The following is a 72,089-nucleotide window of genomic DNA, read 5'->3' as shown; positions in this document are numbered from 1 at the left end:
TTCGCTGTGTGACGAAAGGTAAAATTCTTATTTATTATTCTAATAATGCATTATGAATTTCTTTCAAATAGTTAACACAGCATTTCATATCGCATTTATTTCGGAGCATTTTATAAACAATATTTCCATTTCGTGTTTTCTGAATTTTTTTATTACTTATATTGTCAGTTATTAGTTAATACGAAGGAATATAGCTACTTTACACGTGTTAATATAAAAACAAGTGTCTATCTGCACACGATGCACTTTATATTTGCCACTCTGTTTCTTAAGTCTTGATCAGATATTTCCTTTTCTTTAGGATTATATCATGGAGAGACCAGCAATTTTCCTGCAATCTCTGATGGTGCTGATAGTGGCTATCCAAGTTATCTCTGCCTGCAGATGTGGTAAACCGCGTTCAATGGAGGAGTCCATCTGTGCTAACGAAACATGTTGGTAACATTAGTATATTAGTAAGATTCTTTACCTTCACTGGGGATGATGGTATTAGTAGCCATGATAATGGAAAAGGATCAAAAAAGGCACAACTTGTAATATTTCCCCTACAACTGCTGCTGCTAATAAAACTACCAACATCACTACTCCAACGTTTGTAGCTCTTATGATTACAACATGTTCTGACATCATCGCAAATACTATTCTTATATATGGTCCTATAAGTACAAAAAAGTCATCGTATTAATTCATTTGGCGGCATTCTGGATTTCAAAAATTGAAACGTACTAATACATCAGGTTTTCTCATATAGTCGAGCAGTCTAACGTGCGTGTCTTCATTTCCTCTTGAAGTAATGTGTTCTACGCGTGCGAATGTTATTATTAGATTAGTCTCTAACGGAATTTGCCGAATTTATCATACCACTTTATTTGGTGGACTCCGGAAGATAAAAATGATCGGATTTGTGAGTGAGTAACTTCATTGAGCGAATTAAGGGGTGGTACCAGTTAATTCTACACTGAATATCAGAACGAAGTTTAAACCAAACGTCGTGATTATTTATCAAAGCATCTATCTAAACTCTTAGAATGGAATAATAGTGAAATATATGATAAACGGCGGCGCTGGGGCTGTAAAGACACGAAGCGCTGTACAAAATTACTTAGCATCCACAACTTGATTTCTCTTCTCTAATAATTATGTCTAATTTTTCATTTCAATCAAGAAAAACAAGATTTTTTTTAATTTTAGCAACTTAATTTGTTTTGGTATGGTTACCAATTTATACGTTCTGCCTTCTGCTGCGTCCATGAACTGATAATAAGTTTATTAATGTACTCATTCTCTCTCTCTCTTTCTATCTATCTATCTATCTATCTATCTATCTATCTATCTATCTATATATATATATATATATATATATATATATATATATATATATATATATATATATATATATATATATATATATATATATATATATATATATTAAATATAATATAATATAGGAATCGTGTTTATTTTCTTAATTTCAGTTCGAGTAAAAGATAATGACTTATTTCTATTTGTGTTAGCTGTAGCCCGACCCCATTTGCAAACGTGTATGGCAATAAAATAAGGTGAAACAAAAAGTTACAAAATGTTAGAAAACGTATTACAACCTTTAGTGATTAAAACTAATTACTTCGATGGATTCACCAAGATAACATGAATTTATACCACTTTTCTCTGAAAACGGCATGAAACAACCTGTACGTCTAACGTTGGTAAAGTTGTCATTAAAATGGTGCTTTGTTTACTTTCTTAATTGAAAAGGTCGATAAAAATGTTTAACTAAATATAATGTTTTGAACATTAAACCTGTGAAAACGAACCACGCATTCAGCTGGATATGTAACATGCATTCAGTGATATATGCATGAATACATAGACACATGCGAAAAAGTGCACGTTTGTATTATCTTTACAACATTGTTCCTGACTACATTAAACACATGTTTCTGTACTACAGTCGTCATGGCAACTCCAGGGACAAAGAACTTTACAGATAAATATGGAAATCCCGTTGATGACGAAAATTTAGCTTACTACGTGATATACAATACGTTTATGGATACCATGTACCATGTAAGTAAATAAATCTACTTATGATATTTATTTAAGGAATCCAAACAGTTACGCAGTGTTTCTCGATATAATAATAGTTTTCGTAATCATGACAATATATGGTTTATTCAGGGGCACATCGTCATTTTACCAAGCTGCTAATCATTCAAATGATTTTGAACACCCTAACATTTAAAATGCACAAGTCCCTTGGAACTGATATGTAACTGCACATCAGTAATATCAGTTTTGTTTTCTGTGTCATACTTGTACCACTAATCCTATTATCATACTTGTACCACAATTCCCATAATCACTATTGTACCACGAGTCCCATTATCATACTTGTACCACAAGTCACATTAGCTTGACAATAAGATGCTGAACACAAAAATATATTCTTGTACACATTTTGAAAAAAGATTTTTTTGGGTTTCGGTGATTTTGTCTTCGACAAATCGCTTATTTTGTCATATTCTTTCCTCGATATTTATTTATTGCATATTAAGTAATACAATAATTCGTATACTGTTATTAATGTTATTGTTTAAGTTTAGTTTTGCGTCTTAATAGTTGATTGTTTTTATAATGTGTTCCTCAATCTTTCGGTATCTTCAGCTCTTATTTACTAATATGATACATATGCCTGAACATTTTCATTGAAATCACAGCGAGCCCAAAATTTAAAACAATCATATGTGCTGAAGATTGGAATCTACTTAAACTTTACATTCGTACCTTGTTTATATTTAACTGGACGTCTTAATGAGTACAAAGAGATGAGACTTTTCAATTAAGTATTCTCCTAAGTGATTTTGACAGAAGACAATTATATCAACCAAAAAAGTCTTATCTTTTTCCGTTCGCCGTACTAACCAAACATGACTTTTCTCTTTCCTTTTGACATCCTATCAAATTTAATCACCTTCAGATTAGACACACGCACACACACACACACACACACACACACACACACACACACTATACACCTAGGACTAAATCATCCATTGAACTAAGGGACATGAAGGACACGTATTTTATATCAATTAGCTGCTAACATTAAATCATCCATTTGACAATGCACATTTTCATTGAAATCACCGGCACAGCGTGCGCAAAACTTAAAACAATCATATTTGCTGAAGCTGGCAGTCTACTTAAACCTTTTACACTTGTACCTTGTTTCTATGTAACTAGACGTCTTAACGAGTCGTACAAAGAGATGATACTTTTCAATTAAGCACTCTCTTAAGTGACTTGGACAGAAGACAATTATAGCACCCAAATATGTTTTTGTTGTTTCCGTTCGACATACTAACCAAACATGACTTTTCTCTTTCCTTTCGACATCATACCAAACAAAAATACCAGCAGATTACACACACACACACACACACACACACACACACACAAACACACACACACACACACACACACTATCTATGGCTAACACTAAATCATCCATTGGACTAAGGGACATGAAGGACACGTATTTTATAACAATTAGCTGCCTAACATTAAAACATCCATTTGAAATTGGACACAAAGGACACGTATTGCTAACCTTTAGCTGCCTAACATTAAGGCATTTGATAACCAATACATTCGTAACGTTTAAACATTCACTGGACTATGGAACACGAAGGGCACGTATTGCTAATCAACGGCCATGACGCAACATCTACATCTACATCACACTGATAGCCTCGAGCACTCACTGTTACATGCAAACCAGCATGGTTACTGGAGCCTACTATTATGGTTTTATACTAAGCTTTGTAACATTAGTTAAAACAAGCACCACGTGTTCAAAGATTAACAAGCAATTCATCAGCTCGGTTTCATGGGTCAAACCTATTTTTAATCTTAGTCAGAAGATACCAATGCTGCTATATCCTCTCATGAAACAAATATTAATTAAAATATATGTAGCAGAACTGAGATTCACAATTTGTATTTTGTTACAATCAAGTCAATTTATCTGAATCTTTAAAAGGACAGTGCACCTTTTCATTTTCAGGAGGGACCAAACAAAATGAGCGAGAACCATGAGTATTTCAAATTGGTTACACGAGTGAAACTATCTGATTGTGGCGTTCCTTTCAAAATAGGCAAAGCTTATTATATTACTGGTGAGTTGTATAAGTTCAATAGTGAGGCATTATCAATATATTACACATGACATCTAAAGCCTTGAAACGAGTACAATATCGACAGAAATATTAGGTGCCCAGTGATTCTAGCGTCCTAAATTAAGATACCACGATGCACATATAGACTTTATAACACACGCGCACACATACAAGCACGCACGCACATGGGGTATGTTTGCCCTATGCTGTTAATATAAGTGGGTACATTTTATATTCCTCAACTGCAGTCGTTTTTGTACATTTCTATCAGAATAATTGTTACATGTAGATACCTTCTGAAATCTTACTTGAAAATTATCGACTTTAAAACGATTATCAATTATGAATAATTAAGTAAGCTAGAAGCTACATAAGTAGAAAACAATCCAAATATTGGGAATCCAAGCACTGAAAATATTTCTTCTAATAATAAAATCCTTTCACAAATTACTTTTATTTATTTCCCAATGGAGACGGTATCCCTTTATACAGGGTTGAATAATTAGAACAAAATGTACTTAGATTCAAATTTTAGTATTACAATGCAGGAGAAGCATGGATAAGATTTTCTGAATATCAAAGTTGCTTTAAAACCAGAAGGAAGGAACTGCACATATATTATGTGACTTATTGTGACAATTAATATCGAAAATCATGCACATAAGACATAAAGAACAATGATAGAAAAGTTAAAAAGCAAGCTTGAATGTGAGATAGCCAGATAGGCGTATACAAAGATACACCAAACAATACAACAATAAATATAACATTGTACCTTATTTTAGGAACGGCACGCGCAGATCATTCACTTTTGGTCAACAGCTGTGATTTCGTCGCTCCTGTACCCTGGCACCTCCCCAATGAGAAATTTGAGCTACTGAATGATATTCTAACTCGCCACAGTGTAGTTGACTGCAGTACCTTTCGTAGTAGTTAATCAATACGGTTTGCTGTCCATGTGCTAGTGAAATGTTAAAGGAAAAAAAGGGTTGACTCGTTATTAGTCCTATTTATCAATTTGACTTATCTACTGTTAAACTGTCTTTCTTTCTTTCTCTTTTTACTTTCTTTCTTTTTCTAGAATTATGTATTCTCTTTACTAAACACTAATGCCTTAAAAATATTAAACGACTCATGTTCTATATCTCACGCTGTTTTGTACTTATGACCAATAATTCGTTGCATGTTTTGTGTTTTATTATGTAACACCATGACCGTAAATGAAGACCACTCATCACAATGCTGAACCAAAATGTCGAAGTTAATCGATAATCGTTGGGAAAAGTTTCACTTCTATGTTTGTGTTTATGTCGTCTCCTTCTACATTAAGATAGTTATCTCACTTTTTCATTTTCTCCAGGACGTCGAGGAATATTCTTCTCATTTGCTTATTTGAACAATCCAAATTCTTTTGAGGAGAATTATATTATTGGTATCGAATAATTCCAAATCTTGGAGTATAAGCACATAAAACGTTGTTAAGAGGCACACAAAAGACTTCATCAAGTAGTTCAATCCTGATATGCGGGAGAAAACAAATGTAAGTAAACACAAAAGCGGTTGACATTTTTTAAATAACAGTTATCGTTTAGAAGAGGAGTCTGCTAAAGCTTACTTTATTGTATTCAACTATTGATCCTCTAACATTGTGATTCACTATCATTCATACATGTTCCGTGTACCATATTTCACATATGCAGCCTTTAGTACAATTGCATTATAGTGTGATTATTATAAAGATAACTGCTTATAAATAAACCATTTAAATAATATTTGGTTAAGTAAAATGACAGAAAAGGAAATTGTCCTATAGTATAAACCGCTAAATGAATTTTTTAAAATGACTGAATGGTTTACATATACATACACGCATCTCTATTACTAAATGGTATGACGACTCGAAGAAAGAAATGAATGACATATAATGTCGGACTATCAAAGTCCTATTAATATCGAGAGAAAAACCTTGAGAAAACGGTAACCACACAGAGACGAAAATACCGCGACATGTAACTAGGCAGGTTGATAGTTAGCTTGATTTAAAGATAGGTGATATCTGTAGATGATATGCAATCCAGCGTGAGAGGAGTTGAAATAGTTTAACTAAAAGTAGTATCTCGTGAATGAGATACAATCCCAAACCTCAAAGGCTTAATATTATATTTCAGCGATTCGTTGACATTTTATTTCCTTCACTGAGTGTACTTTAAAAGTTTCTCGCACATGACAGGGAGTAAATATTTATAATAAAAAACGGAAATTTTCTTAGAGTACTCTTGAAATTCTTTATTGAGGCGTTTTTGCTGTATGGTAAATTCTCACTCTTGACAATTGTGTAGGGTCGCATCAGGCGCGGCAGTCGGAAAGAACTGGAGGTTGAGTACTGGGTGGTACTGCACTGAAAAGGTGAACGCAATTTCGAAATCCAGTATTGAGGGCGCTAATATCACACAATGCACCTGCTATGTCTCCGACTTTCTGCTCGACCATTTCTCCACTGTATAGGCAATCAAAACAGAAAGATTGTATACAAATTAAATCAGTCAAAAGGTTAGCAACACAACCAAATTTTTTACAACACACGTTGCCTATTGGAAGTCGCTACCTCAGAAATTAAGATTTCGTATTTGTTAATATTACAACATTTAAGAAATACATAGATATTTCGTCCACCCTTTTTCTCTCCCCCTCTCTCTCTCCACATTATGATATATTTTCGCAACCAAATTTAGTACAGCAACGACGATTTTAACGATCTTACCAACGACGAGTATATAAACCAACTGTAGATGCAGTAAAGTTTCGCTTTAACCAACAGCTCGCGTCATCGATAAACATCACGTTGATCTCATTGATGTATCCTGCTCTCAAGCAACACTATCGAAGTTGATTTCTCATAAATAATTGTTCATCGCCAAACAGATCCTCGAGGACATCAATTATGCGTATGCAACTATCAGGAGCACAAATGGTGACATTGTTGACGTTGTTTATTTGATCGTAGTGCTTAGAAGCGCGGAAAAAATTCAAAACTCAAGTGGACGCGTCGATGTATACTCGCACACGGTAAACATCGTCTCCACAAGCCCATGCAGTCGGGCGGGTGATCCTAAATAAATCGTAACGCCCCTGTGTATCGTAACAGTAGCGCTAAAGGCATATACATTACAAACTGCGTCAAATCCCATAACTGAACGCTTTGTCTCGACCGTGATCGTTTCTATCTTAAACAAACAGGCAGGAATACTCTTTATGACAATCCCGTCTGTAACCTGTTGGACTTGCTCTTGGGTATATTATGCTATCCAAGGACATTTGCGCCCTAGATATGTATGATTTACAGGCACGCGCGAGTTATCGAATGTTAAGCAACGTTAAACAGATTCGAAACGTTGATCAGTGTCACGTTAAACATACTTGACAGTAGAAAGTATTCACCATGAGTCTTGATGGCAAATAGAGACTAATTAATCTTACCTCGAGAAACAATGCAACGACGGATCCGATTTTGATTTTCCATATAGATGTGTTACCACGTTGACAAGTCTTTCAGAGACAGATCAGCGTCAATAGTATGCTCCAGTGAATGAACCTAGAGCAGGTGCCAGCTTAGAAAAATTGCTCCAAAAGTATTAACGTCATAACAAATCTCGCAAAAGCCATAGGTGGACTCGACCAATCTAGGTCTTTCAAAAACGGTTAAGTTATGCTCTCACCAGGCATTTGAGCTCCAGAATGATCTTCTAAATTGCCACACTAATGTTGTCTGCAGAAAATTACGTAGTGGTTGATCAATACGGTTTGATGTTCATGTGCTAGTGAAATGTTAAACGAATAAAAGAATTGACTCATTATTAGTCCAATATACCAATTTGACCTATCTACTATAAAACTGTATTTCTTCTTTCTTTTCCTACAATTATGCATTCGATTTACTAAATACTAATGCTAGGAAAATATCATCCAACTCATGTTCTATATCATACGCTGTTTTGTACTTGTGACCAATCATTCGTTCATTAATTTGTGTTTAATTATGTACCACCATGGTCGTAATGAGGACCACTCATCACAATGCTGAACAAAAATTCGACGTTAATTGATAGTCTTTGGGTAAAGTTTCACTTCCTTGTTTATGTTTATCTCTTGTTTTATGTTAAGAGATTTATCTCACCACTTTCATTTTCTCCAGGACGTTGAGGAATATTATGCCCATTTGTTCATTTGATCAATTCAAAATATTTTGAGGATAATTGCCTTACTGGCAATAATAATAATAATGAGGACTGAGAATATTTCAGGTAAGAAACATTATTAGGTCTTTAAGTCTTCTCTTGCTGTTGAAATAAGTGAGTTTTGAGAGCCCCCTTGAATGTGATCACTGTCTTTGTGTATAAGTTCAGTGACAATTCATTCCACGTTGCTGGGCCCTGGTATGCAAAAGAACGCTGTCCATATGACATTGTTTTCATACTTGGAATAATGAGTATGCGATTGTCAGAAGAGGAGCGTAAATATCTTGCTGGTGTGTACACATGAGTGAGGTCAGATAGGTATGTTGGAATAGAGTCCGACGGTGAAATGTAGCACAGAGAACACATTTTGTGTTTGATTCTGGATCAAATGGATAGCCAGTATAGGGTGCAGAGCAGCGGGGAGGTGTGCTCTGATCGTGGTACTCTAAATAAGATCTGAGCAGCCGTGTTTTGAACTTTATGAAGTTTTTGGAGTAGATATTGAGATGAATCAGACAGAATTGAGTTACAATAGTCCAGTCTTGAAAGTACTAATGAACACACAAGTGTTTTAGTGGCATCAACTGAAAGATATTTGCGAATTGAGCTGATGCGTCTCAGCTCAAGATATGCAGCCTTGCACATGTTCATGACATGTTGGTGCAATGTGAGTGTACTGTCGAGAGTAACACCTAGGTTTCGTACTGATTGTGTGAATTTAATGTTGGCGTTGCTCATATTTATTGTTTAAGTAAAGGATGTGAATGTGAAAGTATTTGTCTTGTGATCAGAATGGCCTCAGTTTTATCATCATTCATCTGCAGCTTGTTACATGTCATCCATGATTTCACATCAGAAATGCACATCTCTACACCTTGGATGGTAGCATCAACTTCAGTTGGGTGGCTAGTTTTGTATATTTGCGTGTCATCAGCGTACAATTGATGAGACACTGCATGATGATATATGACACTTGAGAGCGATTGAGTGTATAGAATGAAGAGAACAGGTCCAAGAACAGACCCCTGTGGAACACCACACCATAGATCAACTGGGTTGGTGTGTATTCCATTTCCAGATACAATTTGTGTCCTGTTGACCAAGTAGGACTTGAACCGCAGTAAGCCTGTATCATGAATGCCAAATACATGCTGGAGACGGTAAAGTAATATATCATGGTCTATTGTGTCAAATGATGCAGGCAAATCAAGGAGGGTGAGGACTGTAATCGTTCCACTGTCCAATGCAGAGAAACTGTCATTAACTACTTTTAAAACATTAGTTTCAGTACTGTGGCAAGAGCGATATGCAGATTGTACATTGCTAAAAAGACTGTTTGAATTTAGATGAGATACAAGCTGGGATAGAACAACATTTTCAAAGATATTTTAAATGAATGGGAGATTATAAACTGGGCGGTAGTTCTTTAAATCGTTATGGTCTAGTGTTGGTTTCTTCAGCAGATGTTTTACAAAGGCAGTTTTGAAAAATGATGGGAATTCCTCAAATGAGAGAGAGGTATTAATAACATCATTTAGTGAAGGCAATACTTGATCTAAGCACTCAAGCAGCGGTGATGTTGGAACTGAATCAAAATTCACATGACTTTGGTGCATTCTTCATCACGATTGTACGTACGAAATCCATTGAGACAGGTTCAAATGCTGCTAATGCTTGCCGCTCAAATTCTGTATCCCAACTGTATGGTGACGACGAGTCAATTGAAATTGTGGTGTCAAGCTTATCTCTAATGTTTTGTACTTTGTCACGGAAAAACTTTGTTAAGATGTCCGGAAGGTCGACTGGAGAGAAGGTAGATGGAAGTGGTGTTGATTTGTTTCTTGACATTAGCTTGTTAGTAATCTCGAAGAGCTCCTTTCAGCTGGAACTTTCCATCATTTTAGTAGTGTAGTGGGCTGATTTCGCTGCATGGACTATATTTGTGACGTTCTTCATAGCGACCTCATGGATTTACTTATGAATAGTGAGTCTGGTAGAAAGTCAGATCCTCTCAGCTTTACGGCGGTCTCTTTTAGCAGTGCGAAGCTGGTTCCTAACACTGCTATACCATGGAGAACATTTTTAATTGATACTCTGCACTTGGTAGCTGGGGCATGTTTGTAAAGTAATGAACGCAGACAGTTATCGAGTTGTTCTGCAGCAGTAGGTAAGCAAGTTGTTTGGTTAGCTTGGATGTCGTGCATTAATTTGGTTCTATTTATCACACGGAGGTTTCTCTTAGTAGCAGATAAAGGTGGAGGGTTAGGGACTGATACGTCAAGATGGCATAAAATGCAGAGGTGATCTGATGCAAGGTCATGGGATACCAGAGAGGACCGTAGAATGTTATCATCAGGTCTATGAGGAATCCAATCTAAAATGAGACCATGCTTATGGGTGGGCTGGTTAAGTGACTGATTGAGTTTGAAAACATTAATGGAATCTAGGAGTTTTGATCTATTTGAGTTTCCGGGACAGTCAAAGTGAAAGTTGAAAACTCCAAGAACAATTAAATTATCACCTATCGAATTTCCATAGTCCAGGAGATTCGGAAACTGCTCCAAAAAGAGAGAGTCAGCTAGCTTATTTTTTTCTACTAGGAGGAGGGCGGTATAGGCAGAAAAAATGTACTGACCTTTGCTCCAGTGTGAGTGTGGTTTGGACTAGTTCAAACGATGTACGGTCGAAATTGAATGTTGTGGTGTAGTTCAGACGTTTTATCATGGAGGTTTTTGTGATGATAGCAATTCCACCTCAGCGAGAATTACGGGGGAACGACTTGATGGAGTAACCAGTGCGTGTTAGATTCACACACTTGCGCTCATCGCCTGATGTGTTTAGCCATGTTTCTGTCAAGAATAATATCTCAACATTTTCGTCGTTGATAAAATTAACTATTTCTGTGCGTTTTTCCGGTAGTCCTACTGACTGGGCATTTAATAATGCAATGCGCAAATGTAATTCTTGGATAGTTGACTTAAAGGTTGACGATTTAATTGGGATTTAAATTAGGTTATCTAAATTAATGGTGGAAATTTTTTAAGTGGGTGTGTCGAAATAAGGGAGATAACTGGAATTCTTCTTCCTGTTCTACGCCGGCCAGCTTTGAAACAACGTTTCTTTTTTCGCTTCTGTTTACATTTAGGTAATGGCAAATGTAGTCCCAGTTCGTTTAATCTATAGCACAATGTAGTGTGGAGAGCCAAGGAGTGAACATTTAAAGCAATTAATGAGGGTCCATCGTAGCATAAACGGGTTGACAGTCGAGTATCACGTGATGACGGTTTGTTCAAAAACAGTGGAGCAAGACAGCTGAGAAAAAGTCTAATTATTCTCGTTTCCAAAACAAGGAGATGAAGAAACGCATACGAATTTAACAGCCAATACATTATGAACACAATAACATAGATGAAAACAGGCAACAAGCACAAATATCGTGAAAACGGCACTAAAAAACTGAACAGCTGCTTCAAGCCGGTTAAGCGATAGCGACCATCTTGTTTCAAAACCTACTGCTTTTTTCTTCTCAAAAGAGACATTGCTTGGTATCGAGTAATTTCAAATATTGGAGTAAAAGTAAGTCAAAAGTTGTTAGGTGGCATTCAAAAGACTGCAGCAAGTAGTTCATTTCTGATATGCGGGAGAAAATACATGTAGGTAAACACAAAAGGGGTTCACATATTTTTTAATAACAGTTATCGTTTAGAAGAGGATTCTGCTAAGGCGTACTTTATTGTATTCAACTATTGATCCTCTAACATTGTGATTTACTCTCATTCATACATGTTCCGTGTACCATATTTGACACATGCAGCCTTTAGTACAATTTCATTATGTTGTCATTATTATAACGATAACTGCTTATAAATAAACCATTAAACTAATATTTGATTTAGTAAAAGGACAGAAAAGGATATTCTGATACATTATAAATCGATAAAATGAACGTTTTTGATAAATAAATGGTTTACATATACATACACACACAGACATAATGCTAAATGATATGAGGACTACAAAAAAGAATGTCGCAATGTCGAACTTTCGAAGTCCTCTTAATATCGAGAGAAAGACCTTGAGAAAACGGTACCCAGACAGAGACGTATATACTGGTTTCATCTAACTAGGCAGGTTGATAGTTAGGTTAATTAAATGATAGGGGCCACCAGTAGCTGATATGCAATCCAGCGTGGGAAGAATTGAGATTAACTAAAAGCAATATGTCGTGAACGAGATACAGACCCGTACTTCAAAGGGTAATATTATATTGCAGCGATGGGTTGGCATTTAATTTTCTTCACCGAGTGCAACTTAAACTTTTCTCGTACATGACATTTAGTAAGCTTTTATAATAAAAAACGTAAAGGCTTCTTAGAGTACTCTTGTAATACTTTATTGAGGCATTTTTGCTGTATGGTAAATTCTCAGTCTTGACAATTATGTAGGGTCTCATCAGGCACGGCAGTCGGAAATAACTGGAGATTGAGTACTGCGTAGTGATGAAAGGTGAATGCGGTGAGGACATTTCGAAATCCTTAGGGCGCGAATATCACACAATGCACCTGTTATCTCTCCGACGTCTGTTCGACCATTTCTCCAATGCATAGATGATCAAAGATGAACGATTGTATACAAATTAAATCAATCAGAAGGTTTGCATACAACCTCTTTGGTTTACAACACTCGTTACATATGATTTTGTATTTATTGATCTTACAACATTTGTGATATTCAGAGATATTTCAAAGAAGCGAAGTCTCTCTCCCTTATCCTTTCTCTCTCCCCCTCTCTATATCTCTCCACATTATGAATTTTATTTTTCGCGACCAAATTTAGTACAGCAGCGATGATTTAACGATCTTTCCAACGACGAGATAAATGATATACGGGACGCATGCGTCGTATATAAACCAACTATAGAAGCAGATATCGAATTAGTAGGAGTTACTCGGTTCTCTTTCGCCTAATTTATTTTTCTCTCTCCGAACGTGTTTTCTATGACGCTCTTATCATCTGATTGAAAAAGCCGGGAACAATTTGAGAACATTATGGTCAGGGTGTAACACTTTAAATGCCGCGCTTAAGTGTCAAGACGAATTCAATCGCGTGGTTCAAAGGTGCTATCTTTGATCTATCATATTCACACGTGGCAACACTGACATTTCTGGCGATGACTGATTCTGCTCTCTTGCAGAACTAGTCCACAACCCATATAGTCTTGCAGAGTCACCGGTAGACAGGCCTTATTTAGCCTTTTCCGTGTATATAATGCAGTTGTATACTGTACACTGACAATGTTCACATGCATCATACCCGTACATCAAAGGTAAATATAGCGCAAACTTTCCGGTTACTGAACATACTCGAAACAAATTGCTAGTCCATCCCGACTGCAGAATGACAGGGTAAATAAAAACAGCTACGGGATACTTGTGCGCGTAAATATTTCCAATGTGTCTAGGTCGAAGAAACATAATATATTTGTTTAACAGTTAACCATTCTCCGGAAGCACGCTTGAGCCAAACGTAGGTTTGTCAACGAGAATGTTTTACGCACAGAACATGTGAACAACGTTGTATCGAAGCTAGAATTACCAAAAGGATTCGTTCCTGTGGACACGTTGAACTGTGGGGCAAGATTGATACACACTTGTCGTGTCGGCGATGATCACAGATTTGTTTAGCCATGTGGAACCCAGTTTTGGACAAGACTGACAATACTTTTAGCGTAAACATTTTCACGTACTTGCTCTTGGTAGTGGAACTACCGACTGCTTGACTGGGCAATCCTTTAATAGTATTGTTATACCAACTGCATGCGTAATTACCCGCTATACTGAATGACATTTTGGGATAGTGGCGAGAAGGCGATAATTCGGCAATTGGGCAATGGTGATATTGTGCAAATCGATGCTTGTTCGTGGTCACGTCATGGCGCTGATCAACAATCTGCGAAGATAAATGTTGAGCAACATATATTAGTCTGGCATTGAGAAACGCAAATGTGATTCTGTCGATGGCGGTCACGAGGACATGTTCAGGTGAATACTGATCCGCAAACGATCTTATAGCACAATCACGAGGATAGCCATGTTGGTGATAAATTCATTATCCATGTTAATGTCGCACTAGATGACACCCCGTCAATGTGAAGAAAGTTAATGTGGGCCAGTAAGCCGTGTTTGGTTTCTCGTATCCAGGTCCAGTTGCAGACTTATGTATTAATTGTGGAGCACTTACAATGTCATGAAATGAAGTTTCGCTTTAGTCAACAGTTACTTCGTCGCTCTCGTCATCGATAAACATCACGGTGATCTCATTGGTATATCCTGCTCTCAATCAACACTATCGAAGTTGTGTTCGCACAAATAATTGTTCATCGCCACCAGATCCGCGAGGACATCAATTACGCGTATGCAATTATCAGGAGCACAAGTGATGACATTGTTGACGTTGTTTATCCGATCGAAGCAAACGTATAAGCGTGGAAAATGTGAAAACTCAAGTGGACCTGTCAATATATACTCGCACATGGTAAACGTACAGACCAGGGGAGTGATCCTAAATAAAGCGTAACGCCCGTGTGTATCGTAACTGTAAAGATATAGTCATTACAAACTGCGTCATTTCCCATAACTGGACGCTTTATCTCTACCGTGATCGTATCTATCTTCAAAAACAACCAGGCAGGAATTTTCTTTATGACAATCCCGTCAGTAACCTGTTGGACTTGATCTTGGTTACATCATACTATCCGACGACATTTGCGCCCTAGATATGTGCGATTTCCAGGCACGTGGGTGTTATCGAATGGTAAGCACAGTTAAACATATTCGTAACAATGATCTGAGTGACGTTAAAGATTCTTGTTAGTAGAATGAACTCGTTTACCATGGGACTTGATGGCAAATAGAGACTGATGAATCTTACCGCCATAAACAATGCAACGATAGACCCGACCTTGATTATACCATGCATATATATTACCACGTTGACAAGTCTTTCAGAGGCAGGTCATCGTCAATATTATGCTCCCACGAATATACCTAGAACAGGTGCAAGTGTTGATATTTTTGCGACAGCGGAGCAAAATTACTCCACAAGTATCAACGTCATAACAAATCTCGCAAAGCCATGAGTCGACTCGACCACTCCAGGTCTCGCAAAAACGGTAAGTTATATTTACGCACGATCCATGGCTAAGAGGGGCTTGGCTCCAAGCGTTTACAACAACGTGGCGGCGGCATTATCAATCTTAACTGTACATTATGCCTCTTACAGGTCATTTACGACCACAGAACTGTTTGATTTCATTCAAAATCGTGTGGGGCTTATCCGTGGATTATGTTGTCATAGAGGTCGTCAGTGATGATATTTACACGCCACCCACGGTAAAACAAGCGCACAATTAATTGCGACGGATGAAGACTTGTTGCATCCAAAGGTACATAACCGCATGATAATCTTCTTTCAGTGCAGATAACATTTGCATTTGGTGCGCAACCACTGGGTGAAGACTATTACTCCAGCACGTACTTCCCAGTGAATCTACACGTACGTATGGCAAAACATCGCGCATGGTCATGTCGCTGATGAATTATCACGTGTATTACACGGTCATGAGTTTTCTGAACTAAGCGAAGGTAGCTCAACCTCATCATTTCGCTGGGGTCATAATGGAGTGAATTTGAAAGCATGTACGACTATGAGACTTAAGTGGCCATCATAACCTGTATTCAGTTGCGTCCGCAACTGTTTCGCAAATACCATGCTGGTGAAATCGTGATCTCGGTCATACATACACGATTGACGTCTACTGGTATAAAAGCATCGTGTGCAGAATAAACTGTGGCACAAACCCTTGCAAGTAATTGGAGATTCACGTTTACAGACGAGCGGATATCAGTTCGTCCAACCACAGGAAACGCTATCAGTCAATAATGAATCTGTTTATATGATCGTACCATCATCATCTGCATTTATAAGCACAGTCAGAGTGGTACCGCGTTGAAAATGGTGCTCAGAGTTTCATTTGGCGATTAATGTAATGGCAATGTCTAAATGTCTCGATTTTGAGTTGCAACCGTATCACATAACCCAAAACGACACGTTTCTGGAGACGTCGCAGAAATACTTTGTCTCCATAGTGAAATAACTGAACATGATTTCAGTGTTGGTCAGGAATTGTTGTCATTACTGTCACAATTCTACCTTGTTTAGGATGACGGCGATTCCTTTGATGTGCCGTTTGTTAATAAACCACCCGTGGACAACAATGATGTTGACAATATCGGTCTCCCCTGATGCACCAAAGAAATCGGTGTTCGATAAATGAGAAGTAGAATAGTCTCAAGAGTGACGTAGATAAATTGATCGCTGAGTGATCATCCCGACAATGCAATGATAAAATATCTTGTCATCGGTAGATTTGTAAGTGCTCTAGCAATTTGGGCACATGCATGCGTCATTAAGGTCCTGGAAATATATAGATAGTGTTTGTATTCTTCCAGGATCTCGGGATAAATTTAAGCTTTTATAAATATCTGCACGAATTCATACGCGAGTATACACTTTCTCAAGATTTATTGTGTCCACCGCCTGATCTGTACCTTGTTTCAGAGCAATGTTTGAACAATATTTGTTTGATGTACGAGGACGTACTCGTCTCCATTTTGTTGATTGCGATTTGTATAACTCGGATGTGGACTTATCAGACGAAACCGCCGTGGCAGTCAGTATCATTAACGCCACTATAGTATTCCGATCGAGGAATTCAACTTCCGCGGATGCGTATTCAAAGAGCTTCGGACTATTTCTACCGCATATTCATATAAGTGAAGCTACGACTCTTGACGAAATTAGGGCAACCAATCTCTGAGGCGCGTTAATGTATTTTGCGACACTATTTGAACTTCGCTTGCGATTGTAGGGCAGCTTTGACGCTGCTACAGCTGGTGTACATTGCGTGGGCGCAGGACTATGTCCAGGCACAGGTGTGTCATCACCTCAGCCACCACACCCGCACATATTGAGAGGATATGTCGTGGTCGCTGTAATGCAAATGAGCGTCGCGGTCATGTTAAACTCAATGACTCGGATAATAACATTTCCGAGCGATGTGAACACTTTTGTGATGAAATTATGCAATCTGGTATGATTATAATTATCAGAGAGGCCATCTTGGAATGGTCTGATGGTAGCAGCAAGTTCTTGTATAATGTGCTTAATCATTTGATCGCTCTCGTTTAACAATTTGATTATTCAGTTCATTCTGCTGTGTTATGCTCATTCACAGATTGTCGCTAAGTCGTTATAGCAGCCGGTATATTTCTGAAACGGTTAATCTGCAGAACTGATGATTCAAGTGATCATATATCCCTCTCATTTCAGCATGCCTGTGATTCTCTGAATTTGCATTTTCTTATCCTCCTGTACCACGCGTGTGTCTGTTACGCTAGTAGACTCCGTTAATGTTTCTCGGTGCTACATCGCCCACATAAATTTGATATTTTATGGCATTGCTCTTGGCACGCAAATGTTGTGCTTCAGTGTCCAACTACGCATGTGGTGACCGCTTACTTTATGAAGTAAAACAGAGTGCGAAGTCCAATACGTTCTTGCTTCATCGCGCCTTAATGTACATGTGCTTGTTGGGCAAATTCATACTGACCTGTGATTTCTCTGCGACGCTTATTGTTTCTAATAATCCAAATGCACCACATGGAAGTTCCATAGAATCAGTCCTCATTGAGACCAATAGCGCGTCTGCACTTGCATTCTATATTGGTCTCGCGAGAACCAGCACGACTGGCAGTTTAACAAGGAAGCATTGGACTCAATTATTACAACGTGTACTCACTGGTAAGGTATGTGATATTTACAATTCACTGTCACTTCACCAAGGTGGTGACTATGATACGGTTAAGGAATGCATCCTAAAGACTAATTAATTATTAACTAAAACTTATCGGCAAAAATTTAGAAACTATAGAAAAGAAGCTGGATAAACTCGTGTCGAATTTGCTAGAGGAAAAGAGCCATAAATTCAGCAACTCTATCACCTCGGCCAGAATCCATTACTAGTATATACTGATTAAATCTACAAACACCAAAGATGGATTAGTCCCCGTCCGGATAGATGTGGACTCCTTGGAACAGAATTTCATCTCCGGTGACCAATGATGCTGACAATGCATCTCTGTAATAATTTACAACGTTATTGATCAGCTCGTTAGCACGTGATAAAACTGGTGTATAATCAAATGTGATTATTATTGATCACTATTTATAGGTTACTGCATTTGTATGGGGAAATATGAACGAGTTTTCGGAATGAATACTGCACGAACCTGTGAGTGCAGTATATCCTTCCGACAAAACGAGTTCATATTTTCCCATACAAATGCAGTAACCTTTTTATTATATGCTCATTTTTTTGTTCTACCTAAGGTTTAATTATATAAACAAAATACACTATAAGAAATAACGTAAATGAATGAATGCCGAATTCCAAACTAAATACACAAGGCCAGATTTGACATTATAAAATGACATCATTATTAATGCGCACAAAGCTCCGCCCAGATAAATTTGAACTTAGTAGCGCGCTAGACATAACTTTCGAAAGAAAATGGCGTGTCTAGTTAAAATTGAAATTTGCAGTCATATTGTGAATGAATGCGCATTGCAACGACTATTTTGGTATTTTGTTTCGATTCGACGAAGGTTTGTGATTTTGGACTGAATTCATCTGTGTAAATTATACATGAAATACATCGGATTGATGTGGCGCGGGAGAAGCGTGTTTACGTCTGCAAATGTGTTTCTGTTTCTGTCATTGAATGTTTGAAATCATAACGTGGGAAAATATGAAGTCTTTCAATTGCAATTTTCAAAAAGACGCTATAGAATTTAATGTGTATTTCATTCTGAGTGCAGTAAGGAGGATGCAATTACACTTATCATCGAAATTACAGCACACTTTCGAAATGTGTAATCCAGATTGAAAACCTATAACATGGCTCATGTAATTCGGATTTGCGGAATTAAGAAAAAACATTTTGAGGAAGTTCAGGATGTAAAACTGTAAGTATATTTTATTTTGCCATCCTTATACCAGATAAAGAATACAGTATATTCCTTGTCACTTGTATGTTATTTGTAAGGACATAATCATCCGTCTTTTACATAATGTTGCTAGCCTAAATCCGTAACATTGTATCAACGCGGAATGTGCCAAAACAGCTGAGTTTTTTTTTTTTGCAGTCCACGAAACATGTTTTAGTTCATTCAGAAACAAATTTAAATAACCACAACGTAAAGAGCCTCTTACGCGAGTGTATATGATTTGTTTACAAATCAAAAGTGCCGGTGTCTGCGTCATTGTTTGTTTACAATAGAAAGTAGTTCCTTTATTCACGTGAATGCTATATGTGCATTGTCGCGCGCGTTCATAATCCGGGAATACTGAACGATTCCGACAATGTAAAGTTAACGGGGAAAAAAGTGAGCATATAATAATACTGTTTAACTCTACGTTCCTTTAATTCTTGATACAAAGTTTGATCCAGACTCGGGCACTTTAAGATATAACTTTGGTCTATCAAACCCAATTTCATTAAGAAAATGGAAAATAAGTCATCTGTTTACTGAAACTTCCTCGTCATATGTTCCAGTTCTTATTTGATGAATATTCTGGCAATTTTTACAGAAAAAGTTACTGCGATTGTTGTATCCATATATCATATCTTGTTTTACCGAAGCCTCAGTAGCCTCAGCAACATCAACATAATTTCTGAGAAATGCACCCGATACGCAAGCGTTTCATATCGCCCCGTTTTCAGTGACGTCGGCCACGTTCTTTGCGATAAGTATCTTGTATTTAAAAAATATTATTGGCCACTTTGAAATTACAAATATTAATAACTTGAATACATTATCCTTTCCAAATCAAATTATCCTACCCAAATGAAAACCTGAATACAGCAATAAGAATGATTTTCATTAATTTGTTAGAGCTAGAATGAATAATTCGTATGTAAGCAAGAGTATATACCCCTCTGCTTCACGTAGTTTGCAAATGCCATTATCTGCAAATACTCTTGTCACTTAATGGAATTTCAAATTCTAGAAGCTAGAGTTAGGAGTGCTTAACGAAAATTCCGGAAAACAAAATATATACCATTTTAGGTATTGACTCGGACTTTCATTAGATCCTAAAGAGATGATAGACACTAGTTTCCTTTATATTCTGGCTTCAGGATCCTTCGATCACTTATCAAGTAAGGAAATAAGTAATGTTCTATTCATATACACAATACATTTTTTTTTCTACTTTCAAATATGCATCTGTGCAATGTCATCAAAATGACAAAATATATATCCTCGAACAATTTGATATGTATCGTTGGAACATGCTGCCCTTTGTTTGCCCTTCTCAAATGCAGTCTTTCATGTCATTATAACCCAGTAGAATTGGTATAACCTAAATAGATACAATCTGAGTTCTTATGTGGAATGAACCGACTTCAAAACGATTATATGTTATGAATCATTCAGTAAACAAGAATATACTTATGCAGAAAATAAACCGAATATTCGGAATCAAAACAGCGAAGAATTATTTTGCCACAATAATAAAACCCAAACACTAAAAGCTTTTAGTCATTTCGTTTAGGGGGAGATCGTATATATGTACGCAATGATTGATGAAAAAACTGGGTATTTATATTTTGACATTCTGGTATGAAAAAGAGCGAACATTGACAACATTTATAACTATATCTACCTCTCATACGTTTTATTGTGTTTTTTATATATAGAAAACATCTCAGTCTCATACGAATAGTTCCAAATCTCAATCTGGTACAACGTTTCAGGAATCAAACTTCTGATAAGTCTGATCAGAGATCCTTATCTCTTCCTACGTGTACCTATTGCGAGAGAAAAGGACACAATATTTATGTTTGCTACAGATGAAAAAACTAAGCAGCAGAATAAAGACAGAGTTATTACAAATGCTTTAATTTTTAAGTGGCGATGGTCATGGTCATATATTGAAAATAATACATGTGTTGGGGCAAACAGTAGCCAGTCTATTTGTATTATGGATAATTATGAAACAATCGTGTCGGACGTTTATGTATCATGGCTATCACAATTAAACGTTTAAGCGACAGAGGAGCTTCTCAGAGTCTTTTCCTATCGGGTATTTTGCCTAAATCTGAGAAGTCCTCTTGAAGCAAAAGGGTTTGTATTCGTGGAGTAGAGTGGGGCTTTGTTAATGTACCTCTCTAATGTGTAAACTAATGCAATGACCTTGTTGGAGATAAGACTGAAGTTAATCCAGTTGTAACTGTGAAGCATTGTTTGGATCAAAATGTCGATCTTATTGAAAATGAATTCATTTATTTATACCCTACTTGTGCAGTTACTACAGCTATATTATACAGGATTTCTCGAGAATGATTTTGAACATTCCTTAAGCTGACACATTTATTGGTCAGTCTGACTCCTAGAATAGATCAATCAAAGGCATCAATCAGCGTGATCCGCTTTATACGATTCACTCTCTGTATTCTAATCAGGGTGAGAAATGATAATCGATAGTTGTCAAACAGAAACTAGATCCTGAGATCTGATGTTTCAGATGGTAGATGGTTATTAGCGAAACTGAAGGAACGTAGGTTCCGATTTTGTGAGAAAAGAAGCTGTTATGAGAAAATAAATGCCACCTGAGGTACCTGCTGGTGAAAAATGGTCTGTACGCTATAAATTGTTGTTCCTAAGTCACATATACAAGAACTACTTAGTCTATCCCATGGAATTTCTTTGGCTGGTCATTTAGACGTATCACAGAATCTTGAATCATTTTATTGATCAAAAATTAAAAGTGAGCCATGATAAAATGTAAATCAAATCAGAAGATACCAAAGGCTTGTCAAGTGGTAGGAAGACCCAATCATAATATACATAAGGCTCATCTGTAACCTATTCCTATGAAATTAAGGTATGACAAAATACATGGGAAAGAAGGTTTCAGCCTGCTGGAAGAGTTCTGGGTCTCTTGTTCCTAAACAAGATAATACCTTCCGCATGTGCACCGACTATACAATAGTGAACAGTGTGACTCAAACAGATTCATTTTCATTGCTTATAATCGATAATGGCCTTGATAAAATTGGAAATTCAAAATATGACACCAAGTTTGACTTTTTGAAAGGATTCTGGCAAATTCCTCTGATGGAACGGACGTTTCTAGGACATAGTGTGGGTCGCGGACTAATGTTATTTTATGCAAAGCTGGATATTGTCGGAACATTTACCTATTTATTCATCATTCTTGGTCCTCTGTCCACTTTGTTTAGTACGAAAACCAAGTTTCATTGGTCTGGAAAGTGTCTGGAGACTTTTGATTAAAGGCCATACTTATGAGTGCACCAGTTCTTACAGCTCCAGTTTTCTGTAAATCATGAAAAATATATGTTGATGCGAGTGATGTTTGAGATTGCTGAAATATTCATTCAAGAATACAAAAATGGAGTAGATCATCGAGAGTGCAATGTTTCTCAAAACATAAATAGGTACCAGATTAATTGTTCGACAGTAGAGAAGGAATACTTTGCATCGCATTGAAGTGTCATTCAAAAGACTATCTTATGTAATTTGTAAGCGCATGTATATTGGAATAATAGTTAAAAGAAAGTTCTGATGTATAAATCTTTATTTTTAAGAGGAAATGTGTTCTGTATATTTATATTATATTTGTTAGTTTTTCCTTCATGCTTATGTGCTTTATATATTTATATTTTGCACTTTGCTTGTCAAAAAGTAAGTTCATTGTGTACTTGACTTGAAACTTGTATTATGTCAACAAATAATACGTCGTTGATATGTCTCTACAAGTGTGGATTAAATATCGGTTTCATTATAAATGGAAGTAGACATGTTCTTTTAGTTTGGTCTAGGATATTTGTATTACCAATGGATAAACTTATTGTACCTAATGTTTAACATTTCTTTATAACAATTCTAGCAAAAGGTTCTATTTTGTTGGTAACTTAGAATGTTCTAGAATGGAATTTGTTTTTGATCGACATAATATTTTCAGAACATGGTCATTACCACCTAGGTCGTACAGGGGTTTTTATTCCTGTTTACTTGAGGAATCACTCACTTTTGCATTTAACTTCTGATGTGCTCAGTATTTCATTTGGGTGTAATTATTTATTCAAAGTATTATTCACTGGAAATACAAAGTTGTCATCTATAACACTCTTGCACTCAACATTAATTTGAAATTATAGTGATTTGAAAATTAACATTTTTGGATTATATTAATGTAATAAATCAAAAGACTGTTTGCACATCATCACACTTCAGGCCATTGGCACAGTCCTTTTTTAGGATTATTTGGGATTTAATTCGCATTACTGTATGTTCTTTTTTACAGTTTTTACATTTTCACCTTGTATTCTAGAGAAAAAACCTAATTGTTGAATTATTTTACTAATTTTGTTGGTGTTCGCTCTTTTCTGTTAATTTGTCTGAGACCATATCGTCGTAACGATATGAAATATAGTTTTAATGAAGAAGGTGGAGCACTCCAGACAAATGGTTTGCTTCTTGAACACTGAACACTGAACGCTAAGCTGTTCACGTACCGGCGAATGTATGGCAATGAGCGCGGAAGAAAAACTAAGCGAAATGACGAACCAACAAGAAGCAATTCAAATATTTTAAGGTATTTTCGATTTTTCAAAGATATTTTTCTGTTTTGATTAATATCAGGACTGACCATACATTTATCTGTCAATAATCTCTCTAATATTTTTCTAGATTTCAGTGAATCGTTTACGCGTTTGATGTATAGGTATGATAGAATATTGATTCAAGAAAGCAAATATAGTGTCGTTTATCCAGTTTCTGGATTTGTAAAGAAGAGATCAAAGGCAATCATTCCTTATCGATTGTGGAACCTAACTCACTAAAGCCCAGAAGAAGGATGGTCCAGGAACGTGCCATTGGTGAAGGGGGACAATATAGCAACAAGGACACTTCTATGTTAAAAAAGAGGAGTTGGAATATAGCGACAAGGGGAATTTAACTTGGTGCGACTGGCCACTGACAAGGGAATTTAAACAGGGTTGATCTATCGAGGGACAAGGAAAAATGAAACAGGGTGGGAATGTCTAGGGACAAGAGAACTTCAACATTAGTGGGACAGTCTAGGAACAAGTGTGCATGGGTCAAAAGTTACATACAAACACAACGAACAAACATATTTAATAGAAAGGCACAAAGTTATTTGACACTATACTAGAGGCAATTTATCTCCTCCATTCTTCTTATCACCAACTCCTCATCTTCTCCATGACATGTTTTTTCATTTGCTTCTGTTTGTCATCTTTCTCCTATTCTTTGTACTTCTTTCATTCACTTACTCTTTCCTCTCCTTATCTCTCTTCTCCTTTTCCTTATTTTCATTGTTTTCCTTCTTCAAGACATCTTTCAACATTCCTTTTACTTTTCTTAATTTAGTCGCCCCATTTTCACGCTCCTGGAACTGTAGAAACCTACTTACACTTTCTCTAGCTACTCTGCAACTCTGACTTTGATATCTAACACCTCTTGTAACTTTCCTATCTTGTGAATGTTATTGCTTGCGATCCTTCTGGAATAGATGATGAATGGCACGATCGTCCAACGCACTGCTTTACATGACTCAAGCACGGACGTGAATGAAAACATCCCCGATACAAACAATGCATATCACATACTAAAGATTCACAAATGATGAGAGTGCAGACCATAAAGAAACTGTTTTACCTATTTATACAAAGAACTACACTAATACCAATAAAATACCATGTACGCCCTACCATCACAAAGTGGCGAAGGAAAGATTTTTTCTTCGAAAAACACATACAAACCTTCACATACAATTACCAATCCTACCAATCGCACATTATCACACAAGCAAAGTTAGTTTGTGTTTATAGGCACGCTATTAAACTCTCACACAAAACAGACATTCATTATGGTACGGTGATTTAGTGACTTTTTGTAGGATAAAAGTCAGACACCGATACACTACAATAGAACAAAACTACATTTGTAAATTGAGTAGTGTCTCTCTTTTCTATAAATATGGTTGGTCCTGGTAAGGACCATTTTTATATCTTCAACACACCTAATGTCCACACCTCCCAGTCGGAGCACCACACACTTCGTCTGCTCCAGTCGTTCACCCAATTCACAGTAAAAGCGGACAGTGCAGAGAGAGATTAGGTATCTTCAGAGTTCCAATCCTCTGTTTCAGGAACTCTGAATACTCTTTCCCTTCTACACAGACGATGTGATTGTGGATGTTACTGTGTTTGTACAGGCTCCCATTATATGCACTATCTCTCCAATTCCTAATCCCATTCATCAATTTGTAGGATAGTAAATGGTGGCTGATACAGTAGCTGCTGTGTCCTGACCATGGGAGCCACAAAATAATCATGACGCATCATAAGGTATGAAAGTATCTTTTATTCCCTCTTCTACTTCTTCTTCTTCTTTTTCTTCTCTTCTTCATTTTGTTCTTCCTCCTCCTTGAAGGTAATGATAACAAATTCTTCCATCAGTTGTCTTACACGGTTTAGACACCCATGAATCTCTAGAATTTTGATTCTCCTTTCGCTTATCATATTTATTATTCACGCGTCAACAACGGGTATTCATACTGACGAACGCACCACTTTATATGCATGAAGCTTTGACATGAAGAAAAACACCCCACTCACAAAACTAACAATACAAACACCACATCCGAAACATGGACCGCGCGTACCTAAAAAAACCCAGTGCAACTTTTTTTTAAACTACAAACACGCTCTATCACCACCAATATATACCATTCTACATCAAGCACACACTATCATACAAGCAAGAGTACGAAATATTAATAGACACAACTCTATCTCTTTATCTGTGTCACGGAATTGTGTATGAGTTATATCAATATTGTATATGTTGTCAAAAATGTACTCGGATTTTGTTGCAGGGTACAGCGTCACCCGAGGGTGGTATATTTGTTTTGCTCTAATGTATTCGAAATACTAAGCGAAACTCAGCCATGCTGCACGTGCGAATTGCCTGCAGCGGGAAAACTAAGTATCTAGCTGCGCATATATATCACAGCTAGTGTAAATATAGAGCAAATTCTCTATAACCAAATTACATTAAAACGAGTCTTGTAAGAAATCTTACCCATTTAAGGGAGAACATATGCAGCTGTAGAGGTAATGAAATTTAAGAATTCTTTATTACTATTCGTTTTATGGCAGGATTGTTACATACTTTAGATGTTTTATAATTTATTCTAAATTCTACAGAGTCAATACCTAGGTTATACAACGCCATAAACTATAGTCTTGTTCGAGTTATTTGTTGTAACTGAATAGACACATTGAATTTGATTATACGCTGCATGCATTGAACGATTAATGTAATGGGTAACGAGATCATGCGCGCGCAGCGCAACATATATCAATGCAGAAGTACTTAACCGTGTGGTATGTACTACACGGTTTAGTTGTTATAATTGTAGCTGCCTTATACATGGTTTGATGTGGAGTCACAGAACTCTGTGTGGTTTCGTGTGACGTATACGCTGTGTCTGGTGACTTTGGTTTGGAAGGGTGTACTGTGTTAAATGTGAGGGCTCTCGAGGGATCCTTCAACAGACTGAGAGGAGCGGAACGTGCTAGGGCGCTTCTCTGGCCATTAGCTAGAGCGAGTGGAGCGGGAGTTACGTCTTGGACGTCAAATGGGCGCCACGATAGTTATATATATTTTGTTCCTCGTTGTTATTTTCACTATTGCTTTTTGTACAAATTCACAAGCATTTCAGTATCGTTATATGAACGATACATTCAAATTCATATGCGTTTCAATATCGTTACATGAACGATACATTCAAATGTACATGAAATTCAATGTCGTTATATGAACGATGCATTCAAATTTACATGCAATTCAATATCGTCATATGATAGATACATTCAAATTTACATGCATTTCAATATCGTTATATGAACGATAAATTCAAATTTACATGCATTTCAATAACGTTATATGATCGATACATGCAAGACTTTGTTTATATTTGGGTGTAGATCATATACTTTTATTTTCTTGAACGGTGATATGACTTAATTCACGTTTGTTTGAAATTCCATTTGTTAAATTCATGTTTGAGTATTTTTCTCGTTGAGTTAATTGTTGTTGATAGCTCCATGTCAGGAACTTTTTAATTTTCCTCATCTTTCTTGTTTATAATGATGTCTGATTTGTTAATATTTAATTTGCGTTTATAAATAAACATCTATAAACGCAGTTGCTTTTGGTGTCTTCCCTAATCCAGTCCCAACCCGATTTCATCTTGTGACAATCTGCAATCATACCAGCATACAAACATTGAAATACACTAATATAGCTATAGAGTAATATCTTTTTTTTTCTTAGAAATTGAGGGGTAGACCTGAAAACGGCTGTTCTGTTATAGTTTTTTTTCTCTCGCAATCTCTTAACGTCTAGGATTACGTCCGGTCTAGCTACCGGTTTTTCAGCGGAAAATGATCTGCTTCATCGGAAGGAAAATTAGAACTCCTTGGTGTATACACGACGTTGACAAATCCAGTTTCTTGCTTCAGCTTTTGTTGCTGCTGCACTCTCTGCGTTCGTTTTGGAGTTTGTACTTCTCTGTCCATTCCTCTTGCTAATTTCTTATTTCTTTTCTAAAGACCTCTTCTATGAGGACTTGTACTGCCCTAGTTATTCTCACATTTATTTTATATGTCTTCCGGCTTCTGCATCAGGTCTTACATGACACCACGTATATTCACGTCCGAGAGCATCGTTCAGCGTAGCTAATTTGAAAGTCATCTTCATTGGTTGGCGAGTCAACAAAAGATGGCCAGACTGGCGACCGCCCCGACTGAGAAGTCTCAAGCGAGGACGCGATTAGAAAAGAACTACTCTTCGGGATTTGTGTATCACCGCTATAATTAACATAATCCAGATAGATAAAGAGAAGTGAAAGAGCACATATTCATACACTATCCATTTTTAAAACAAACAACAGACACAAAAGAAGCACGCTTTGGCAATGGTGCAGGCATATTTCAAGGGGTCGATCCCTCCATGCTCCATAAAAAAATTATCGAAAATTTCCACAGCAACGTCGTAAAATGTCTAGAGAAGCCGAGGTACTACTCCCCCTCCTTTTGAGATAAAAGTAGACACACTTGCTATATCTGTCTGGTGAAAGGCCATTGAACTTCAGACTGCCCTAAGAAAAAAGAGAACCGAACAAAGAAACAAAAGGACAAGGAGGTGAAGGCTACCGAACATGAAGATAGGCCCTGCGAAAAGGAGGAAGAACTCATACCAGTCCAGTAAGAGAAGAAAAGAAGACGAGAACCACGTGAGAAAGAGGAGAAACCTGTGAAGATGAAGACATTCAAATGGAAAAGAGAGAGTTTTAAAACAAGAATTATCCCATGTATGTGAAATCATTATGGTCTATCACGAAGATCACATATCCGGCTGTTAGGAAACGAAAGATCTATGTGGAGAGCCAAGGATGTCTGAAACGAGTCTTAATCTAACTCCATTGTCTAGAAAAGATCTCAACTCTATTGCCAAAAATTTTGTCTTTACATTGTATGTTTTTGTTTGTTGGTTTTTTGTTTGTTTGTTTGTTTATATATTTCACCTATACAAGTTTGTCGCTTGAGAGTTCCACCCATGTTCAATTCTCCTTTCCACTATACAGTACCACACTGTATCATTTCCTCGCGATACAGTCCCACCATGTTAAATTCCCCTTGTCGCTATATTCCAACTCCCCTTTTCTAACACAGAAATCCCCGTGTCGCTATATTGTCCCCCTTCACTGCTCGTGCCGCCCATTCCGTTGTGAGAGCTCAACCTATGCCCTCGACGATATTCGGTGGTGTGTGAATGCAAAGCGTTCCACACCCATCCATACGTTGGATGCTGAAAAGCGACTGAGTCAGTGTGAGTTGAAGTGTATCAATGAGCATTTCAAATAGCTTTTTACTCTTAAGAACGCCCACCGACCGGCCGAATATAGTAATCTCACCATTCCAGAATTCCAGTCTCCGGTACTTGTTATCATGGCGAATAGTGTTAAGAAGTTAAATATTCGCGTCATAAACAACAAGACACCTACGCACCACTTAGCACACATTTCGCTCGGGAAATCCGAGAATGCAGAAATCCAGAAGTATATCTCACGTTCGATCTCGTAGCTATCTATCGAGACGAAACCGCGACCGGAAACCGATCCACAGTCCCTCATCGGATATGGCTGACCACCTTGAAGATATAAGGTCTTCCCCATATAACTGCCATCGACGAACGTCACTCTTGCGAAACAACGTCCGCTGGGCAGTTATTTCCTGAGGAGAGGGCAAATGTTGCTCAGTATCGCGCTGAGTATATGCTCACTACCTAGATGTAACACGGGTACAAATGCATAACTAATCTTGGTTGCTTAAACGGCACAGTAAGAACATGAGTAGTTAATATTCACGCAGATACTGTATGCATGTAGTAATTTGCACGCAACAGATTCTGATCAACCATGAGCTTTACTTTGGTGGGTTCAGTGAAAAACTATAGCGGACAGTAATGCCAGAACCCAGTTAAAACATCAAGTTCACAGCAGTACAGCGATCATCAAATATCTTATATCATCTACACGGAATTGCATGTTTCACAGTTCCAGTGCGAGATGCGGTTGCAAACAACAACTACCAAACATCACAAGTCGCCGAACAAGTCTCATGCGGGTTTTTTGTACAGTAATTAGGTGTGATGGGTAAACTCAGTCAATAATGCTGTATCGTGCCCGGAATTCAGTTGATGTGTTTCTAAAATCAATTTTAGTTAGAAGTAATCGGCTTCGACAACAACTCCATTCACCAGGAGTCATGATAATGACCCGTGATAACATTCGAGAGTTTGATGCATCCACTCATTGATGAATCTGAGACCGGTTCCAAAGCCAGTGACCACTGTCACATCATTAGCGCATAGAGAGGAGCCGTACACAACGCATGCAATCTACAGTTGAGAATTTCCCCAAACAAAGCAAATTTCCATGTAGTGCTTCATAACCTGCATGGGTGTGATGGCTACTTGCTAATGCAAACAGTAGCCACGGCATCAAACTCATCGATTAGAGTGATCCCCAAAAACATGACACAACACATAATATTTTTGTTGGGTCAACTACAATTCATCGATTCATTATAGTTTCTGAATTCATCCTTGGACAAGTTAGTGAGCAATCAAACGGCAATCACTCGCAAGTATTGTCTTCCAGGGTTTAACGCCCCAAGTATTAACTTGTGAACAAGAAAAGGTGTGCATCCATAAGAGTAAATGAGTGAATAGAACAAATTTGCTGAACAAACTTGCCACCGACGGAAGCATTTTATTCATCGATGTCACGTAAACGCATCTCAGAAATAGATTACGAGTACGCAGCCAAAATTTCATCAGCATTCGAATCCAAAACCATCAGTGACTCTCACCGTCTGTTTCTGCGCACTGATTAGTTGTTGCTCGCTAATGTTTTGTGAAATTTTGTGATACTGTCATGCATTTATACAAGTTAGATAATGCACATTACTCCTAATCACCGGTTAAGTATTAGGATGCGTTGTTGTGAAAAATCAAGTTGAAATTGAAAACTGATATTGACCAACATCTATTTATTGAGTGATCACCTCATGGCGGAATTTATACGGAAATTCGCATATACACTGGCGCAAAACTACCCAAATATTAATAAATTTGATTTCTCTTCCCCATCCAGTTAAACCGTGTATCTTTATACCATTAACCTCTTTGGTTGGGCGATGATGCAGCGGTTACCGGTTGGTGGATTACAGCGGATTGATCACACACACATTGACGTACAGAAACACAGAATGTAATCACGGATACATATTTGAAGTTGATATAAGATACGCTGAACATTACAGGATGTAACAATCGATTATCTGCTGGCCCCAGGATCATTGTTGGTGTACGGCACGTGGCTGTCCTCGTATCACTGCACGATGGTTAATGAACCCGAACGTATATACAAATGAATCTGCGTAGATCGTTTCCGTTACAGTGAACAAAAGACATTTCTAAGCCTTATCGACAACCTTTGACTCAAAGAAACATTTTTGATTTTGTCAAAACTTACAAAAGCTATGCTGGTTCGTCCCTCTTAAGCTTGTCGAAGCTGCTAATGTACGAGTCATACGAATGCAAGATCAACTGTTTTTCCAGAATCGGGTCAAGATGTTGAACACCTACAGTCAGTTGTTGTTGGCGCCTATCACAAACCATTATGTTTACACGGACATGGCCGAACTAAGTTTGGTCAAAAAATTGGATACCAGCGATTATCCAAAAGAACCAAGTTGCTTAGTAACACCAATACAAATTTGTTGGCAAGTTCAAAGAAGAATGCTCGGGTAAACCAATCGACCTAAAATGTACTCGACTGTGGTTCGACCGCAACGTGGTCTCACTTCCAGTTGCATCAGTGAAACCAGTAAGAACATTAAAAACGTCAAAAGTATTCCACTGGTTATTAAGCAAAAGGATCTCAAATACGAGATAAACGTAGAATGTCTTCGACACTAAGGTAAATACGCACATACGGCAAATCTTACTCGGTGCCAGAAACATCATATAGATATTGATGGATGCACTAAAGTGAGTTTCTCACAGCTTGACACCAAGCGATGGATATTTCCCGATGATATTGTCACCTATCGTTTGGTCATCTTGCGATTGTGAATCAACTTACGGCTAACACAGCTTAACGTGAATGTTTCAATGCGTTTGCACACGGAGGACATCCACTAGCGCATTAAAATAGATAATGGTGGTCGTTCCGTATTGCCTGGAACAACTTCCTCGGCTTCTCTCGAGGCATGCAAGAGATTCAGTGCTTGAAGATGAGATCTTTATCATTGACGATGGTGAGCGTGCCATTGTCGTTGAGCTATTTCTGTTGTGCCGGTGTGAGCAAGCAATACGAGATCGTTTCATATCTCGATCACTTTAGTGCTCGCTGAAGCAATGCTGATGCATATGTTGAGACGGAACGTATTCATTTTGGCATCCACAAGATCTTTTTGATTTTCCATGATTTTCCATGATGACATAAGTGAGATATCGGGTGTAATCTGCACCTGAGTTTATGGAGTTGATTGGGTCCTCTCTGTCATCTTCATTGACTGGGGCTACTTCGGCTGCTAAGTTGATCGAGTTGATTGGGTCCACTGTGTGGTCAGCCATTGCTTCATATTAAGACTAATATAGTTTTAAGAGCTTTTTCACTCATACATCTCATGCAGTGCTGTATGATCAGACCAACGTCGTAAAAGATCTTCGCGATGATGTTTCTGTATAAATCCGAACGTCGCTCTCGTGTAACACCTGCTTGCGTGCTGCTCCGTGTGTTTTTTGTCAACATCACTTTAAGCGTCACAGGGACGCTATTTATCTCACTGTCGCGACGGCTTTGTGGAGCGCTTCTGGATTGTGCAGTATCACGTCGGTGACAAAATGCCTCATCGTCGATAGGAAAACATATTGAAACCACACATTTTGCTGAGATATATGAACAGATGACATTTTTAGGTCTCATATTGCTTTGTCGTAGAACGTTTCGAATTGGATCAGCGACGTCAATTGATTGCCCACCATATCCGTGATGAGATTGTCGACGGCTCCCTCTCTCGACGATGAGCTATTGCATGTCAAGGGGAGTTTAGCGTATATACAATCAAATCTTGTTTGAGTATTTTCTTATACGACAGCATTGCCTGCTTTGCGTTATTTTTTGTGTGGACATTTCAGGTTCGATGCGTTTCGTCATCGTTTGTAAAGCCAGTCCAGCCCCGGACAAAATCAGTATCATTGAATTGGCTTGCGCGTCCGTGAACACTACACTGGCGGTGGTCACGACGATTGGTGTCACCGATATGAATCTCAGTACGCGCTTGTATCGTCGGTATTCATTCTTGCACACGTAGACTTTTCGATGATAATAGCAGTAATATGATTCTAGCTTGTGACGCTGCTCCGAGGACAAATACCGAAATGTAAAAATCAATACTTTCATTTGAAATTAGATCTTCAACATTTACGTTTTTAAACGTATGTTCTATGGACAGTAAATGTGATGGAATATAATTTTAATCATATAAGATAACTATAATCTAATCAAGCCTTTCACAACTTCTAAGTTAATTCAATATTAGTTGCATCGTCTGATTTAAGCAGTATTTCAGTGGCATACGGGTATTGGCCAAATTCACGATCAGCTTATCCGTTTGTTTTCTTTTGTACTTGTTCATCCACAGCATGAAATGTTTTGTAACTCTCCGTGAATGCAACAGTGTTTATAGTGTCGATTTCATTTGCCTAGGTGGTATGTTGTTTTAACTGAGCTAATCGTACTTCCATTCACATTATTTTTTTATTTACGTCATGTAGCTATTTTGCTTGCTCTGCCGTATGATTTTTTTTCTCCACAATTCTGACAACGTATTTGTGATAATTCCGATCTTGATGTTAAGGCCATGTTATTCATGTGCCGAACTCATTCATGAGCCTTATATTATATTCATCGTTCTGTTGGAGTCCGTCATTCAAGTCTCTCTGTATTTGTTCAGTCTAATATTGTAAAGTTTCAGAAATCTTTAGAGATGTTCAAACATTCTCAATATAACTTCGATGGAGTCTCAAAATCACTTTCTATGGAGTCTCAAAATCACTTTCCATGTAGTCTCTAAATCACCTTCTATGGAGTCTGTTTCACTGATTTTGTGCCGCTCAATTGATTGCAAATATTGCTTAATGTTAGGTGGATTGAATGGCTTGTACATCAGTAGGAACTTATCAGATCTGTGTTTGAACACGTCATGTGCTCTTAAATATTGTTTCTTTTCTCATCAATCAGTTTTTAAGCTCTGTGAATTTGACAGATTTCTTTCAATGCCATTCCAGTTAACATCGTGTTAGCCTATTCTCTTCAACTCTATATGTATCCACTCTTCCCTGATGTGTTTTGTATTTATTATCATATCGTAAATGTGCATATATTTTATTTACCTCTTCAGATAACTCGTCAGGATCACGAAAATTGACGATTCGGTGATTATTGTGGATACGTCACTATTACGTTTTGATCTAGTATTGTATCTTTTTCATTTGACTCAATGGTTAAATATTCATTGGGACCTTTAAGCGAGAGCTTTCTAAATGATGTATTTACTTTAAATGCATGTTTTGACAATCTACCACTTTGCCATCATCAGTGTTTGATTAATTTAATCTCTAACTTTTCATATATGTTATAGATGTACGGTAAGACTTGCACGTTCATTTATTTCATACTACGGATGGTATCTAACTCATCAGTAGTATTTATGATATCGTAAATGTGCATACATTTTATACACGTTTAAAGTGTATATATTCATTAGCTATCACGCGGAGTATTGTGAACATAATTAGTGAGGCTGGAATGATACGTTCGACAGCTTTGTCAATATTCATTATTGATGTTTGAACAACTATAAGCCTAAATAGCGTCATTAAAAGCATAATGTAAGCAACAGTAAGGGCAACGTATAATGTAACAGTGCAAAATTGTGTTCATTATGTGTTTCTTTTTACAATACACATTATTCATTTAGCATGTATTTGCATTCACTTTCACTGTCTTTAAAATTTTGTCAGGTAAAATTTCACTTGCTTTTAGATAGTTAATTTGGAATTTACTTGGCAAATATTTGATGATAAGCTTCGCAATTTATAGTGTCCATGTTTTTTGGAGGATGAACTGACATCATTAAATGCTTCTTTAAAAGCATGCTGTAGACAATTTTGATAACCGGTAGTACTCTTGCGTGACAAATTGTCTTGATCATCTTTTGTTTCGCTGAGCATGTTGTTATATATGGAGTTTGAAAGCTATTCAACTGGAGACAGACTTAAAACTTTCCGAAAATAGTTTGTGAGATCCCTTTTGAAAAGTTCAGCTTTGGCTTTGTTAATGCATGTAAACTTGTCCCATGATGCTTACTAAGTTCAGCTCTATATGAAATATTTGGTCTTTGTAAGGTTATCCTGGCAGATACTATTATCCATTGTTTTCAATTTCTTGATCATGACAAATAGTTAATTTAACGAAAAATACAATTTGAAATTACGTTTTCCATGAGCATTTTAAAATTTCCTTTCATATCGCAAACCACACAAAAAGTTTAGATACGTTGAATAGCACTTGTTTAATACGGTCATGTTGTACATTGGCCTAGTACGAAATAAGTGTGATTTAAATTTTATAGATTCTATTTTACTGAGGGATTCATGCTTAATAAGGTATTCAGACTCCGGATGCAAACCAATTCGATCGTTTGGTCGGTTTCAATTATGCAATGATGACCAATAATGCCGTCATCATAGAACGTTGAAAAGGACATCCTTTCATTGTTTGCATTTTGATTTTCTTTATATACCATATATTGAAAATTAAGCACCGGTGTTTTGTGTCTTAATGCCAAATTAGCCGGAAGTACAGATTTCATATGTACAGACGGCAATATGTCTTCCTTGCATTTTGCATTCTGCTACTTTACAATATATACTGTTAGAAGGAAAAATCGTACAAGGCATAGTTGGGAAAACATAATCGTTCTCGTTGATGTTCAACATCAGCATATACGATGCTATCAAAATATTGCATAACGGCTCACGTATCCATCGTTTCTTCCCCCAAAATAAACCTTCAGTTCAACATGAATCATCGGATCGAGTGAGCTTTTTGGTAGAATACATTACACCTAAGAATGTAACGGTGACAATAAACTTTCTGAACATAACGGAAAATGATACTGGGACGTACAGGGTGGTACAGCAGTGGAATTCAGGGGATTTGGATGTCAGAGTTTATCTGCAAACGACTGGTATGTATCTCAGAATGTACACAAATATTGAAATGTGGGACAACCCAAATCGTAACCACTGACATAAATGGATGAGGCTTACCTGCTGCAGAAAAGAAAACTAACGCTGAATGTTACTGGCTATGTTGTTCTTATATATAACTTTTTTTTTCTAGTGCTTTGTACGGAGAAAGGAATTGATTTATAGCACAAATGCGTTCATACAGACGTAACGTAGTAATGAATTGTCTCATCTTACCACTTACTTTTGGGTGAATATAGGAACACTAGTGCTAGAATCTAACCTTTACTTTCCGATACAGTAATTGTCAGTTAAATATTATCTCGTTTAGTGGGGCCACCAGGTGTCGCAGGTACAACGTGGTCAAGATGCTTCATTGCAAATGTTTCAGTATTCATTGTTTTGCCTCAGATTGCAAGTTATGGAAGCGTTTGCAAACTACGTAGAAACAAATGGCTTCTGTATCAAGGTGATCAGAATCTGAAAATGTCGTGTTTGAGGGTCTTTAATACCTGGTTGTAATTTTATAACCAATATCAATTACAACACCAGTATGTCGCATACATTTTCACTTGTTCCAGATGAATGATTAATTATATATCAAAGTAACACATGTTTCTAATTCATGAATAGTGCAACACGTGTAAATCATATAACAGTCAATGTACAGTTCGTTAGAGCTATGTACCCAGTATCGTATCATAAGTTACTATATAATTTTTCCAAATTAGAACTGATGAAAGTTAAAAGTTATCCTTACAAGAATATATTTATAAAATATATTACTTATTTATTGTTATGTCATATGCAATCCATCGAATAAATGTAATAATACAGTAATACTATCAAATGCTTTTATGTTTCTATTTTTTCATGGGTACAACCTGTGTATTTAGGGTCGACAGGATAACCAACCGCCCTCATTAGCATATTCCAATTAACGTGCAATGTTTACAAACAATAGCACGTGAAAATGACATAACAAATTCTTTATTGCACTCAGGTCACAAGACATAACACATAAGGAAAAAAACATATGACAAAAACAAAAAATACAATTTAACTCCGATTGACAGCGTTACTCCAGGCATTAATCCAATCGTAATAAAAACATGTTAAAACTTAAAAACATATTTCCTGATACAACTGGAAAGACAGGTATTAAAATAATATATATATATATATATATATATATATATATATATATATATATATATATATATATATATATATATATATATATATATATATATATATATATATATAGTAAGTCATTACTTTCATATGACCAACCTATGGTACATATCTCTTACTTAAAACAGGAACGAAAAATAAACACAAAATTAGCGAAATTTTTATAAAATAATATCGATCAGTTTAGATAGATTTCTTAAAATGCGAAGTTTCTCAAACATAATGATGCCTTAAACCTTGGAACATTTGGTCTCGTATAGAAGTGTTTGGGTAGTAGTCACTTTATTTGTTCTCTGAAATAACGACATTCAATGAGATAATGAAATTCGTCATCCACACAGTATTGTATGCAAAGCGTACACAATCTTTCATATGTAGGCACATTTCCCCATCTTCCCTTCATTATCGGTAATCAGTTATTATATGTTTGAAATTTTATTAAATTTGCCTTATATTCTTATTGGGCTTTTAACAAATAATGTTCTAATTTTAATTCCTTGAAAAAAAAAAGAATTATATGTATATGCTTTCGTTGAGTTAGTAATGGATGCTTTCCATGTTTGTATATACTAATCATGAAGTCGTTCCTTAGATATTGTATCTAGCCAGCGTTTGCTGGTTATGTTTTGATTAACCCAAATAAATTGAAAACCATTTTTTGATAGGATATTTTGAATGCTCTCAACCCATCTGATCATGCATAGACCTTCATTATAATGCTGCAATAGTCTCAGATACATGATACAAGATAGGTTCGCTTGTTTACCGTTAATGAAATTTACCCAAAAGTCAAACATCGTCCTTTCTCTTTGTAAATGTAACTGGGTTCCACCAAGCTCATCATAAAGTATATGCATGGGGGTGGATTTTATACAACTTCATCACATAGTTTAGAAAATCTAGAAGAAAGCGTTCCATCATATCTAATATTTCAAATTCCAAGATCCCAGTTGCGTATGTGAAAATTGGGACTATTGTCATATAAAAAAGTTTAAGCTGACAGTCAACAGGCAAATTCAGACTTTATATTTTTTTTTGTAAGAAGGTACATAGCTTTCATGGCTTGACTAATTATGTTCTTAATTCTCAACAAAGATATACCATTCTCGATTAGGGTCAGTCCTAAATATTATAATAGGACTATAATATACAAGTGCTCGGGCTTGAGCGATTTGAGCTGAATTCTAGATAGATTTAAAATGCGATAACTGCAAAATGGTTTAAACCTTTATTTATCATTTTTTACCAGCAGTTGCTCAACATATAGCGAGCACATAAGTGACAATTAATATAATTACTGGTATTTAGTCGCTGTATGGTCCAGCTGTATCCATAATAACGCTTTTACTCTGCAGCATCATTAGATATGAAAATAAAAATGATTAATTTTCATGACGCAAATATTTTTAAGATAAGTTTTTATCCACAAACAAGTTAAACGTTCGTATATCTTCGAAAAGATTTGACAATATTTCGAATCATATTAAATATAGCAACAATATGTTTTCCTGAAAAAAAATCAGAAAATTAATGCATTATTCACCTTGTTTCTTTCAGGGATCAATCATTATACGACAATAATAGCGACAACTCGGAATGAGAAAACAGAAGGTACCTTTTCGACACTCTTTTGACACTAAAATTCTAACTACTCTATTTGAAACTAAAATTCTAACTACTCTATTTGAAACTAAAACTCTTGCTACTCTGTGTGACACCAAGTCTCTTGCTATTTTCTTATCACATAGTTTTAAAGGAATCGTTATACAAAAATTATCAGTACCTTCCTTTGCCCTGAAAATTGACATAATTAGTTAAATATGTAAAAAGTATTTAATTTTAAATTATGTGAAAAAAATATTGTGAATGCGCCATAATAATCTAAATCAGACAATACAAATTAAAGATTAGTTTCTCATTCTTCACGCTAATAATTGATGCAAACTTGAGATCTGTGCTGGGAATAAAACAGTTTACAACTATATAGAATGCTAGAATGCTATGTCTCGCCAGCATTGCTGGTGCATAATCTAAAATATTTAGCGTAGCTACTTTATCAAGAGAGTATGCTATTGCAACAATTTAACTTCCATAAATGCTAACATGGATGATAACGGTGAACGGTCACATCACATTTCATAATCATACATAGTGTTTAGACAACTGAGTCATTTATAAATGCAGAAAAAAAATATTTAATCGAGCACGAAAAGTACATACATGAAAAATTCTTTTATCTACACGTGCCTTCTGCACGTGGTGGTTTGAAATGTAAAAACAAACTGCTCTGCAACATTGAAATCTATATGCCAATGGGGTGCTTTTGGTTTCGCCAATTTCTTCGGCAGTTTCTCAGATTATCGCATCAATTCCTTGCGAAAATTGAAAGTTCGTATCCGCGTACGTTGTTCATTAAGTAAATTGTTGTTGTTGTTGTAGGGTTTAACGCCATTTTTCAACACACGATAGGCTATACATAGCAACCAGTATTAATGGTGGAGGAAGAACCCGGGAAAACCCCGGAAAGAACCACCAACCAACGAGAAGCTACTGGCAAGCTTTCTCACATATTCACATTAGTCGAATTCGAGACTCGAACCCACGCAGACATATGTGAGATGGCAGTGATCAATAACGGAGAGCGCATTAGACCACTCGGCCACTAGGGAACCCCGTAAGTATTTTTTTATGTCTGAACATAATCTGAAAACAAGCTACTATACGAAGTGTTCTTTAGTATCAGAAAGAAAACAGCACTAAGGATCAATTAACATTAACAACTTCAAAACAGTTTTGTTGTCGGGTATAAAGTTTATTTGAGACTTGCCGAACTCCAAAGAGACTGAATGCAGTGCTGCGCATGCTCTTCACTTTGCCATTCAAGGCAAATATGGGAGAAGATTCTACTTCCTGGAAAAGCTATAGTCTAGAGATTTTGACCAGGATATACGTAACGATAACATTGTTTTGTACATAGTCTCTGCAGGTTACACTATTCTCCTATTGTAGGCAACCACTCATGAAAGGATAAGAGCAATTTTCCACTAAGAATGTACTCTTTACATCAAAAAATAATACCAACCCCAAATTACCCGTTTCTAATAAACCAAATCTAATAAAGAGGAGGTTCAGGTGTACTACAACAAAATATATAAAAATAAGGAAGCATGTTTTCTTACCGACCGCCTCATAACATATTTTGAGGGAACGTATTTGCTTCATCAGGAACATCCATTGCTTGGACATCATGTGATTTATCATCTCCTAACATACTATGAAATAGACAAATAAGCATTTTCTCTCATAATAAACAAAATTGTGAACATTCATCATTGCACAAACTTGTTAGTCTGCTGGAAGTACAGCATGCAAGATAATTAGATGAGCAATTGTGTTACTTTTTGTCAAGGTCTAGACTTTGCTCCACTCCTAAATGCCCGCAACTGGTCTGAAGTTGACAGACGGTGTCACATGATGAGATCAAATACTACTAATTTCATAAACAAAATTGTATATCTTAAGATATACGAGCATTGGGAGTGCTCACATAATCAGCATCAGTTTTTCTTTTATTGACGGTATATGTAGTTTCTGTTGGCTCATTTTGAGTCATACAATTGCAACATGAACCTTACGACAGTTAATTAAACATTGTATTGCCATATTTACAGCACATGGGGTCGAGCTAAAACTTTTCACAATTTATAATCAGATCTCCCATAAATATATGTCTGTAAAGGAAACAGTACCTGTATATATTTATACGTGGATCAGAAATAGAGTGCATTAATGCAAATAATTATCGAAACATTCTACGTACTACAAAAGTTAACAAATAATTATGCAACAACTAATTTGAGGGAGAGAAAGAGGTATAGTGGGATAATATGAAGTTTTTTTGGCGAGTAATGAAGGGATATCATGTCTGTAGGTTATTTGTCTTAGAAAATTATTTAAGTCTTATATTATCTATAACATTTAAAAAATGCGAGTGTTTAGGTCATTTGATAGCTCAGCTGATCGAAACAGCAAGACAGGTGTACTGGCAGTGATATCTCGTTGGATTAAGCAATGTGTTAGTCTCAGTCTTAAAATTGTTTTTCCAAACGTTTAATGTGAAAAATATATAAGAATTTCTGGATATATTAGTCTAGTATATATTTATTGAAAATTATGTACATTTCTCAAATTATATTGCGTTGTGTGTTCAATTAACGGATATACAAGATATTAGAGGTAAGATGGAGAAGAGCTATATACAATTTTGTTAATCGTACAGAGTTTATGAAAGTTCCTTCATTCCGATAATGGGAGCCAGCAGGTTTCTCTGTAAATACTGTTAGTATAAGCGCTATGTACAGGTCCAGTTATCTCCACTTCAAATTACAGTCCTTTGAGTCTTAATATGTCAGCGGCAGAGCAATTATCATATAATATATTAACATACTCTAGGGAGAAGGCGTATATAAGTGGGATTCATTCTTTCTAATATTTTCACAACTGGATTGTATTTAATGGACCTTAAAACATTTATCATTTTAGATGCATGTATACAGATATTATCGACATATTTCGAACAGCTACCAGAATCTCAGATCAAGATGGTTATGATGCTCACAAAGATGTAGACCATTTTGAGACTCGAGCTCTAGAAAAATTGGGTCCAATTTGTTGTAGAAAAATCAAAACTTAGTTTTTCGAAAAGTTTAAACTTGCTAGGGATCGTTTAGACTATTGGTCTATAGTTTTAAGCTCAGAATTTAGCAAATATTCGATGTCATTGGTATTAGATGAGAAGTAAGCTAATGAAATATGATCATAAATTTGTTACACTTATACACTTATCAGATTATCAGCAATGTCATATACCAATAATAGTATATATAGAAGATGTCCTTGCTGGACTCCAGCATACATGTGTTTGTTAGTTGACTATTAAATACATTTTGAAGACGACCAGAAAGGTAGTTACTATGCCAACTAATTAAATGTAAATTCCACATCTTTTCAATTTAAAGAGCGATAATTTGCGCCAGACTATCAAAAGGCATTGAAACATAAAGTGTAAAATCGTCACTGATTTAAGCATTGCATATGCAAGAGTTAGTAATATGTGTACTAGAGTTCATAGGCTATTTATACTATGAAACATTTATAAGTTGAGAAAATTTCCAAAGGAATGTATTTTGGTGTAGTCGCTTGGATTAGGTTAGATCCGGTATATATGGTCAATGCCAGCGTTTGCGTTGCATACTGTGTATTTTCCAACTCCTCTCTGCTGAGTTTCTAAAGCCTCTGCAACGTCTACTTATGTAATCAAGTTATCTAAACTTTGTAACTTTGTAGCTCTGAGATTTCGTTCATATCAATGGTTATTTTTATACGACTATTTTTTGTTATAAGTTCACACACACACACACACACACACTGGGAAAAGTGGGAAAGAAGAAATATAAACAAAGAAATATAGCGTTGTGCGGCTCAAACGAATATTTTTCGAATATGCAACCTATCTTTAAAACAATATTAAGTCACTTGTAGTTAAAGAAATAAACAATTCAACACACTATTGATATAACTGAGTCTATAATAATAAAATAATCAAACCTGTAGGGAAAAATTAAAGTGAGATGAGTGTTCCACCATAGCAAAAGTTGTTATGAGTGTTTGTACAAAGTTACTTAGAGACTTGAGAATGCTGTTATTAGTGAAGAATAGGAGTTGAGTAAATCTTTATTAGATACAGTAGAGAATTTGTTTTTCTCAAGTGTATTTTTGTTTATCTAATAATATAATCGCAATCGAAAATAACATTGTATGGATCGCATAGTGATTTTGCTTAATTTCGGAAGTAATATTTCTTAATATGGTGTGTCGTCTCATGGGCTTTCATTCCTGAAATATTATAACTAGAAGCACGAAATATCAGGTACATAAAAATTAATTTGTGTCAAATGGTAAAATACTCTTCATTCCTAGTTTCCGTTTTGACTCTGTATTAGTTTGATTTCTAGATGATATTTGTGCAATAGGGTCCAAGTATTGAATGCTTTGCTCTTCATGTTTCTGAATTAGGGTTAGTGCAACTGATTCCGTATTCTTACAAAATAAAATGTGTTCGTATACCTCCATTTTTATTTGCTGCAAAAGATAGTATGATGATTAATTTTGTTTGCTCTTTTGCAAAGGATATCCAGGATTATTATACAGTTGACATTATTTGATAGAGAGAATCCACCTACATTTACATAACATTATGAACAATGGAGTACTTTTTCGGACTTTTGCCGGAGTTCAGTAACTTAGAGATTCTAATATTCAAGAGAGAAGTGAACAATTTGAAGAAAAGCATACAATGAAGAATAGTAATTCGGGTATAATTTACAGGAATATAAGGAGATCTATTTCGTTGTAAACTGGTGGGGAACAATGCCTGCCGTTCAGATGTTAAATGGTAAATCCTTCAACGAAATGTGTACGTCCAGTAATTAGTCTGCCTTAAAAATTAAACGAACAGATGGATACTTTTCTCTATCGTTAGCAAGCCTTTTCATATTTAGTCAACTGCAATGAGGTCGTATAATAAAAACCATGAGCAATGCATATTTGAGTTTCATTAACTATGGATGCGCTATAATTTAATCATGATTGAAGACCGTCTTAACTTAGATGTTTCTCGTTTAGACCCAACTGTTAGAAATGTTCCAAACATTAACTAGTTTATGACCATGCAATTTCCGCAGCCATTTGTGAGTTGAACATTTGATATTTGTTTATTGTCTTTTTCAATAATTTGCTGACATCAATAACACTCATTTTTTCCCCCCGTAGGCCATTTCTAAATTTCAGAAACTTCTACTACATAGAGCACTCACTATACAGTGATTTCCATTTGAGGTTTGGCAAATTTTTACAGACTTAACGGCAGATTAAACTTTTGAGTGTTCATCGAAAAATTATAAAGCAGAACTAAACATGGATCACTTTTCCTCAGCAATAACACCCCTTGAAAGACGGGAAGGAAAGTCGTTGCCAAATAAAACATCAAAACAAATGTATTGGTACATTTTTATGCATCTATGAGGTACATGTAATATTTAAGACCGTTATTACATATATACCCCTAAATATTCAGTTTATTTTCGATTACAACCACTACATTTCAAAACATACTAGACAACTGAGCAGCGTTTATCTTTGAAAACAAAGATAGTCTATACAATATTTGTTTTTTTTTCTTCTCCAGGAATCAACGATAGCACAGCTATGCCATCTACCCTTAAAGAGGTTACAGAAGGTAATAAAAAAGAAATAAAACTCTTTACCATTTTCATATCAGGTTCGACAACTTTTAGTGAACCAAAAATTGATTCTCTCCCAACATGGTGATGTTTAACATGTGTGTGTGTGTGTGTGTGTGTGTGTGTGTGTGAGAGAGAGAGAGAGAGAGAGAGAGAGAGAGAGAGAGAGAGAGAGAGAGAGAGAGAGAGAGAGAGAGGGAGGGAGAGAGTAGTGCAAAACTAAAGAACAAGACGGAACACAAATCATCAGAGGGTGCAGTGGTTTTTATTCCTTAAATATCGTGAATCTATTTCATTTTTTCCCCAGTAAATGGTATTTTTTCTTCTTTTTTTATTACTTAATGTCCCGTGCTTTACCGCGAAGAAATCATGAAGATCATTAGAAGGGTCATATTTTGAAATATTGGTTGCACTAGGTTCCATTGATTATGGAAGTGAAGCTCATAAGCAAACTTGAAAAGTCAGAATAATACAAAGGGTTACAACTCTGTTCTTTTAAACAAAGACAAATGACAGATAGAAGCAAAACCAATCAGTTGGATAAAACTTAACAAGTGTTTTAATTCTCTAAGTTATAAAATGAAACTTTTAGAGGAACTAACAGTAATTTGAATTAATCAAAATAATCCTACAACGTTATATCACAAGTCCAAAAGAATAGTGTTCCGAATGAATTTAATGTCCATGAATGTGCTTGTGTACCAATGTCCTTAAATATATATATTTACCAACAGTCCTGATGTATCACAAACGCATTGTCCAAAACTAATTTGAATTAATTTACAAATATAGATTAGTGTAAATTCATGAGAACTTTGTAATTCCAACGAATAATCCAAACGAGTCCTCCTTAGTTATATGTAAACACAACATTAAATTAATCTGCAGATTTATTTCAAAACAAGAATATAGGAAGCAGGAATAAATTGATTGTCCACTAATTAGTCCTTCTATACACACTAAGACTCTTCTTGTTTCGTACTTGATATATGTTACAATACCCTCAGCGTGATATATTTTGCAATACATTTCAACGTTATAACAGCACCCATCTGACTCAGTCGTTCAGTAGGAAATTACCAAACTTATCAACAGGTTCATTATTTAGATTTATTTTAAACTTGTAAACCCTTATTTATATCCCATTGCAATAAAAGTAAAGTTACAGACATACATAAAACTGAAATTTGAAGCATGCATATTGTTAGTTTGAGAAGAAGTACTATCTACAATAAAGCTGAAGGTCCAAAACCCTGAACAGTATTATCTTTGTTTCCTTTAGAAATCAATCATAATACGACCACAGCGCTGAACCGGAAAGATAAAACGGAAGGTACTTTTGTTTGTTGTTCCTTTTTCAGTTCTTCTGTATTTATTAGAATAGTTGCACAGCACTTTCATTGTTCTTTGGTGCAGAATACTTGCTTAGAGATCACACGACTTTATGACTGGACTCTATTTCCGGTACAAATTAAGTAAATGGAAACAATAACATTTTAACATTCAGATACCACGATAGCACAATAATATACTAAATACTTTCACACAAGATTTCTCATTTATCATCTATTAGAACTGAACAAAACTTATTGGAATCTTAACGACTACCTAGCCTTGGCGAAGCTTTGAAAATTGACATTATGTATTTAACAGCAGATCAGCACATGAAATACTATTTATACAGAAGGTATAAATGTACTTTGTCCGGGGACAGACCATGACAATCAACCCGCTTGGTCTTGCCTGCCTGTCAAACATTTGTTGATAGAAAATCACATTTCTCCAGAATCAGTTATGCTCATAGATAGAGCTAAAATTAATAATAATAATAATAATAATAATAATAATAATAATAATAATAATAATGATAATAATAATGATAATTAGATGATGATGAACAACAACGCACATTTCCCTGAGGATGAAGTGATTATATTTTTCATTTGTGTCTCTCATTGTTTTTATCTGTTGGTTGTGAGGACACAATCATATGTTGTTTTTAAGTTATTTACTACACTGATCAACAATTTAAATTATGCTGCCCATTTAACTGACGGGCAATATGTATCTCTGAATAAAGAGGTATGTTCATACAGCATGTTGATTTGTTTATTTCAGGAATCATTCATTTCACTAGGATAACTCTGAGCCAGAAAGACGACGTAGAAGGTACGTTTGTTGTAAATAAAGTGTATGCAAATTTCTATTTTTTTATATATTTTACAGGAGCAAATACAGTACTATCGTTGAATTTGTTTATGTTTCAACAAAATGGACATCGGGCATCCTAATAATTTGAACTACGTGTTGCTAGTAATTAAGCTAAACAAATATTTAACCATTTTCTGTCAGGATGGCGCAGAATTGATATCCAATCGTACATATAAGATTTTTTAAAAGCTGCTAAATTTGAAAACTTATTGGAATTCTAAAATTCTAAAGAGATGGCGTAGCGTCAACACTAGTGGTTGGCATTTAACATTGTCATCACATGAAATATATTTTTTGTGCCAAATTTGTCGATTACGATGTTTTTCACAGAGGCAAATAATAGCATCTGACCCAGTCTGGTTTTGGCTGAAATTTAAACATTTATTGACGTGAAAATAGGTATTAAAACACCAGAATATTACCAATATACAAGTTATCGACTCGTATTTTCAAATTATCATACGAGTTTTAAAGGTATTGCTGTAATTAACAAAGCTACCAATTTTCACAGCCATATAAGTCGGTAAAAACATATACCGTTACCAACATCATATTCTAGATTACCTTTGAATCCGAAACATATTTGTGAAACTTTGTTGCAATAGTTTTATCGTATTGATAACCTAGTCTCTTAAATTTCTCATAACTCTTTTGAATGTCTTGAAATGTTGCAGCAGACTAAATAATATATGTGCTGTTTTCAACTTGAGTACCAAAGAAACAGATTGCATACGATGCTATGCTCTGATATAATCTTCTAATACCATCATCTGTCAATCTGTTACCATCATGCAAAATAATTAAGCAAAATAATTCTTTTGAATGAATAATATTAGCGTAACCTTTCCTTTATACGAATGTTTTGACCAATTACACAATTGTTTCTTTGTTCTTTTGTTTGGATTTTATGTGATATCTAATGATATTAAATAACTATTTGACCACTCCGATGGCCTAAGTAGATAGATGGTTAGGCCTAAGTAGTTAGAGGGTTAGGCCGGGTCATACCTCGTATTTATAAAAATGGTACTAACCGCTGGTTCGCTTGGCACTCGTCATTAAGAGGTTAGTGTTAGGACTGGTCCGCCTGGTGTCAGGATAATGAGACTGGGTGGAAGATGAGGCTACGTGTGGCATGATGGCCCGGTGCTTGAGATCACTATAAATTGCCACAATACCGACATTTAAGCGATAAGACTAAAATTGTTAAATCTACATTAAAAATCTAAATCACAAACACGCGCGCACCTTAATAACTATTTCCTTTTTCCTTTTAGATATCTGTAATCATGATTGAGAGGAATGTTAAGTTTATACATGTCAGACTGATTCAGAAGTATGTTAGTATTACAAGAATTAAACCGTTTGTCATCACAAGGTAAATGTGTTTGAAAACATCAACTACGATATGACACAGCCATATGTTGCCATCGACAATATCCAGTAAAGGTGTTCTGTCAAAATTTCACGTCATACTGTACATTGTATATGCTAACACAGTCACCACTGTCAAAGTTTGAAATGAACAAAAATGTTGGGAAGGATGTATGTGAAATAACTTCTTTATTGTAAAAAAAAATTGTTTTTGTAAATATTTGTGTTATGGCTTCATTAATGCGAGCGATGTGTTGCAGGAGAGGAATAAGGTGGTGAACGAATACTTTTCTTAAATAGGAATACCACTAAATTATTTTTAAAATCACTTCACTAGCATCAGGAATATATGAATAATATGTATCATCAATCTCTTTAATTCTACAAATCATTATTTAAATTAAATACGTTATTATCGCCTAACTCTATTTGCATTTTGTATTGTTGTGACAATCTGTTGATGTAATGCAATTTCGAGCTGAGATGGTTTTGTTTGAAAACAATATTTCACCTAGAATTATTGCTTCAACAATTAGCGGCCATTTACTTTAGAGTAGTATCTAGGATGTCAATTGAGGTATGCAAATTAGTTAAAACTTATTCATCAGCAGATTGCCTACATTTTCAACTAAAGTTCTGCTTGACCTGTAGGCAAATATATTAATGTTGAAATGACGCTTTAGTAGTCTAAAAGTTCACCGTTAATTTTAAAACTTCTACAAAGTATAAAGCTGTTCTTATGAATATTGCTAATGGATCAAAAGGACTGTCTCTTAATAGCCGTGTAATTGTTTGTCTGGTTGGTTTATAATAATGTTTTTCTCCAAGCTGACAAATTATATACTACTTATGTTAAGATATGAAGAACTGTAAACACCAAAAATCTCATAAAGAAATTAAAACGAAAGATATACCGGTACCCTAAAAAAAACATCGTTTTGTCTTCTTTTTTGGCTGATTTATTTGGTGATTCATTTCGATCATCTCCAATACTACTGTTTATTTTTCACCACTCAAAGACCAATGACTTTCCATCAATATGAAAGAAATCTGTGAGAAACATTGGTTGCTTACTGATCGAAAGGGAAAACAAATATTCACCGCAAAACTTACAATGCCCGTATGGATGAACATTTGATTACAATTTGAAGCATCCATGATATTAGAAAGAGTAGTCCGCTTCTATGAATAAAGCAGATAGTCCATACAACAATTACTTTTTTCAGGGATCAAGCATTACACGACCGCGGCCGCGACTCCTGAAACAGATGCAGAAGGTACTGTATGTTTGACAAAAACCTTTTAATTTTCTACTACCGAACTTAATAGTTGAACGTACTCTTAACATAACAATGCGTTGGGCGTCAGATACGTTCGGGTACATTAATATTATTTATCCAATTTTAAGCGAAAAAGCCTCTCGCGCGTTTATTTCCATATAAACAAGCAGAAAGAACATTTTGTGACCAAAACCAATAGTCAAACCCATTGACTGAAAGGGACAAAAATATAATTAAAGCTATAGCACGTGTGATTCGCTCACGTGCACAAAAGTATGTCTCCAAAAGTTGGAAACTTTAGTGTGAACATGCCATTGCCACGTTGCTTCGTGTCGCTCTATGAAATTATATACCTTAGTTACATACATTCATTTATCGTAATATTAAATGCAAAACCAGCGATTCATGTTCACTGATTAATCCTTCAAAAATCTATCATTGTCATATACCGCCGATATTAGTAAGGTAGACATTTTGATGTTTCGTACTACTTCTTGTTAAAGTCAATGGGAAATGCGTGTGAACTCGGAGGAAGACAATATGAGTCATAATCTCACCAATTTAAAACGAAACACATTAGTATGTGATGAATTTCCGATATGGATATTGAAAGTAGAAAATACATTTACCACGAGTAGCAGGTTATTTATGTTCAAAACATATTTTTCCTAATGTATACATTAGAAACAATAGTCTAGTCAAACTTATCATGGCAAATCTTATTTTGCTCTTGATAATAAAAATACACATCATGTGATAATAAAGATTACAGTATTTTGCTCTCTGGATACTATAAAACTCCATAGCCTGATCAAATACCAAGGAGGTTTCATTTTCTTGGCAATGAAAAGCAGACTTTGACAGACCCACTGCCAGTATTGATTCTGAAATAACAAAACGCAAATAATGGACTAATCTGACCACAGCTTGAGGGAACCCGATAGTTTAATTCAATAAATCCCCGAAGACGAACTTTACTAAGGTCATCGGACGTACCAGTGCCCATTTAGTGACAAATGTGCCCAACTCGCATAGTCCTCTACGATGGAACACAATATGATGCAGAGTCTGCAACTGATTAGCTGTTACTGAGAGATGCATAGATAGGCTCCTTTCTGGTACCAGAGATAGAGTGGGGTACATATTGACAGACGTAGCCCTTTTTTGTACTCCTTCCCTTTATAACGTACACTAGGTAGGGATGTATGCACTCCCAAGGCAATTGAGCTCGAAGATCCATTGTCCTCACCCTGGATCAAACCAATCCATTAGGTTTTCAACCTTCAACAAATGAACCCCATCCCCACTTCTATTTATTAACATATGCTCTAGCAGGAAATTTGGAATTAAACCAAAGAACATTCAGGCTAATAAATGTTCTGGTTGTAGAGATCTAGAGGTAAGCAATTTGGAGGAATGTCAACATTTACTATAAAGTCTAAATGCTTTCATCTGTACCCCATTATGATTAGTTAAACAAGGTATAATGGCATATTTTGTTTACGAAATTGCACAAAACAAATTCGAGATTGTATACTCATGTCTATAAGCCTGAGTAACAGTGATCAGTCGAAGTGAACTTGAGCATTTGAACAAACTGTTCCATAACATTTTGGAGTTCCAAGCTTCAGTCTGCTTCTCGCAGTAAATGCAGAAGTGCAGTTGTTCACATAAACATATTAATTGCAATTTATAATGTTATTGATTGGTGTATGAGAAATGTGTATCTGCATTTCTTGGAGCCCATCCTAGAACTTGTTCATGCATGTCAAACACTTTTCATTGCACACTGTGTTACCAGCCTGATAGCATAAACTCTGCAATTGTTTTCATTGTAAACTATCATGGGTAGAAGACAATCTGACAATGTGTTGTGTTAGGTTCTTATGTTCACATCGGTGACGTCATAATATCTAGTGTTGCAGCTTTTGACTGAAATAGATACATCCACGGATGTTACCGATCAACGTCAGTTTAAATTGCACACATTTGAAAACTGGCAAGATTTTTCAGTTTGAGTGGGAAATAACATGGATTATAATTTATTGAAAGGTCGATATTATCTGGTTTTAATGAAACGCAATGTTGTTTAGGACCAATATCTTTATAGATTCAGTACTGTACAGAGGATTTAGCATATACGACTTTTTGCACATAACGGATACACAGGGGCCTTAAGATCAAGTATACCTTATGTCATTTGATTAATATAGGGGAATGTGTGTGTGTGTGATTTGGAATTTTAACGTAGCTTTAACAATTTTTCAGTCATATCGCTACGATGTCTGCAGTGTGGCAGTTTATAGTGATGTCTAGCTCTGGGTCATCTTGCCGCAGACATGTAGCATGACGTCCCACCCAGTCACATTATCCTGACATCAGGCCGACCAGTCCTAATACTGATTTCTTAATGCTGAGTCCCTAGCGAGGCAGCTGTTAGTACGATTTTTATAAGTCTTCGGTATGACTCGGCCGGGGTTCGAACCCGCGACCTCCCGCATCCGAAACGGACGCTCGAACCACTAGACCACCGGAGCAGTCCTGTATGGGAGAAGACCTTCAATGACTGTGCAAATTTGTTTCTTTTTGAAACTATTATACAAATAAAAAGAAACCGTTCAATTTCAATGGCAAAGTAAACTAGTTTTTTTTTTCTCGCAGAGTTTCCCTCCAAACGCCAATTGATGTATATTGTGCTCGGAATGGGAGCTGTTTTAGCTGTTTCTTTCTTCGCCTGCATTTTGCACAAATTTAAAATCTGGTAAATATAATTGTCAATGTACAAAACTGTATACATGATTTCTAATCGAAAAACCACGTATATTTATTGTGCGTATTATTCATTTATATTCTCATAATTCATGCTATTTAATTCAGGATAATATGCGCACAATTGAGTGTGTTATGATACAACCCGTTATACATTTTATGACATCGTATTATCGAAATTAGTTAAATGTACATTTCATCATCATCATCATCATCATCATTGGCGACTCGGTCTCGAAAGACCATGCGAATAGCGCCCTTGGGGTGTTGCCTGTCTCTGTTGGCAACGTCTGCTGTGGCTGTGCAGGCCTATACGTGAGTGACAGTCCCTACTGCAGTTGGTGCAGACATACTGGGAAGTCTGCATTACTGTGGTTGCTGTTGCGTTCTTCTTTCTCTTACGTTTCTCTGCCACCAACTGGCCTCTCCTCGCATCAGCGACTGATATGCCATTGTTTACCATCAGTCTCCAGGTGCCTCGGTCCTCAGCCAGCTCTTCCCAGCCATCGGGTGAAATGTTGCATGCCTTCATGTCCCTCTTGCACACATCTTTGAAACGGAGTGAGGGGCGTCCGACTCATCTCATGCCAGTGGCCAGCTGTCCATATAAGATGTCCTTTGGCAGCCTTCCATCCTCCATGCGTCGGACGTGACCCAGCCATCGAAGGCGGCGTTTAATTAGCAGGGAGTACATGCTGGGGGTTCTTGCACGCTGCAGGATCTCGCTGTGTGGAACACGGTCTTGCCAGCTGATTTTCAGGATGCGTTTTAGGCACCGTATATGGAAGGAGTTGAGCCGGCGTTTTTGCCTCATGTAGGTACTCCACGTCTCACTTCCATATAGAAGGGTGCTGAGAACGCAGGCCTGGTAGACTCGGACCTTGGTGTGCTCTGTCAGCGCGTTGTTTTCCCAGACCCTCTTTGTTAATCGAGCCATGATGGTGTTTGCCTTTCCAAGCCTTCTGTCCAGCTCCATATCAATCGAGAGAGTGTTGCTGATGGTTGACCCTAGGTAGGTAAAGTTGTTGACTGCTTCCAGGGTGACACCGTTGATTTTGATTGAAGGGGCAATGGTGGTATCTTGCACGCTGACATTTGTTTTTTCCAAGCTGATTGTGAGACCAAAGTGCGTGCAGGCAACAGCAAAACGGTCTCCCAGTCTCTGGAGGGTTTCCTCGGTGTGGGCCACAAGAGCTGCGTCATCTGCAAAAAGCATCTCCCTGATGAGCACAGCTCTCACTTTGGTCTTTGAGCGCAGTCGTGCCAGGTTGAACAGGCTCCCATCAGACCTGGTGTGTAGATATATGCCATCCGTGGACGTGTCGAAGGCGTAGGACAGGAGCAGGGAGAAGAAGATCCCAAAAAGTGTTGGTGCCAGCACGCAGCCCTGCTTCACACCACTGTTAATTGGGAAGGAAGTTGAGGATGATCCATCATACAGGACTGTTCCCTTCATATCTGCATGGAAAGAGATTATCATGCTGAGGAGTTTTGGGGGGCAACCGATCTTACTCAGAAGTTCAAAAAGGCCCTTCCTGCTGACCAAGTCAAAGACCTTGGTGAGGTCGATGAACATCATGTAGAGTGGTTGACCTTGCTCTCTGCTCTTCTCTTGGAGTTGTCGTAGGGAGAAGATCATGTCTGTCGTCGACCTGCCTGCTCTGAAGCCGCACTGTGATTCCGGGTACACACGGTCTGCCAGCAACTGCAGCCTGTTGAGTATGATGCGGGCGTACACTTTACCAACAATACTCAAGAGCGAGATCCCTCTGTAATTATTACAGTCACTGCGGTCGCCCTTGTTTTTGTAAAGGGTCACAATTGTGGCATCACGCATGTCTTGGGGGACTACTCCTTCCTCCCAGCAGCGGCAAAGTAGCTCGTGCAGTGGTTTAATCAATGCTGGTTTTCCACGTTTGATAGCTTCGGGTGGGATGCTGTCACTACCTGGTACTTTGTCGTTTGGAAGGCAGTCGATTGCTTTGCTGAGCTCCTCTAAGGTTGGCACTTTGTCGAGCTCTTCCATGGTGGGCAGATTCTTTATGCTGCTGAGGGCTGCATCAGTGACTGACGTTTCTCGGGAGTATAGTTCTGAGTAGTGCTCCACCCATCTGGCCATCTGTTGCCCACGGTCTGTGATCTTCTCTCCCGTCAGGGATTTCAGGGGAGCGACCCCTTTCACTGTAGGGCCTAGAGCCTTCTTGATGCCACTGTACATGCCTTGGATGTGTTCGGACTCGGCACTTCGCTGGATCCCTTCACACAGTTGTTGCCAGTACTCGTTCGCACACTGTCTAGCAATGCGTTGGGTGTTACTTCGGGCACTTCTGAGAGCAGCAAGCGTCCGTTCATTAGGGCATTTTTTGTAAGCTATGAAGGCTTTTCGTTTCTCCTCGATTTGTGGTTCCATCCTTGATAGGTGTGCATTGAACCAGTCCTGGCTGGGTCTTTCCTTCTTGCCAAACGTTGACATAGCTGTACTGTAGATGGCACCCTTCATGGCGTTCCACTTGGCTGTAGCGTCATACTCAGGCATGTCCTGGAGAGCCTTGTTCAGGGCAGACACATACTCCTCCACCTTGGCAGGGACTGACATCTGTGCAGTGTTTATGCGAGGACATCCTTTTGGTTTTGTGCGGTGTAGCACATGTGGCTGTAGTCGCACTCTGCTGCTCACAAGGGCATGGTCGGAGTCACAGTCTGCACTGTGGTAGGTTCTGGTGGAGAGGACGCTGTTAAGGGCAGAGCGCCTGGTGATGACCAAGTCGAGTTGGTGCCAGTGATGAGATCTGGGGTGTTTCCATGACACTTTGTGTTGTGGCTTACACTTGAAGAAGGTGTTTGTGATGCACAGGCCATGGTAGGTGCATAGCTCCAGCAGTCTCTGGCCGTTTTCGTTGGTCTTTCCAGTGCCATGATATCCGAGGCAGGTAGGCCAGGACTCGTGGTCCGCACCTACTCTGGCATTAAAGTCGCCGAGGAGGAATAGTGGTTCATTTTTGGGGCATCCTTTGATCTGTTCGTCCAGCTGCCCATAGAACTGATCCTTCACGTCTTCTGATGACGTGAGGGTTGGGGCGTAGACACTGATGATGTTGACAGGACCTGAAGTAGTGGTGAGGCGGATGGACAAGAGACGCTCAGTGCCCCCTGTTGGAGGTTCAACCGAGGCCAGGAGATTGTTTTTGATGGCAAAGCCCACTCCGTGCTGACGGGGCTCCTCAGGTTCTCGACCCTTCCAGAAGAAGGTGTAGTTTTCCTCTCTGAGGGAGCCACTAGAGGCGAGCCTGGTTTCCTGGAGGGCAGCTATGCTGATATTTAGTCTGGTGAGTTCTCTATCGATGATGGCCGTCTTTCTGGTGTCGTCCACTTCTCTGAGGTCGTCGGAGATACCTGTACACATGGTGCGCACATTCCAGCTTGCAAATCGAAGAGCTGGAGTCTTCTTTATTGGTTTCTTGTTTCTTTTGTCTGGTGTGGAATTACCGTCTGCTTGTCATGCTGAACAACACACTGAGCTCCAGACACCCACTGGAGCAGGCAGACGATGGCGGGTCAACACCTTATTGACCGGGGGCTGCCCGGCTTGAGGCGGGCGATAGTTGGCCAGTGGGACACGATGATCCCTCCCACCGTCAAAGCTGACCCGTGGCGCCCCTTCCCTACGCCAATCGGGTGGGACTTATAACCCGTAAACTGTCAGCTTCCTTGTTGTTTCCTCACTCAGTAGCGAGACTGGAGTGTCCTCTCCAGGGCGCAAGCCTGGGCGTGGAATATGGAGATCCTGGGCTGCCCAGACGTCAGGATCCCCCTCTCGTCCTTGCTGGTGGGGTCCAAAGGAATGCTGAGCATGACATTTGGCACCAGTTTGGATGCAGGAGCTGCCGGAAGGAGGTCGTAGTAGACCCCCAGCCGCCTTAGGGGCTCCACTCCTGATTTTCTGTCTGGGTTTACTCCCGTAGCCTTTCCTTCTCCCGAAGATATCCACAAGGCAGTGGAGCCATAATTCAATGGATGGGACTTGGTTGGTTTTGAATCAGAGTTTCCTTCTCCTAGATGAACTGCCTGACAAGGCTAACGAGCTTCATCTGCCCGGGTTTGGGGTCAGAGTTTCCCTTCTCTTAGACTGGTTGCCTGCCAGGGCTAATGAGCCCAGTCTGCCCACCCAGTTATACCGCCGGGTACTCGGTCGCGCCACACAGCAGGCTCTGTTAAAACAGGGGGCACCGCGTGAAGGTGCTACTGTGGACACAATAGTGTAGGAGAGGCCATATGCAAGTAACCTCCTGCCCCGCAGAGCGAGACAGTGGTCCTGCGGCGATCACTACACCTGGGAAGGAGAGGCTATGAGAGACGCTTCACTTTCCTTTGGCAAGCGGGACGTCAGGCCCAGGCCACGCACCCCCAAGGCCCAGGCCACGCAATTTAATGTAACAAACATTTAACAAATGTTGTTACAATATAATACATTAAATAACGGTAATTCATAGGCAATAAAACCTCGTATAAGTATCTTATGAAATCTTTAGACAACCTGCTGAATAGTGATTACCTCCATATACTTCGTATTTTAGCAATTTATGCAATGATGAAAATGATGATTATATATATATACTTTTGCTAAAAAAAATGTTGGTTTATTTAATTTAAATGTTTATTACTTTATACACGTCGGGCGCCCTATACACTCCTGTTGTGAAATGTTTACAAACCTATTATTAACTTATTAAAATATAAAAGTATAAGTAGAAAGGTTAGATGTTAATGTTATGAGCTATTCCTCGCAAGTAATCTTCTAACGGTACTGTCCCATATGTTGGAACCACAGTCTGGAGACGACGATTAAGATGAACATACTTTGATTTAGATGCTTTTGATTGTCTGATGCCCGAACAAAATCAGTTATTGCCGATCGACGGAGGGTTAAATTTATTTATTACTGAGCGAAACAAGAATAAGTGGAAAAGGTTGAGCAGACACCTTAATGCTCAATCTTACAGTCTTCTTTACAATTTATCTGCGTGGATCAACTAACTTAAACCGTCGAGAAGACTAAGAAGTTGACATTGCTTAAAATTAATGTACTATGGGAAAAAGTTAGTCGATCCACACAGTTAAATCGTAAAGAAGACCGTACAATTTACTCGTGCGTCTTGTCTTCCCAGTTAACATTTTGTATTGTTTTCTCAGTTAACCTTGTAACTGTCTTCTCAACCTTATCTTTCTATACATGCGCTTTTGTCTTACGCGTACTTGTCGGGTTATTTATCATAGCGAAATCAAGTTGGTTACTTATTCCTTATTCCCGATTCAATAAGGAATATGTAACCAGTTACTTATTCCCGATTCAAATATTTTCACATACAGTTTGATACTTATTCCTTATTCACACCGAGTTTTTTATTTATTCATTATTCCCAATTCAGTATGTAATTGGTTACCACTTAGTTAATGCAGATGAAAGGTTCTTAGGGCATGCATTGGTGTAAATTCAAACCGGATTGGAGAAATACGAGTGCTATATAAAGCTGAATATAGACAGATCACGGACTATATGGAGGAATGGTTTATGATATTGATATGAATACGTGTTTAATAATTTGATATAGGATTAATCAGTTGTGTTAGGCATTTGGGTCGTGTCTGGTGATACATGGCGTTAAGTATTAATATTCATGTTCGAAAAGCTTACTAATGACTCAAGTAAAAGGGAAACCACACAAAAAAAAAAAATAAAAAAAATCAACAAGTGTGAAATTGGAGATTTCTCTTGTATGGTCGTCATGTCCTTAGAGTATATATATGTGGAGTATTTACGAGTTTAAGAAACCATCAGTTGACGTGAATATTGTCTTGACGTCCTTGGAACTGGGGAACTTTGCATACTAGTAACCGATTTCCAGAAATTGGGGTTACATAAAGGGGATTGGAGGGCGGGAACAGCACATGCCGCAAGAAGATTATATCGTATTATACAGTTTGGGCGTTAAGTATCATTTTGAAAGAGATTTGACAAGGACCCTTCTTGACATGTTATCTCTAGAGGATAGTTTAGTCACGAAAGAAGTCATGAGGAATTTCATTGAGCCGATTTCGAGAAATCAGCTAGATGACGGAGGTTTCGTACGATACATGCCGTAAGGTTATAACATAGACCCTTCTTCGACATTTTATCCCTAGGGATAGAGGTCTATGCACGAACAATGTCCTGACGAATTTCGTCGATATGAAACAGCGTAATAAGGGAAGCCCTATGGGTACTTTGTATTAGCCCCCTCCCCCCGAAAAACCCAACAAAAACAAAAACACGCAAATGTTAATATACTGTATCGCTATTTTGTACTAATTGAACACCTGCTAAGAGGATTTTGATTTCAACGTCTCCTGCATATTATCTAACTAGGTACAGGTTGTAACAGTAGAAAACGTTTTTAAAAAAATCCGTCGGGGCGATTTCGATGAATCTACATCTAGATGGAGGTTGCGTAAGAATATGCCGTAAGAACATTACATCTTTATACAGTTTTGTCATGGAACCTTCTTTGATATTTTGTCTGTAGAGGATAGAGTAAACTCTCGAACGAAGTCCTGAGGAATTTCGTCGATAGCAAACCACGATAAAAGGGGCGTCCGATGTGTATCTGGTATGTAAAACACGCATAGATTAATAGACTGAATCAAGAGTTTGTACTAACTGAACCTCTGATTAGAGGAGTTTGATTTCAATGCATGTTGGACAGTATCTGGTTAGGCATCCGTGCTAAAAGTAAAAACAAAAAAAATTTCAAATAAATACGTCGAGTCGATTTCAACAAAGTCGGCGGCCACATAAGGTAGTCTGGGTACAACACAGTCCGTGTGAAAATTGTATTTTTAGTATATATTTGGGCCAATGAATCCCTTATAGAGTTTGACATAGACCCTTCTTGACATTTTATCTACAAGAGGATTGAGCCCATCCACGAAAGAAGTCATGACGAATTTTGTCGAGAGAAAACAGGTAAATAAAGGACGCCAGATGGGTACCGCCTTTGAAAAACACTCAAATGTTAATAGATTGTATCAATAGTTTGTACTTGAGAGTTTTGACATAGACCAGCCTTTGATGTTTTATCTCTAGGGGATAGATCCATCCACGATGGAGGTCCTGACGAATTTCGTCAAGAGGAAATGATCAAATAAGGGGTGTCCGATGGGTATCGGGTATGAAAATGGTAATTGAATGTATCACTAGTGTGTACGGATTGCTCTTAGATTTTTTTTTCTTTCAACTTCTCTCATACATTATATAATTAGGGACCCGTTCTAACATCAATCAAGCTTTGAAGAAAATTCGAACAGCCAATTTCGAGAAACGGCTAGATAAAGAAAGTCGAGCAGAATACATGCTGTAAGCTTATATCTTACGTTTATATTTGGGCCATTATATAACTTTTTCACTGAGTTTTTATGTGGAACTTTCTTTAATATTTTACTTCTAGGGGGTAGCGACCACCAACGACGGAAGTCCTGATGTATCTCGTTGAGAGGAAACGGCACAATAATGGGTGCCCTATATGTCCCGTATATGAAATACCCACAGATATTTATAAGTTGTATCACTACTTTGTACTAAGAGTACTCCATCTTAGATGAGTGTGATCTCAACGTCTCTTGGTCGGTATTTAAACGAGGACCCGTTCCAACAGTAGGAAAAGTTTGAAGAAAATTCCTCGAGCCGATTTTGAGAATTTTTCGGTTAGATAGGAGAGGTCGAGTACAACGCTTGCCGTCAGAAGATGAGATCATACATACATTGTTGGGTCATTACGTCCCCTCTTAAGAGTTTTTACATGGACCTTTGTTTGATATTTTATCTCTAGGGGATAGAGTCCATCAACGAAGGGAGTCCTGACGAATTCGTCAAGAGATCGGAATGAAATAAGGGGCGAACGGGAAGTACAGGGTATGAAAAACAAGCAGATGTTAATAGATTGTATCACTAGTTTGTACTGATTGTGTTTCAACTTAGAGGATTTCGATTTCAACGTCTCTTGGACAGGTGTTAAATTAATGACCTGTTCTAAAGTTTTAAAGAAAATTCGTCTAGCCGATTTCGAGAAAGTAGCGGTTTCATAAACGAATTCAAGCAGAACACATGCCTTAAGATTAAATATTACGTTAACTATTGGGCCATTACGTCACCTCTTTGTACTGTTTTGACATTTACCCTCCTTTGATATTCTGTCTGTAGGGGCCATAGTCCGCCTACGAAGGATATCTTGACGAATTTCGTCGAGAGGAAACAGTGAAATAAATGGCGCCTTATGTGTCCCGGGTATAAAAACACGCAAATATTAAAAGCTGATATAGTTTTTACTAATTATAATCCAACTTAGAGGATTTTGATTTCAACTGCTCCCGGACAGCGTTTAATTAGTGATCCGTTCTAAAAGTAGTAAAAATTCGAAGAAATTTCGTCGAGCCAATTTCAAGAAATTTGCGACTAGATGAAGAAGGTCGAGTACAATACATGCCGTAAGAAGATGATATCGGACGTATTCAGTTGGGCTATTACTTCCACTATTAAGAGCTTTGACATGAGCCTTTTCTTCGATATGTTATCTCTAGGGGATAGAGTCCATCCACGATGGAAGTTATGTCGAGGAGAAACATGGAAATAAGGCGCGACCAATGGGTACTGGGTATGAAAAAAATCTCAAATCTTAATATATTGTATCAACAGTTTGTACTAAATGAATTTCTGCGTAGAGGATTTTGATTTCAACGCCTCTTTGACATTATCTAGTCATGGTCCCGTTCTTAGAGTAAGAATAATTTGAAGAAAATTCGTAAAGCCCATTTCGAGAAATTCGCGAATAGATGAAGGAGGTCGGGAACAATACATACCGTAAGAACATTAAATCTTATGAATACAGGTGGGCCATTACGTCCCCTTTTTAGAGTTTTGACATGGACCCTTCTATTATATTCTACCTCTAGGGGATAGAGTGCGTCTACGAAGGAAGTCTTGACGAATTTCGTCGAGAAGAGTAATCGATATATGGGGGAGTAGGCTATACGAATCGGGTATGAAAAAACGCAAACGTTAATTCATTGTATTACTAGTTTAATAATTGTACTCAGATTTCGAGGATTTTTATTTGAACGTCTCTTTTACAGTATCTAGATCGGGACCCGGTCTAACAGTATGAAATGTTTGATTTCGAGATTTAGTGGCTAGAGACAGGAGTTCGAGTGATATGTTGTCTCTCGAGGATATAGTCCACCAAACAAAGAAGTCCTGACGAATTTCGTTGACAAGAAACAGCGATATTAGGCGTGCCCAATCAGTGTCGTGTTTGAACAACAGGAACATGTTAATATATCGTTTCAATAATTTGTGCTAATTTGTACTCCAACTCAGAGGATTTTGATTTCAGCGTCTCTTGGACAGTACCCTTCCTAGCAATACGAAAACTTTCATAAAGATTACTCAAGCCGATTTCGAGACATCAGTGGCCAGGTGAAGGATGTCTGGTTCAATACATGCCGCAAGAAGATTATACCTTACGTTTACATTTTGGCAAATGCGTCTACCCATTCTAGAGTTTTAACATAGAACGTTCTTTTATATTTTATCTCTCTTGTATAGATTCCACCCACGAAGGAAGACCAGTTGAACTTTGTCGACAGTAATCTGCAAAATAAGGGGCGCGCTATGGGTACAGAGTATGATAAACAAGAAAATGTTAATATATTGTATCAGTAGGTTGTACTATTTGTACTTCTACTTAGCGGATTTAGATTTCAACGTCTCTTGGACATTACAAAAGTAGTTATCCGTTCTAACAGTAGGAAACATTATAATAAATTGTTTCCACCCTATTTATAGATAGTCGCGACTCGATAAAGCAATTAGAGCTCTACACATGCTGTAATATATCTTACGCTTCCCATTGATCCATTACCCTGCTGGTGCAACTATGAAAAACACGCAGCATGTGCATCAATTGTATCAATATATTTATTAACTGAATTCCGACTTAGAGACTATTTATTTGAACGCCTCTTCGGGAATGTCTAGCTCGGTATGTGTTCCAACGGTAGGAAGCGTCTGATGAATATTTGTTAAACCGATTTCACGACATTGTCCGCTAGATAAAGGGGTTGGATACAACGCTTGCCTTAAGAAGATTTGTATAGATTTCTCACATGGACCCTTCTTTGACACTTTATCTGTAAGGGTCAGCGCCGACCCACGACGAATTTCTTCGAGAGGAATCAGCGAATTAAGGTGCACCGTATGAGTACCTGGTTTGAAAAACACGCTCAATGTACATCTAATACAGGGGTCTCAAACTCTAACCACCCTGAGCGCCGCATGAGGGGATTTTTGATGGCCCAAGGGCCGCACCATCTTTGTTATCTCTCATGACACCTTGTGACACAATCATTTTGCGGACCACAGGATACGGCTTCGCGGGCCGCGTGTTTGAGACCCCTGATCTAATATATCAATAATTTGTAAAAATTTGACCACTCTTTACGGGATTTTGATTTCAACGTCTATTGGACAGTATCTAGCTCGTGATCGGTATCTAGCACGTGATCTGGTGCAACAGTGGGAAAAAATAAAAATAATTTCTCGAGCCACTTTCGAGAAATTCACGGCTAGATAAATGTGGCCGGGTACAGTACATGCTGTGAAAATATATTTTAAGTAAACAATTGAGCCGTTACGTCTCCTCTTTAAGCATCTATAACATGGGCCCTTCTTTGACTATATATATATATATATATATATATATATATATATATATATATATATATATATATATATATATATATATATATATATATATATATATAATAGAGTCTACCCACGAAGGCTGTCCTAACGAATTTCTTCTGGAGGAATCAGCGAAATAAGTGGAGGTTTTCGGTACCAGATATGAAAAACCCATCTTGAGCATAGATTATCTCAATATCTTGTAGTAATTGTACCCTTACTTCAAGGATTTTGATTCCGGCGTCTCTTGGATAGTATCTAGGTAGGGGCCCGTTTTAACAGTAGAAAATCTTTAAGGAGAATTTTCGAGCCGATTTCAAAACATCCGGAGCTCAATATACGATCGTTATAACGATGACCACTAAGAGATTGCCTCTTCCGTCCTCATCTGGATCCTACGGTTCTCACCTAAATGACCCTGTGATCAATCTTTCTTTTCAAAGATTGTACATATGGATATGTTTGACTCCTACAAGATATATTGACAGCATTAATCGGGAACAAAGGGATTAATAGAAAGGTCGTTATGGATACTGAAGTATTGAAGCATTACAGCCATTTAGCAGATTTTAGTAAAACTTTGCAAAGCAGATGTCTGATTAAATCGTATATATATATATATATATACATGAACCTTTGAATACCCCTATAAAGAGTTTTACATTAGCCCATCTTGACTTGTTATGTCTGGTGATATGACAAAACCACGAAATAAATCCTGACGAAGTGAGGGAATCAGTGAAAGGAGGGGGGAAGGCTTTCTGGGTATCGAATATAAAAACACGTTCAATGGTTGTCGATGTTATTATTATTTTGTACCTACAGATACTGTACTTTGAGAAGTTTGATTTTAGCGCCTCCTGGAGAATTTCTTTCTATGGATCCGTTCCATCACTGGATAGATGCTTTGAAAATCCGTGGGACCATTTCTAGAGATATGGAGCTCAATATAGGTTATGCATAACAAAGAATATAAGGAGACCACATCTTCAGTCCTTCTCTTGCTGTGGGGAACTAAAGACAGTTTTCCAAGCTCCCACCGCAAAAAAGATTTGATGTCCACCCCTGGGACATACCTGCATGTGATGACCTAGTAAAAGATATTTTGAAGTCCTCACCCTCTAAAAATTGGAGAAACTCGCAGCCTGGAGGATTGGCTGGGGTGACAGACTGAGGTTTAGTTCCATCATTCCAGTTTCAGCATCCAGTAATGCTGAGAGCCACCCTGGCTATGCGTATGGGGGTGGCCAAGAAAGCGAGGAGATCACATCTTCAGTCCTTCTCTTACGGTGGAGAACTAAAAACTGTTTTCCAAGCTTCCGTCGCAAAATAATTTGAAGTCCACCCATGGCACATACATGCATGTGATGCCCTAAAAAAGACATTTTGAAGTCCTCACTCTCTAACAATTGGAGAAACTTGCAGCCTGGAAAATTGGCCGTGGACATTCGCATACGGGTGGCAAACAAAGCAAATTTCCGTCCTGTCTTCTATCGCAAACAAGTCGGTATCTTTTTCTATTCCCAAATTTGCTCGTCTCACGTCATTAGCTGTTGCTGCCAGGGCGGAGGTGACCGCGACGCAATTAGCTACCTTCAAGGTCGCCACTAGGCGTCTTAGCTGGGCTGGCCCAAAAGTCCATCAACCACAGCGTTGGAGGCCAGGGCCTGGGGAGACGGCGAGCACAATCTCAAAGAAAACACTTCTCCTGCATCTGCAGGAACGACGAGTTGACGCGTCTGCCCTGGGGAGGTGTACAAAGGTAGGCATTGTCAACCTCAGAAACTCGAAAAACTGCGTGACATATTCGATGGTTTTGGCTCGTGGGGATAGACGCGTGCCAACGCCTAGCCCGCGGATTCAGCTATAACTCTCTGTTCAGAAAATGTCTGAAGGGCCGATTGCGAAACTAATTGCGCTCGACAAAAACCTGAATCCTGGTGCGCTGATGTACACGGCGTAGTTCCTGCGCAGCTGTTAGTTGAAACAGGTAGGATTACGGAAAGTATACCATTTCGGTGGACAGCTTCAGACGCTAAGAGTGATACAGACGACGACCTCCTAAGAGCTCTGACGAACCTCGCGCAGCACGTGAGAAAAGATGAGCTACTGAATTGCAAAAATATTTACTACGCCATAGACAAGAATGACCTTATTGTGTTCACTAAGACCGTCATGAGACCAAAATTCACTAACGTAAAATTTTTCACTCCAGCTGAGGTCTGACGTAAGGGTTAAGTCAAGGCTGTATAAAGAGTGCGACGTAATGGCCCACATGAATATAATATTACGGCATGTGATCCGCACGACTACCTTTATTTAGTCGCGAGTTTCTCGAAATCGGCTCGACGAATTTTCTTTAAACTTTTTATTCTGTTAGAAAGGGGCCTTATTTCGAAGCAGTATAAGCGGCGTTGAAATCAAACTTCTCTAAGTAAGGTTTCCATGAGTACAAACTATTGATACAGTTTATTAACATTTGGGTGTTTTTCATACCCGGTACCCCCTAAGGCTCCCCTTATTTTGTTATTTTTGCTACAACTTCCTGATCCAATTTCCCCAAAGTATCGGTAGTATTTCACGCCTTGAAAATATACAGCTCAATCACCTAGACAGGGAACTATTTTACCTGCGCTGCCCCAGGCCAGTCAAATTATGATTTTAGGCCTCATTTTACCTATAACCTTCCACCATATCTACCATTATAACAACAACACAATACGTCTCCAGACAACGGAACCGTCCCTTCTGAATTACTCTGTTGCACAATTTACATGTCATCCATCCTGAATACTGCACATGCACTCACATACTCGTTACATATAGTTAGGTTTTAATAGGGACTACTCAAAGGGACACTTATGGTACTCTGACCTGAACTCTCTTAAAAATTAAACCATCCTTCATGGAACCTCATCAACACTGCAGTCTGTGATGTTTTGCCCTAGCAATTGGCTAATTAGTCGGGCTGAGGACACCGACTTCCTAATATCAACCAAGTGATCACTTAAATCTATGAAATCCTTAAAATGGCGAGCTATATGCAAATGGCTGATACTCTAAATTTATTACATTATCAAGGATGGGTCTGTGTAAAAAATGTATAAGGAGGAAACGTATTAGCTCATATGTAAACGTAATATAAAGTCTTCCATCATGTGTTGTGCTCGACTAACTTTATCTAGCCGACAGTTTATCGAAATTGGCTTGACGTGTTTTCCTCCACTTTTTTCTGTTATTTGCATAATATCCAAGAGGCCTTGTAATCAAAATTATATTAGTAGAGGTTCAGTTAGTACAGTTTGGTACAATCTATGAACATTTTAGTGTTTTTTATACCCGGTACCCATCGTTGTTTCCTATCGACGATATTCGTTAGGACTTCCTTCGTAGGTGGATTCTGTCACACAGAGATAAAATATCAAGGAAGGTCCATTTTCTGAACTCTCTAAAGAAGAGACGTAGAGGCCCAACTATATACGTAAGGCATACTATTCTGATCGCATGTGTTGTGCTCGACCTCTTTTATTTAACCGCGAATTCGTTGAAATCGTCTCGACTAATTTTCTTCTAAGGTTTCTTACTATTGGGACTGGTTACACTTTACCGACTGTCAAACGGGTTGAAATCAAAATTTTCCGTTTAAGGGTTCAATCATCTCAAAGTTTGGCTGCAATCTGTTCATAGATTATAGCGGTTTTAAATACTGCTGGTATCCGTAAAGACCCTCTTACATTTTCTGCTTGCATTAGACAAACACCGTCAAAAATGCTTTTGGGAGTGAAAATATATATGGTTAGAAGATATCGTACAATAAAAATTGCCAATATCGTTTTAGTGGTGACCTGTAGGAACCAGATATGGACTGAAGAGGCAATCTGCTAATGGACTTTGTTTCAACTATCATATATTCATCTCTGGATTCCAAGAAATCGGGTGGACGAATTTTCTTTAAACTTTTCATACAGTTGGATGAGATCCCTAACTAGAAATTCTACGAGAGGCGTTGAAATCGATATATTCTGGTTAGGGGTTCAATAATAACATTTTTTTCAATTGATCCAAATTGTGCGTCTTTTTCATACCCGGTGCCCATTGGTTGTCGCTTTTTTGCTGATTCCTCTCGATGAGATTCATCAGGACTTCTTTCGTGGCTCCACACTACCAACTAGAGATAAAATGTCAGTGAAAAGTCCATGTCGAAACTCTTTAAAGAGGAGACGTACTGGCTCACCTGTATAAGTAAGATATAATCTTCTTGCCGCATATGCTGTAGCCACACCCCCCCCCCCCTTTATGTAGCTTCAATTTCTGGAAATCATTAAACAAATTCTTTCAATGACTTTGGCTTATGTTGGAACAGATTCCTGAATAGAAACTGTCCATCAGAAGTTGCAATCGAAATCGTTTAGGCACGGGTTTGATTCGCACAAAGTATTATTAGATTTGACTCACACTGAGCGTGTTTCATATACCCACCCGTATGCTTGTGTACCCAGTTACAAGGACTTCAAGACAACATTCAGTGTCAACTGAGGGCTTCCTAATCCAGTAGATACTTGAAATAATTCTTCTCTAAGCACATTATGACCACATAAGAGAAATCTCCAGTTTCACACTTGTATGGTTTTTTGTGGTTTCACGTTTACTTCAGCCATTAGCAAGCTTTTCGAACACAAATACTAATATTTCGCGCCATGTAAAACTTGACGCGACCCCAACATCTAACACAACTAATTAATCCTATTTCAAATTACTAATTATGTATACCCACCAATATCCTAACCCATTGCTGCACATAGGCCTGTGATTTATCTCTAGTCAGCTATATAAAACTGGCACCAAAAAACACTATTATTTCTCTAACTGGGTTAGAATAACACCAATGCATGCCCCGAATGGCTTTTATTCTTCAATAAGTTATTACCAATTATTTATGGAACTATAAATAGATAATGAATACCCAACTGGATGCGAATAAGGAATCAATAACCTAATGTATGCTTAAATAGTTGAATCAGGAATAAGTAAGTGGTTGCTTATTTATTATTAAATCGGTAACAGGTTACTTATTCCTTATTCAGTCAGGAATAAGGAATAAGCAACCAACTTGACGTCAGTATTTATCATTGCGCGCAGTTGTAGGCACGCTTTTGTCTTGCGTGCCTTTGTTATATATAATATATATAATTTCACAATTGTTTAAAGCATTATACTTGTTCTTTTCTAACTTGCGTGTTGAAAGCGTATCGATCAGCAAATAGATTTGTAGATTGTAAAAGAGCTGGTGGGGACGCAAACCTACAGGAGGAAAACTCACCTGGAAATTACTGGACAATTGTAAGCAACGACAGAGGCGAATTATACACTTCAATTGAAACGGATTTAGGACAACGGTGCGAACCACCTCTAACTCAACAAGATGAAGTTCCTTCAAAAAATGAATTAGAACAATCGATGAGGGCAGATAGCGTCAAAGTTAAAGAGGCGCTCGATGGGTACCTTAATTCCATTCACTCGTCTCCTGTAGAATTTGATGATTACATCCATCCAATTCACTCAGATCCTGTGGATACAAGTGTTGTATCCATACATCAATCAACAGAGTTTTAAACAGTCTTGTCAGCAATTCGCACACGATTACTCGCGATGAAATGAAGTCTTCATTTTTTTACATTAATCTGTGTTCTTACACAAAGAGTCTTTATGTGATGTGAAAACCCCGAAGCGATTGAATTCGCACTCTTCGATATAATTTGAAATAAAAGTTAATTACATTAGTATAATTCATTATATCTTTCTAATTTGAACACATTATGCTTTTCAATCTCGTCATAACTAATCCAAGCTGCATTATATATGTTTCAAATACCGTGTGTGTGTGTGTGTGTGTGTGTGTGTGTGTGTGTGTGTGATTTGGATTGTTAGCATAGCCGTAATAATGTTTCATTCATAACGCTACGATGTCTTCAGTGCGGCAGTTTATAGTGATGTCTAGCACTCTGGCATCATGCCGCAGACATCTAGCATGATGTCCACCCAGTCACATTATCCTGATACCCTGCCGACCAGTCCTAACACTAACCTCTTAATGCTGAGCGCCAAGCGAGGCAGCTGTTAGATCCACTGTTATAAGTCTTTAGTGTGACTCGGCCGGGGATCGAACGCACGACCTCCCGCATCCCAGGCGGACCCTCTAACCACTAGGCTACCTGAGTGGTCAACATTTTTGTATTTGGATGGATTTATTTGATAATAATGTCATAACAAGCACATTACGAAACCACTATTTTCATTAGCTTAAGTACAACATAACGCGCGATGTAATTCAGTGCAGACAGTAACAATTCCTGTAATTAAACCTGCATGGACACTAAAGAATGGAGTTGGTAAAATCAGCAAACCGAACGTTAAAAATATTGACAGTAAAACTTTTGGCTTTATTCAGTAACATCATCAAAAAAGTTTATTTCTTTGCGCACAAACAGCTTCCCCTAACCAAAGCAGAGAACAGTGAGTATATTAACAAATAGCTAACAAAATACAGATTGCTAAACAGCCAAGCTTCAAATTTTATTAGGAAAGACAAGAAAGAAAAAACAACAATATTGTTTTCTATTATTGATTGGCTTGATTTGTCTCTGACAATTGTTTATGACCTTGTTGCATTGACTAATTTGGCAGAACAAAAAAAGAACAACAGAAAACAAGAAACACATAAACCTAAATACATAAGGACTAATATCATGCTAAATTACGTTCATGCATGTTTCATTACTAATATTTTATGTTCAGTTAATTATGTAGAAAAATAATTAAAGACGAATTTCATACCATATTATACGTGTATTTACTATTACATTTAATGTGTTCGGTCAAATTTGCAAAAAATAAACTGAAAAAGAATTTCATGCGAAATCATACTCAGACTTAGCATTTCTTACTTCAGCTTTGTATTTATAAAAAAATAAGGATGAATTTCGAACCTTGTACTTATGAATTTGAAGAATAAAGAAAACATTGCCATTTAAGTTGGCGGGAAGTGTTTCGGACAATTTTTATACGAAGTCATGGGCGACTCGAACATATATATTGGGATTCAAAAGGTAACAAAATGCGTTAGAAAAAGTACTTAGTTACTTCATGGAAATTGTTATGTACTTTGAGAGATTGAAAACTTCCATGGAACATTGAGAAACATCTGAAACCCTGGGATATTTGAAATAGCTAAGGCTAAATATTGAAGAAAAAAAATTGGCATGTTGTTAATTTTTATCCTTTTCGATGAGATTGAAAACAACAGAAATATGAAAAGTGTCTTCAGAAATGCCGCTGGGTCAAGGAAAACCTATTATAACATCATGTAAAATTAAAATATTGTTTCCCCTTTCAAATACAACGGAATCCGAAAGAAAGCAAAGCATGAAGAAACTATACAGCGTGAAAAATGCAATACATTTTGTGGAAGGAATCCAACTTATCGGATAGGCTCTAGTAATACTATTATCCTATGGTAGAGCTGTAGTCGCAGAGTCCCTAATCATCTATGATATTAATCCATTTGAAAATAAAAACAAATATTTTGTTGACTGATATAGAGAGAATAGGATGGATATTTTAGATAAAACTTTCAATGAAACCTCTGATGACAATTAAATATCGCTTTAAATATAAAACATTCAAAAAGTACATTTGTAACTTTGAGCATGGAATAAACTCAGAAACAGAAACAAAACAGTGAATTAGAATTTGAAACAAAAAAAGAGATCTAATGAGGACTATGACACTTTACAATTTCATCTGTAACCATTGCAGAATGATTAAATAAAGAAGTGAAAGAAAAAGATAAAGATATTAAATGCTATTGAATTCAAACTTACACCCTTGAATGACAAGATAAATACTAAAACTAGTATTTGGCAGATTTCCAGAGCAATAATTATATGTTTGCGATTCTCAATAAGATGAATTGCAACCAAAATAAAATAGATACGAATAAACTATTATAAGCATTGCGAGATGTATTAGAATAACTCCACTTATGTATTTTTGGTTCAAAAAACGATACAATAAAATGTTAAACGATCTGACTTTACAAACTCTCCGTTATAAGCTTAGTGCTGGAATGGAACGATAAAAAAGAGCTATAATACGTTCACAGAGAATTAGTAATATTGGCGTGTTGCAGTGTAGTAGTTATCGAAATAGACAAATGGGGAAGACGCCTGTGTCTATAGAGAATCCACGCTGTAATTTTCCGGAATCGATCATTACACGAACATGGCAATGACACCTGAAGAGTATGTTGAAGGTGCTATGTACATCACTTATGTTCTAATTTTCCTTTTATATTCACATAACGATACAGGAATAGTCCAAATGTAAAAATCTTTCTTGGTACGGTGCTTACGGATTTAATAAATATTCATGTTAACTAAAATTCATTTAAACTGACTTTAATGAATATTTCTTTCTCTGTCATACGATTTGCTTCAACTGCACGAGGAACAAATATTTAGTGATAAAACTCCAAATTAAAGTAGACAATATAAGATAACTGTCGATATCATTAGGACCCCTGCATTTATGATTATAATATCAAAACGGCATAGTCCTGTGTCACTATGTTAAACTTGTCTTTATAATATACAAAATTTTAAGATTGATTTTCAATGTGGACAATACCAAAGGTATCGTCATCATATGTGGTC

At 37.3% G+C, this 72,089-nt stretch overlaps 2 protein-coding genes across 2 annotated transcripts in view; both read left to right on the top strand.

The window, feature by feature from the left end:
* Positions 1–5,178, top strand: part of LOC149793177 (uncharacterized) — a 5,281-nt gene extending 103 nt beyond the window's left edge. Inside the window, exons 1-5 of the mRNA XM_089966309.1 lie at positions 1–18; positions 302–434; positions 1,952–2,067; positions 4,067–4,178; positions 4,964–5,178. The exon at positions 1–18 is cut by the window's left edge and continues 103 nt beyond it. Coding sequence (XP_089822435.1) covers positions 311–434; positions 1,952–2,067; positions 4,067–4,178; positions 4,964–5,115 — 504 coding nt within the window. The 5' untranslated portion in view covers positions 1–18; positions 302–310 and the 3' untranslated portion in view covers positions 5,116–5,178. The remainder of the gene's footprint in view (positions 19–301; positions 435–1,951; positions 2,068–4,066; positions 4,179–4,963) is intronic.
* Positions 5,179–36,215: 31,037 nt separating this feature from the next.
* Positions 36,216–52,603, top strand: LOC149793176 (uncharacterized). Its single transcript, XM_089968958.1, has 7 exons — positions 36,216–36,477; positions 39,230–39,283; positions 44,919–44,969; positions 46,256–46,306; positions 47,092–47,142; positions 49,785–49,835; positions 52,500–52,603. Exons 1-7 carry the CDS (start codon positions 36,216–36,218, stop codon positions 52,601–52,603), a joined length of 624 nt encoding a protein of 207 aa, XP_089825084.1.
* The last annotated feature ends 19,486 nt before the right edge of the window (positions 52,604–72,089 follow it).

This window comes from Sinohyriopsis cumingii, chromosome 8, assembly GCF_028554795.1.
Source record: "Sinohyriopsis cumingii isolate HCF-2022 chromosome 8, ASM2855479v2, whole genome shotgun sequence".
Lineage (NCBI taxonomy): Eukaryota > Metazoa > Mollusca > Bivalvia > Unionida > Unionidae > Sinohyriopsis > Sinohyriopsis cumingii.
Note: the sequence above shows the minus strand (reverse complement) of the source record. Positions and strands in the feature narration are given on the sequence as shown.

Excerpts from the sequence above, each read along its gene's own strand:
- LOC149793176 (XM_089968958.1), top strand. The coding sequence starts at position 36,216 with ATGTTCAACATCAGCATATACGATGCTATCAAAATATTGCATAACGGC. Across the intron at positions 36,478-39,229 it reads AGTTTATCTGCAAACGACTG|GGATCAATCATTATACGACA; the intron begins GTATGTATCTCA and ends TGTTTCTTTCAG. Across the intron at positions 39,284-44,918 it reads TCGGAATGAGAAAACAGAAG|GAATCAACGATAGCACAGCT; the intron begins GTACCTTTTCGA and ends TTTCTTCTCCAG.